Raw genomic sequence first — 59,886 nt, 5'->3', positions numbered from 1 at the left:
CTTTCGAGTCACGCGTGGGACCGCTGGTTGTGTGTACGTGTAATAATCGTGCAGCTACTTTCATATTCCGGCGTTTTCTTGTAACGCGGAAAAACATTTACGCGAGTCGTAACACGCTGAAAATGATTGAATAGGGCGTTTCCAAACGCAATTTATGTTCTATCAAAATTCGCATCCTCCATTCAGTAATTAAAAAGTTCACTTAATGGTTTCGTCTAATTATCGAGTTTCATCATAAAAAAAATCCTTCTGCCACGCTACGTCACTACTGAAAGCATTTCATTGGTTCCGTCCTCACATATTCTAATTATTCTAATTATTTGAATTGTGGTGTTTTACGGGAATTGCGGGGTTTTTTGTGCGTCGACCTCTGTCAAGCCTTTCTTCTGGCGTTTTGTCGACGCACCCAACATCCTCGTGATGGTGATGTTAAATAAAGAATTGAATTGAAAACCACGATTTATCAGGCACGCCGTAGTGAATGACTGCGGATTAATTTTGACCACCAGGAGTTCGTCAACGTGCCTCGAATGCACGAGGCACGGCCGCTTTCGCATTTTGCCTCCATGTGAATGCGCAACCTCATGCTTAGCTGTGCAGCACCATAGCCGCTAAGCCACCACGGCACGTGAGGTTGGCTAACGCTCTCTGGGACAGCCGGCATATTCGCATACTTCCACAAGACGTGCCGTGAATTCAACTCAGTCATTCATACTGTTGCTGAATTATGAAATCTGTGTGTAGCATGACACTCGAATTTAAGAAACGCGAAACATATTGCCGGGGAATGAGTTTTTTCTGTTTCGTTATCAACGCTGACGCGACAGTATCCTTCGCTGAAACAAAGTTGTCTTCGTGTACTCTCCCGCGTTGTCCTGACCATGGCTGCTGCTCTCTTGCCGATTACCTCATACTTAAAAAAAATTACCTACGTGCCTCATGTTGGGATCGAACCTGGTCTCCCCAGCACACCTTATTCTCCTCTGGTGCGCTGCTAGGGCCGTAAACGAGCATGAATATTCCGTGAGAAAGGACAATTTTGTCGCCGAATACAATGAACGACATCAATCTTTGGCAGATTCAATACCGCGATGAACGCGCACGTTTTATTTCCTAAGCCGTTCACATTCATAATAGTGGCGAAGCATGTGTAAGCCTCCCCTCCACTTCTCTCGTTCCGAAGAAAATAGCCCTCCTATATTTCACTGATTGCAATTTATTGCTCCTGCGCATGATGAATTTGTTGCTCTTGTGCTTTGAGGTATCGGTAGAGTATATATATATATATATATAATGCTGACTGAAAGAATAAAGACACTTGGTTGTGAGTCAGCGCTGTTGTCTGTTAGTCCCGTTTTCTTCTCGTAATCCTGTCATGTATACACACGCTCTGAAGCCCCTCCGCCCCCGACACGGTGTTCCGGACAACAGCAGTCCCAATGGGAAAGTTGAAGGAAGCAGCAAAGAAAGCTTCGGTTTAAAAATGAAAGAAAAGGCTAGTGAACATAGTGATGAATTCACCAAAGCACAACAGGCAAAGAACGCTTTTTAGACTAAGCCGCCAATTTGCTGCAAACTAAAGGAGCCGGATCACACAGCAGCAAACTGCATAAAGGAAAGTGTTGCGTTTTCGTATGTCAATTGCTGCGTAGAAAACATCAAGTTGATGGAGTCTTGCATGCATGACCTGGTAATAAACTGTAAACGGTGCGAAGTACTGCGCGACTCGGCAGCAACAATAGGAGTTGTTTATCCATCGTATCTGTCACCATCCGAATACTCAAGGCACTGTGCATTGATCTGCCAGGTTGTGCAAGAACAGAGCGTGCGCTTGCCAGTCGTGACAGTGGTCATCGAGGGTGCTTTCGGTAAGTTAACCGAAGCTGCCGTTTCAGACACGCTCTCTAAATGCTATCTGTACTTGTTTTCAAACGTATCAGACATGTTATTGCGAGGGAGGGCATTTTTCAGTGACCGGGTTCTGCAAGCATTAATCTGTCCAAAGGCACGAGAACTGGCAACTCGACTGACTTCCGAGAATTTCACTATGAATTAAGCACCCGATAAGATTGTGCTGGAAATGGATGAACGCAGTGCAGACCACCGCGGTAGCGAAACGCCCGAGACCAGTCGGCCGGAGGATGTCTCACGAACCACACAACGAGGATGTCCTTGAGAGTGAGTTATTGCCGCCAGTGTCAAATAGTTTAATTACATTCTAAGTGGCAATAGGGAAGAGTTGGCTACTGAACGTGTGAAGGAACTCACCATTCAGGAGATCAGAGAGCGCCAGAGAACAATTACTCCAGTAAAGAAAAATGCTTGTTTCCAGCTGAGAAGCAGTGTGTTAAAAAGCGCGTAGTGGCGTACGATCGATTAGTCGTTCCTTACCCCCGTATGCAGAAATGCAACTTAAGTCGAAGCACATGCTTGACTTGATTTAGATGACGCCTGGCGTTAACGTGCCCAAAGACGCTCACTGCGTTTCCTTCGGAGCGTTCCCGATAGGCGTCACTCGGATCAAGTCAAGCATGGGCTTCAACTTAAGTTGCATTTCTGCATACGGGGGTTAGAAGCATCGCGCAGACTTGTTGCGGCTTTCCCATGGCAGTTCGTGGTCTTGTCACCATGGAACCAGGAAAATGAAGCAGAGGCTGTTACAAGAGTTTTGTTTGCCGGGGTGTTTTAAGGACATGGAGAAATTTGTTCCGTCATGCGACACATGGCAGTGTGTCGGAAAGGCGCTGTATAAGTGGACAGCACCCATAGTGTTAGTACCGATTATTACCGGGTCATTTCAGCGATTAGTGAATGATTTGGTTGGGTCCCTTCCTGGGACAGGGACAGGGTACCGGTACATTCTAACTATACTATGGTACGCCACGAAGTTTCTAGAGGCGCTTGTGCTGCGTGAGGTGACGTCTGAGAGCGTTGTGGATTCGCTGTTGATCTTTTCCTAAGTTGGCCTCCCTTCCGAGATCCAAAGTCAAGGCAGCGTGCTCACAAGTGCCCTCGCCATGTAATTTCTTGAGTGATGCGGCATAAATATAGTCCACAACTAAATTCATCATTCACAGAGTAACAGCGTAGAAAGGTGGCATTGCGTTCTCAAGCATGACCTTAGAGAACTGTGTTAGGAAAATAAGCGCGACTGGGACACATGCCTATCGGCAGTATTCTTCGCTTGGGAGTCGGTACCCCATGAATCGTCTGGTTTCCGTCTCGCCGAGTTGGTTTACATAAGGTCACTGCGCTCACCTTTGCGAATGGTGCGGGAAACGAGGTAAGGACGCGGAGAAGACCCTATTGTGGTGGAGTTTGTTTTAAATCTGCTGGAACGTCTGCATAACGCTAAAGAAATTGTAGAGACCATCATAAAGTCAGCTAAAGCTTGACCCAATGTCTACTATGATAGGACTGCCCGTCAGAGGGCGTTCCGTACCGGTGACAAGGTAATGTTACTAAGAGCCTCAAGGCAAAACAGGCTCGAAGTACCGTGGGAAAAGAGCACTTAAGTCGTTTCAAAGCTTACTGACACCAACTACGTTGTGAAAACCCCAGGGAAACGTAAAGAGGTGCGAGGGAGAAGAAGTGTATCTGTTCGGTCGCTGTTTTTGTGCGGTGCTCCGAGTTTTCTGGTTTTTGGACATTTACGGCTACCATTGACGACGATTGATTAACAAGACGTCGGGCGAAGGTTCAACAAGGCAGGCGCCTTACAGGTACGACATTTCTTTTTTAAGGATCTGGCCATTACCCTGGTCGGAAGCCAAGAACACCGTCACGAGCCTTATGCTCGTCCAAACGTGACAAGCCATATGAATGATGCTACGGGCCGTAATGAAAAGCCTGGGGCCTTGCAAGCGTCACAAAGCTTCATAAAGCCGGCACGTTTGGTTCTCCACAACTCGGAATCAACTTAAGCGAATTCAGGAATAATGGCTGACGGTGAAGCCGAGAGCAAGAAGCCTCGCCTAGAAGACAGCAAGTACGATGACACAACATCGAATTATGAGCTAAGCGATGAAGAAGAGATGGGTGAAGATGCACCATTTACTTTGGTCACGTACAAGAAAAAGCGAGCCGAAGGCATTCCGGTTGTCTTTCGTCCAAGTGAAAGTACTACTTTTTGGCAAATAAATCCAAACCGAGTGTCTGCCGAAATAGTTTCCGCTGCCAAAGAAAAAGTAGTCTTTCAGGACGAACAGAGATGGAAGTTTCAGTGTCAGCGTTGCTTCCTTAGCGTCGGCGAAACGCCTTTTGATGCTCTCAAGTGTAGGCGGCCTGGAAGTCAAGCCCTTCATCCCCGAGTCATACACGCGAAACGTTGTGAAAGTAAAACATGTGCCTCTGCAGTATACGGACGAACAACTCCTAGACTTCTTGAAAGATGCAGGAGTTATATCGGCACGCAGACAGATAAGGCATTCCCGCCAAGAAGATGGAGCAGTACAGTCTCATACGCTTCACACGGTAATTCTGACTTTCAGAGACGATCGCCCTATTCCAGGAAGAATCTACTTGGGTTTCACCAGTCACCCTGTCGAGGAATACCTAGGACCAGCACTTCGCTGCTATAATTGCCAGAGATTTGGGCACATGGCGAAAACCTGCCGCAGCACACGTCGATGCAAAATCTGCTCAGAAGATCATGACCACAAGGAGTGCAAGTCAGTTCTTCAACCTAAATGTGCAAACTGTGCGGGGAACCATGCCGCCTCCTTCTCAGGCTGCCCTCAGAAAAAAGCAGCTGCACAAATGCGTCGACATGAACTAATCCATGGAAGACAACCGCGACGCAATGAACCCGCCCCAAACCTTGAGATTGTCCATCCAGTGCCAGATCACCCACCTCAGCGGGCACCGGAACCACCACAGCCAAGAGCACCAACAAGCTATTCCTCCTCTAGAGAACAACCAACAGTGCAATCAAGAGACCAATCAAGAGGATCACAGTCAAGTGCGCAGTCTTATGCATCAGTGCTACGGAAACCCAGACGACAACAGGCAGAAAGTAATACACAAGAAAGCTCCAGTACTCGCACACATTTCTCTCAGCGACCTTACTCATCTACTGCAGAAGTAACACCAGCTAATAGCGAGCATACCACAGCATAGGTGACACAACTGATTTTGCCAATGCTTTTCGCAGCTCTTAAGGCAATCCTATCTGCTCTGCCTGAAGCAAACAACCTACCAGAAGTGAAAGCCTTGTTGCCTCTAGAAGCCCTATTGTGTCAACAATCCGGGTCGAATCTGCGGCAGGCAGTATATGAATAACCACTACAAAAATGTATCCATATTTCAGTGAAATGCCAACAGTCTTCGAAGGAAGTGTGCTGACTTTCGTAAACTACTTGCGCAATACAACTTCCCAATACTTTGCATTCAAGAGGCGGGAATCAATGACGACTTTCGCCTCTCAAATTATGTGATATACAAGACTTCTCGTCAAGGTGCTGTTAGCAGAGTGCTCCTGTGCGTCAGAAAGGACCTACAATCTTACCAAATTCAGTCGAGTGATTCAGACTTCCCGGAATTCATTGCATGTAAAGTATCCTTTGGCAAGCTCTGTATAACAGTGATTAATTTATACCTACAACCTTCAAACCGGATTTCAGTAGAAGCGCTAGTGGATATCTTCAAAATAGCTCAATCTAATGTATTTATATGCGGCGACTTCAATGCACACAACATCATCTGGGGCAGTGATCATTGTGATGCACGGGGTAACGTTGAGTGCGCCATAGATAAATGCAACTTGACTGTTTTAAACGATGGGTCGCCAACATTCCTTCGTGGATATAATTATTCAAGCTGCATAGATGTTACCCTGTGTTCACATGATCTAGTAAATGGTGTGGGATGGACAACAGACATGGAAACGCGCGGAAGTGATCATTTTCCCATCATTGTTAACCACCCTAGCATGCACTGTGATATCAGGCGTTACAGCAGACTAACCAACTGGCAAGCTTTTCGGTACCGCCTAACGGATCAAATTAATCAACATGCAACAGTGGAAAAATTTACAGCACTCTTGCAGGACGATATGAACATATGTACAAAGAAGGTCCCAATTTCAAAAGATTATGCTGCAGTTGACGGAGAATATGAACACCTAAGAGCCATCCGACGCCGATCCGAAAGAGCTTACCGACGGAGCGGAAGTTTAGACGCATACAGAAACGCTCAGAAAATACACAATGTAATGCGCAGACGAATGGAAAATTTAGGCAAACGGCGCTGGCGCGATTTCTGCGGCACGCTGTCTCCTCACACGGCTGTCCCACGAATTTTTCTAGTAATTCGTTCTTTAAGCGGACCTGTAACACAGAGCTTCCCATTTCGTGCTCTCGCTGTAGCACGGGACACGTGTGAAATAATAGTTGCAGATGAATTTTGTGAGCTTATTTCCAGACCTGCTTTCTCATCGCAATGTGCAGAGTTTGATATTTCAGTAGTGTTGGCTAAGCGAAAAATTACTGCTTGTTACTGGGCCCAACATCCTCAATTAGATCTTACTTTCACATTAAGCGAGCTTCAATGTGCAATTGCATCATGTCGCCAAAAGTCTGCTGCTGGGCCGGACGGCATTACGTACAATATGCTAAGAAACCTCGGACCGACAGGTACAAATGCTCTCTTAGACATCCATAATAACTTTTGGATAGAGGAAACTGTACCTGACTCTTGGAAAGTCGCTCGAATCATACCAATTTTAAAACCTGGTAAGACGCCCTTGTGCCTTGAATCCTTCCGCCCTGTTAGTTTGACAAGTTGTTTATGCAAAGTAATGGAGAAAATGATTGACGCGCGACTTCAATGGTGGTGTAATGAAACGAATGTGCTGTCCAACTACTTAGTAGGTTTTAGAAAACATAGATGCACAATGGATGCAATATTAGATATAGTAACCTGTGTGGAGCACGAGCGTGCACGTGGGAACATGACTATAGCAGTATTCCTAGACATCAAGAGGGCATTTGACACTGTTAGTCACGTTCATGTTTTGTTAAGCATGTTGGAACTTGGTCTGTCTGGCAGGTCCTTGCGATGGATTTCTAAATTTCTATCAAGTCGCAAAATATTTGTTCAGACGGGTGAAGGAAAGAGTGCTGAACATGTTGTCAAACAGGGAGTACCACAGGGAAGCGTACTCAGCCCCTTCCTTTTTAACTGCGTCATGGCTGATTTAACAAGAAGGCTGCCATCACAGTGAAAATTTTCACTGTATGCAGATGATGTGTGTATTTGGACATCTGGGTCTTACACTCAACTACTTCAAATGGCATTGCAAGACGGCATAAATATAATCAACAAATTTTTGAGATGGTACTATCACACGCAAAGATAGCCGTATTACTCTTCACTCGAAGGCAGTTAAAAAATTTCACTCTTAATCTGGAAGGACACCCTCTAATGATAGTCACACAGCATCGATTTCTAGGCATCATACTTGATAGGCAGCTATCCTGGGCACCCCACATAAAGAAACTCGAAAACGAGGTCAATGCCGTAGTGACTGTACTTCGCAGACTTGCAGGCACATCATGGGGCGGATCAGTATCGTCCATGCTAACTGTATACAATGCATTAATACGACAAAAAGTTGCGTATTCCGCGCCCATCTTACACGGATTTTCCCACACGTCAGAAGAGCGACTTCAAAGACTTTTAGCTAGAGGACTACGCCTATGTCTAGGAGTTCCACGAGCGACTTCTAGTTCTCTTGTAATAGCTGAGGCTCGCCAATCACCATTTCCAGTTATGCGAACAACAGAAACATGCCGGCATTATTTCCGTCTTCAAACCCAGCATAAAAACCACCCATTGGCTCTAGACATAATGAAACGAGATAGAAGTTATGTTCATATAGAAATTCAAAAAAATCTTCACATATTGCCAAGAAATGAATTTTGGAACTCAGACATCGAATATCCTCCTTGGCTGCTTACAGCTCCTAAAATCGAATTGTCAGTAGATCGGATATTCAGCAAAAGAGAAATGTTTATTCGAGCTGCTCAACAACTCGCGCTGTACCAGATATATATGCGGTATTCAGGATACACACACGTCTATACAGATGGCTCCAGTACAGCAACCTCTTCAACTTCATCATTCATTATACCGCACCTCAACAAACAAGAATCATTTCAGTTATCTCGTGCGACTTCGTCTACAACGGCTGAACTGTTCGCAATCCTATGTGCGATAAAATTTATATTGTCAGTAAGAGATGCGCAAAAATGGGTAATTTTCAGCGATTCACAGGCGGCTCTAACATCACTCTGCAACACAAAGGGGAAAACATTCAGTGACAGTATAATATATGAAACACTTAAAAACCTCACAAAGGCAAGCGAAGCGAAACATGCAATATCATTCCAGTGGATACCAGGGCATTGCGACATTCCTGGAAACACAGCAGCCGATGCAGCAGCACGACAAGCGCACCTAAAAGATGATACGGTTCCGCTCCCAATATCAAAGGATGAATTACGCTGCATTATAACGACAATGTCTGTCAAATTGTCTAGAAACACTTGGTTTGACCAGAATTCTAAGAGCTCGGACTTATACCATATTGATCCATTTATTGATTTCAAATTTTCATTGTCATCCGATAACGTTATTGTCATCAGGAAACCCTTATTCATCGATTAAGGCTAGGCACTGCTTACACAAAGCATTTCTTACACAGAATTGGCCGTGCGGAAACCCCCGAATGTGATTGTGGATTTATAGACGAAGATATATATCACCTCCTCCTAGATTGCCCACATCACGACACACCAAGAAGCCGACTTAAATCAGCGCTAATTAAATTAGACCGCAGACCTTTCAGTTTAAGGAAACTTTTGGGCCCTTGGCGAACAACGGCCTTGCAGAAGAGTGCTTTAAAAGCACTAAAGACTTTTCTTGAAGAGAGCGGCATTGCTGGACGTTATAAGCGCTTTCATTGTTCCCTTCATTTCATTGTCACTGTATACATACATCTGTTTGTGAATTATGTTATGTTGACTGTTCTGTTGAGACTGTATGTGATAATGCATTTACACGATGTATGTACCACCCGCTGACTAGACAATGTGTTATTAGGCGACAATATCTTTTGTACTTTTGAGACTTTCATCTAAATAAGTGTGGAGACATTTACATTGTATATTGCATGTACCATGTATTCCTTACGTCATAGTCTTCCCGTGGAAACGTTGCGTGATAAGTCCTGGTGCTTGTGTGAAAAGACTATTTGATATGTAACCTTGAACCCTGTACGATGTATGATGAAACCACTCAAGAGATGAGGAGTAGCCGGCGCCTTAAATTGCGCGCCAACATCTCCTTATATCATATCAATAAAAAAAAAAGAGGTGCGAATTTATCATTCCATACTAATGAAACCTTACGTGCAAAGAGCAGTGGTGACTATGACCCCAAAACTTCCTAAGGAGATGGAGGACAACCTGGTTTGTCTAAGTGGAGGGGGAAATAGCACTCAAAAAAGGGGGCACGCCACGGCACCGAGCGTGGTCATGACGCCGACTTCGTATGCGCAGGCGCTGCTGCTATCGTCAATCACCTCAGCTGCCTTTGTCGGTGGAACCTTCCCTTCCCCACCTTTTGCTCGCAACTGGAATGTCATCGCCTGCTAACTTCCCCTGCCTTCGGACGAAGAAGCCAATTGCCTGACGCCCGCCACTTCTAGCCCCAACCGCGCTTTCCACCTGGCTACAGCGAGCAACTTCCTGCGCGGAAGACTCGCTAGTTCTACTTAAGCGGCCTCCGTCTTGGAACCACTTGGGGCACGCCACCGCCCCACGCGTGCTGATGACGCCGACTTGGTATGCGCAGGTTAGTTACCTACCTTGTGCAAGATGTGGACGTTCTAGTGACCGAATGTTTATCGCGGTGTCGTGCCCCTTTGTCACATTTGATGCCACTCGGAAAATATTGTGCCACTGGCTATTTTCCTTATGTGTGAATGCTCACCTCACTTTTTTTACTAGCCCTTTCTGGGGACATTGAACTTAACCCCGGTCCTTTTAATGACATTCCCACTTCGGTATCCCTTGAATCCATCGCTAATGCCCTATCCCGTTTAGGATAGGATAGGAATAAACTTTATTTATCCAGCAGTTGATGATGTTGGTGCCCGGGGCTAGGCTGCCAGTGGACCATCGCCCGAGGAAGATCTTTCGAGATCCTCGGCAACGGCCCTGGCCCGCTGGACGGCCCACTCCTGGTCTTCGGGTGCCTCGCTGAGGAGGGCGGCTTGCCATCTCTCAGCGAGGCGCCCCGCTTCAGAGGGTTCCGCTGTTGTATTCCCCCGGCCTCTTTGTCCTTGTTCCACGTGGCGTTGGCATTCCCAAAGCACATGGGCCATATCAGCCCGTTCGTGCTCGCACCACGGGCAGCCGGGCGACGGGTGCAGCGCGGGCCACAGGCGGTGCAGGTGGTAGGGGTTGGTGAAAGTGCCCGTCTGCAACCGTCTCAGGTCGACCGTCTGGGACCTGTCTAGACGCCCGTGGGGTTGTGGATATTTTCTTCTTTCTTTCCGATAGTGACCAATCACCTCTCTGTACGTTGCCGGAAACTCCCTGACATCGCAGTCGGCGTCCGCGTGATCCCCAGCTCCGTCCGCCGCGATTTGTGTTGTATTGGTAACGACAGCGGCCGCGCCAGACGGGGTGGCAGCCGCCGTCGCCGCCACTCCTCCGCTGGGGTCCCGCGCAACAACGGCAGCGGCTGCCCTCTGGGTGACCACGTCGCGGCGGGTAAGCTGCCTCGCGACGAGGTGGGCGCGCTCGTTGTGGTTGGGTGGAGTGTCGTTGCGTCTTCGGCCGTTAGCAATGTTGGTGTCATAGTTGCGGTTACTGCCAAGCTCCCCGATGTGCGCGGGGAACCACTTGAGGCACTTGTTTGTAATGGTGCCGGATGCGAAGTCCCCGGCCCGGGCGTTGAGCATACGCGCCACATCCGCGGACACCCAACCTTTGATGTAATTCCGAATCGCTGATTTGGAGTCGCTGATAATCAGGCTATCCTCCGCACCTCCGTGGAGTACCGCGAGGGCTATGGCCATCTCTTCCGCTGCTTCGGCCGACGGCAGCCTCGCTGATGCCGTGACTCGGATCGTTCCCTTTGTATCTATGACGGCCATGGAAAAGGCGGGCGCCGCCGCCGTCGGTCGGCCGTGTTGACGTTGCCGTTGTTGCTGCTGCCGTTGTTGTCGTAGTAAGAGTAGGGGTGGTGGTGCTGGTAACTGAGGCTCGCCTCGCACATTCCCTTGTATCGGCGGTGGTGGTCGACGTTCCTCGTCGCCATCAGAGTCATCGACTGGCCGGGGGTACCTCGCTGCATCGACGAAGAGGACGCCTTCTTGTCTTCCATGCTTCTCGAGGATTGCTACCGCCCTGCGTATACGTCTTTGCACGTCATGCACCGGGTGCATATTCTTCGGCATGTTTTCCGTCTGTATGGCGTCCCTGACTTCCGGTAGCAGTGGTTCTTTCAGTCCACGCGCCTCGTGATATCGAATCCCGAGCAAGTCCAGGATTCGTCTTCCCGTTACGGTGCCCGACAGCCTCTCCAGCTGCGCGATTCTCTGCGCCTCGGCGATCTCCTCGAGCGTGTTGTGTACACCCAACTCGAGGAGCCTGTGGGTTGGCGTGTACTGGGGTACTCCCAGGGCGGTCTTGAAGGCCCTGCGGATCGCCACGTTCAGCTTGTCGGTTTCGCTCCTGCTCCAGTCGGCGTATGCGGCGACGTACGCTATGTGGCTCAGCGCGTACGCCTGTATCAGCCTCGTAACGTTGTGTTCCTTCATTCCTTTTTTCTTGTTCGCAACCCGCCGCACGAGGTGTGTGGCGGCGGCCATTTTCTTCTGCAGTCGGGCAACCAGCTCGCGGTTGGCACCGTTTTCTTCCAGCCACAGGCCGAGCACTCGCAACTTGGACACCGTCGGTATTCGGGTCCCCTCCCTCGTCGTGACGCGGACGCCCAAACGACGAGCGTCTAGCACGGCCTGTGGAAGGGGTCCTTTCTTGCGCGGCCTGTGGAGCAGGATCTCCGACTTGTCGGGTGAGCAGACGAGTCCCGTGTTTTCGAGGTGCCGCTCCACCTCCCGGACGGCCCGCTGCAGTCGGTCTTGCATTTCGCCGACGCTCGTGTTCTCCGTGGTCCACACCGTCACGTCATCTGCGTATATGGTATGATTGATGCCCTCTATCGCCTCAAGACGCTCCGGCAGGCCGATCATGACGAGGTTGAAAAGCATGGGGGAGAGTACGGAGCCCTGCGGCGTTCCCGCACCACCCATTCGGACCGTTCGTGGTGGGGCCCCGTCGATCTTGACTGTCGCCTCGCGCCCATTCAGGAAGCTGCTGACATATCGGTGGAACCTCGCCCCGAGATTGAGTCGGCTGATCTTGTCCAGTATGGCCATGTGATTCACAGTGTCGAAGGCGCTCTTGAGGTCTAGCCCGAGTAGGGCGCGCACGTGCGTGCTCGGAGCGTTCACGACCTGTTCCTTGATCTGCAGCATGGCGTCCTGCGTTGAAAGGCCCTTCCGGAAACCGATGATGTGGGTGCCGAAGGCGTCCTGTTTCTCGAGCAGCGTCGTCACCCTGTTAAGGCAGGCATGCTCCATCACTTTCCCGACGCAGGACGTGAGGGAGATCGGCCTCATGTTTCGGACCTCCAGCGGTTTTCCCGGCTTTGGTATCAGTATAACGTCCGCGGTCTTCCACTCTTGCGGAATTCGGCCCTCCGTCCAGCACGCGTTGATGTACTCGCAGAGCTTCTCGATGGCGTCGTCATTCAGGTTCCTCAGGATCTTGTTGGTGATCCTGTCAGGACCGGGCGCCGAGTTGGTCTTCAGAAGCTGGAGGACCGTTCTAATTTCCTGCACGGAAAAGTCCGCGTCCAGCTCTTCGTTGGGAGCCCCGCAGTACTCTGGGTGACTTTGCCCTTTAGGGCGTGCGAGGTGCGTCTTCACGATCTCTTCCGCGAAGGCCTCTGGGTCGTCCTTGTACTTGTGTCGCAGCTTGGCCATCTCTGTACGGGTCGCCGTTCTGGTGCTTGCCGGGTCGAGCAGGTGCCTGAGAATCTTCCAGGTGCGTCCAACGCTCATGTTCCCGTTCATCGTGTCGCACAGTTCTTGCCATTCTTGCTCGCACAGGCGGGTGCAATGCGTCTCGATCTCCCGGTTTATTTCGGCGATCTTCTTGCGTATCTTCCTGTTGAGTTTTTGCCTACTCGCTCTCCGTTGCATGGATTTCTTGGCCGCAACAAGATGTGCCAGCCGGCTGTCCACTCTGGACGGTTGGGGAGCGCCGTCGCTTACTGCTCCGCGGGATCTGTCTGCCTCTTCTTTGGGTGGTTCTTGTCGCCAGTCCGTCCATTCGATCTCATCGGTGGCTTTCTCTATGTCCGCGAGTAGCACTCTGCACCATTCGCTGATGTCTTCGATCGGGCCCTCCTTCTTGTCTTGCTCTCTATTTTTCCGGAATCTGTCCCAGTCTACGATTCTGGCCTTTCGGCAGACGACCTCTGAAACCTCTCTGAACTCCGTTCTGTCTGAGCTCGCTCTAATTCCTGCTATACAGGCCACCATTGAAAACCAGGTCGTTCGTCTATCCACCCGCGTCGACGCCCTCGAGAAAATTGTAGATGCTCATAAATCGTCACTCGATACCTGTATCTAATGACAACCCTGAAATAATTAAACTCACTTCCCAAATAAACAACCTCGTACAGAAATGCGATGACTCCGAAAAGCGCCTTCGCCGGGACGACCTACTTTTTTTTCAGGGTTGAGGATGCGCGTGATGAAACTTTGGAGCAATCGGAGTGTCGTGTAATTTCACTCTGTGCAGATAAACTTCAAATTTCCATCACCAAAAATGACATAGAACGCGCACACAGGCTTGGCCGTTTTCAGGCCGGTAAACATCGACCAATTATAGTGAAACTTGCCCGGTTCAAAGAAAGGTGTAGCATTGTGACCTGAAAGCTTAAACGTTCACCAATTTCTATCCGGGAAGATTTTTCATCGCGCATCCGGCTTGCAAGGAAAAAGTTTTACGCCTATGCGAAAAAAAACAACGCCTCCACTTTCAAGATACGCTTCGATGAGCTTAGATGGATGAAAGGCACTTTTTTTTTATGACTTGCTATCCGACTCAGTTTTAGAAGTTCAATCCCTGCCATCACTGCAGGCTTGCCCAGCACTCTCCTTTCCTTCCCAGCCGCTACGAAACCCCGTTGACGCATCACGCAGTCCCATACTATCTGTTGTACTGGCTAATGTTCGCAGTTACATGTCAAACAAAGATACCGTTGAAGCCCTTCTCGACGACAATACTACAGACGCAGTCATTTTCCCTCCGTTAAGTTGGTTAACCCCTTGGCCTTAATTAACCCCTGACATAGATAGCACTGAGCTACTGCATGAAAATTCCCCCTACACTGTTTTCAGACGCGATAGCAAGGAACGAAGGGGTGGTGGCGTTCTTGTCTTCACGAAAAACAGCATTCCTTGTCACCAGCTCCCGAAAATTTGTACTCACGAAATTCTTTGTGGGCACATATCCATGCGACATGCACATGCATAGTCATATCTTGTGATCACCCACCCGATTGCGACCGTTCCTTTATCGACGAACTTTACACTGTCATTTTAGATGCAACCTCTCGATTCCCACGTGCTAACTACATTATTTGTGGTGATTATAACTTTCCGAATATCAACTGCGACAATCTAACAGCATCATCCCGCCAGTCAAAAGTTTTCCTTGATTTAGCCTTAAACTTTAACCTTACACAAACAGTAAACTTTCCTACACGTAGCTCAAACACCCTTGACCTGGTCCTGACTTCTCAACCCGATACATTCAGTCGTTAGCATGTGTCAATGGGCTGAGTGGTCACAGTAATGTGCTTTTCAATTTGAATATACCTGTTCCGATCAAACAGCGTTCAATAAAATTAATACGGGACTACAATAAAGTTGACTTTTCCAAAATTAACAGTGAACTAAATATTTTTTTGAATACCTAAAAGAAACTGCTTTCAGAAGGTCTGTTGACGGAAACTGGCTGTTGTATAAGCAAAAGCTACTCAGCTTAATCAGTAATTACGCACCCCTTGTTTGCATTCATGGTGTCATGGGAAAGCCTTGGTACACAAACCAACTAAAAAACTAGCACAAAAAAGAAGCGCCTTTTCAGAGTGGCAAAAAATGTGGTTCTGCCCCGAAATGGAAGAAATATTTGCCCTGCCTGCGCGAGTACAACAGCCTTCTAAAGCTTTCTAAGAAAAACTTTTATGAAAGTGAAAGTGAAAGTTTATTTTCTTTTCAACGAAAAGAGGGCGCCAAGACAAAAGGCAAGAGCCTGACAAGGTTCCGGTTACCCGTAAGACAGCTGGCATTGTGCATAAGCACTTCACAACAAAATACACAATGAATTTCTCAAGCATTGTAAAAGCATCAAGCAGTAAGTTAACATGAACAAAATTTCTACAAGAAAAGAATAAATTGAATACACAACTTATCGTATTAGTGGTGTAAAGACACAATATCTTTTTTATACAAACATAAAAATATCAGTCCTAAAACACGGAAACAATATCACAGCTTACATGTGCGTTATAGAAAAAAACATTTGAAAGGTAGTAAAATAAATACAAATAAATCCAAAGTATGGCGACTAAATAAATGTATCATTCCGTTTGTTCCAATCGGTAATTTTTAATTGTACATTTAAAGCGTTTTTGTGGAAGGTAATACTCAGTTTCAAAGGGAAAGTTATTTATTACCGTGGGAATCTGGTAGCTTAGTGTTTGCTTGCCATAATTGGTGCGTGTGATAGGAAAAAGCTTACGTTTCGTCCGAAATGCATAACGGCTGCTGGAATTATCTGGGCAAGAAAAGAACAATCTATGGTGATGGATGTACTTAAGTAGACAGAAGTTGTATACTTCTTTTACTTTAAGGATGCCATATTTCTGAAATAGCGATAACGTAGGTAAATCTGAAGGTCTGTCATGAAACCCCTCAATGGCACGCATAGCGCGTTTCTGAATTGAAATTAGTTTAAGGTAATTGCTGGACGCCGTAGTTCCCCATACAAGGATACAGTAAGATAACCTTGAGTACTGAAGTGCGTAATACATGGATATCTTTAACCAGGGGGCAACAAATGAGATATTATACAAACAGCCGACTGTTTTACTTGAATCAGACATTAATTTGGTGATATGAAAATTTCAAGAAAGATTCTCATTGAACCAAACACCAAGAATTTCTGGTTTGAAACACGCTTTAATTCAGTATGTTCGTAGAAAATTTTCAGAGTGATACTTTCTACTGTATTGATAGGCTGAAAAATTATGTAGTTATGTAAATTGAGGCTTAGCTTATTCGTAAATAACCAGTTATGTAGCTTTCTTAAATATGCATTTGCCGTAGCCTCCATTTGGTACAAGGAGTGGGATGAAAAAAATATATTCGTATCGTCAGCATACATGACCAGATTAGGCGATTCGGATATGCTAGCGATATCATTTATGTATACTAGAAACAATAACGGTCCTACTATAGATCCTTGAGGAACACCATGCTGAATTGCCAATTTCTCTGAGGGTATGTCATTAACTTGAACATACTGTAATCTGTTATTTAAATAGTTCATTAGCAAGTCAGATGCAATACCACGTATGCCATAACTGTTGAGCTTGCGTAGCAGGGTGTTGTGATGAACGCAATCGAATGCCTTTCGGAAATCTAAGAACAGACCAAGAGTGTACGGTTTCATTTCGATATTCTCAATCATTTTTTCTTTTACTGTTAAAAGCGACTGCTCTGTTGATTTGTTTTTCAGAAATCCATACTGCGAGGAAGTAATAACACAGGATCTTCTCGATATCATCCGTGTAAACCCCAAAAAAATGGAAAATACTCGCACCAAGTACAAATCAGTCGCATAACATTACCATAACTAATCCTGATGGGTCCCATGTTCCAGTTGAAAAGCGTTGTGCCGTCTTCAATTCATACTTCTCTTCCGTCTTCACTTGTGAATCTTCCACCAACATTCCTTCCTGTTTTACAAAGATTTTGCGGCACCGAAATGCCTCCCATTGATGTAACTGCTGAAGGTATCGCGAGCCTGATCAATAAACTTAAAATGTCTAGTTCCGCCGGACCTGACGACATACCGGTGAAGATACTACAAGCCACTAGCGTCATTTCTAGCCAGATATTACAAATAATTTTTACCCAGTCTGTAAGCGAGGGTACTATGCCCAAAGACTGCAAACTAAGCAAAGTAACCCCCGTTTTTAAATCTGGTAAGCGCTCCGACCCATCCAATTATTGCCCGATCTCACTTACATGCATTGCCTGCAAAATTTTAGAACATATCATATATTCCCATATAGCGTCCCACCTGTACAGAAAATCTTTTCTTTAGCAAAAACATGGCTTTCGTCCGGGCTTATCATGCGAAACACAACTTTTTGAATTCACCACAGATCTCCACCTAAACTTAGATTCTTCATTTCAGATTGAAGTAATTTATATTTTTCAAAGGCTTTCGATCGCGTCCCTCATCATCGACTAGTCTCCAAACTTTCATGCCTTCACCTGGACCCACTAATCCTATCATGGATCATGCTATCATGCTTCCTGACAGATCGCCTCCAGTTCACCTGTGTTGGCAGTCGCTGTTCAGATATTGCCAAAGTAATCAAAATCAAAATCGTGCCTCCCGTTTCACCTTATAGAATTATGATAACACTATCAGCGTTACTAACTTGAAGTTATCTGTTATCTACCCCTTTTAGCATCAAGATGTATAATTTCGCAACTCTGCCTATTCCATAAATTGTACTATAACTTTCCTGGCCTTTGTTTCTCGCTTTCATTTCCACCCGTGTGCTCATCACGTTGTCTGTACAATTCTTTAAGTATCCAGCGCCTTCATGGTTCTACAAACGCTTTCATCAAATCCTTCCTTCCCGTTGCAATAGGACAATGGAACTCGCTTCCGGAATCCGTTGTTGTAGAGCGAAACCCTTTGAAATTTCGAGGGTTACTAACCACCCATACTTGCACATAATTATGTAATACCTAATTTTTTTTTAAGTGTCTTTTCAGTTGTTCCTTTTTATTGCTTTGTACATGACCATTCCTTCGATGTTTGTATTATTGTTTGCCACCCCCCCCCCTTATGTAATACCCCACATGGGGCTCTTAAGGGAATAATAAATGATGATGATGAAGAGGACTCAGTAGAGAGAGGAACTAAATGTATGCGAGTTGTCTGATACCGGCGAAATTAAAGAACAGTTTGATGAAGGCTTCGTCGACATACCGGGTAGAAATGATTTGACTGGGCACGATATTGAGCTGACGTCGGAAGGAGCCAGTGCAATGAAAGTGTTCTTGGTTGTCTCCTAGGCAGAGGGAAATCCTTGGTAGGGAGGTGAAGCGCATGCTCGAATTAGGAGCAATTAAGCCCTCCTTGAAAGAATACTGTTCACCTACGTCCTTGGTGGAAGGTCCGGGCAAAGACCCAAGGCCCGTAGGAAATTAGATATTCTCCCGAAAAGTCAAATGCCTCCTGTTAAAAATAATGTGGAGAGGGTCGAAGAGGTGAGTCGAGCAGCTTATGTGACTACGCTAGACCTACTCGTGGGTACTGTTAACCCTTTGAAGGTCGATTTTTCTCACCATATGCGACCGCCCAGGGTCGATTTTTTTATTGCAAATTCCAGTTCTTCTTAGGGACTTATATCGAAAAAAATTTGCCGCAATTTTTCTAGTGTGACCGTTAAATGAGAAAAAAATCTTTTGGGTTGGTATATATGCACTCTTCATTCATGAATAACAACAATAAAAAAGGAATAAACGTATCAGAATGAAAAATTTGATGCATTCTATGAACATAGATCAAGGCTTTGAAAATCCGCACACGAGAATATTTCGCAAGTCTCAAATGTTCCTGCTCTTACACTAATACGTACATACGTCCATAGCGTAATCGAACTGCGTAGGTGCGCGCACTCAAGAAAACTGTTTGGTTGTGTGCCCATCAAAAAAAGCAACACGTGTGACAAACTTCCGCTAATGTTCATCTTATCGCCAACCAGCTAGGGTAATTAGTTTTCGCGAGTCCTAAAAAAAAAAAAAAGAAACGGAAACGCATGCACGGCGGCATCCTTCATATGCGCACCCCCTGTGAGCATAAAACGAGCGAGAAACAAGCGGTCGCCCTTTGAACGATTAGGAAGGAGATAGCCATCAGTTTCGCAAGCGCAAAAAAAAAAAAAACCGCCCGCGAAACAAAATCCAAACGGTCGGCCGCCCGCCCTCGCGCCAATGCTCGAGCGGTAGTATATAGACGCGCGGGGGCAAACTAGCGCTAAAACAAACCACGCAACGAAAACCGAGAGAGGGAGGCGCGCGGAAAAAATTGCCTGTATCGCCTCATAGTGGCAGCACATGACAGAAAAGAAAACGTTAGGAAATCGGCGCGCTTTTTAAACGTACAGATGGTGCCGCAAATGTGCGGCTTCGAGCATTTTCGGAATTGTTAACGGCGCCGTATATTTACGTCATTGACCGTCAAAGGGTAAGGTACCCCACATAGAGCAAGCCAGCAGATACGCTGTCAACCTCTTTCATCATCAAATGCTCCTCTTTTTTCTCACGCCTCATGAATAGGCTTCTAAAGAGTTGTCAAGCATTTGCCATGCCCTATGGGCGTCTTGCGCTGGAGTTTGAGGTATAGTGGCGGCGCGGGAAACGACATCTGGGTCGTACCAGCTTGGGTCGTATTAAGCCCTGGCTGTGGCGAAGCACGTTTCTAGGCCGAGTTTTGCGTCGATTCGCACTTTTTTTTGCCCTGTTGCGAGTGCGAAAAGGCTCGTCACTTCTCACAGACCATGCCGACCACGCTGCGAGCTCGCCGCAGCCTATAGTTTAACGAAAACGGGCTCTCCGTGTGATGTGGGACGTAATGCTGGGAGCAGACGGAATCGGTGACGCCGATCCGGAGAGACCTAGCCCAGCCTCGAGAAGGCGTCACCGTCATTACTTCTGCGTCGTGGGCTGCCATGAACAAGAAGGCCTGAATCCCAACATCAGATTCTACCGTTTTCCTTCAAGGCCACACGAAGTGGAGCGTCGGGCGCGCTGCATAGCTGCAGTTTGTCGCGCTGAGTAAGCGAAACTTCGCGCCATGCTGACTGCTTCGCCTGTCTTGAGCTTGCTTGATTATCTGCGTTCTAAATTTCGGTCTTTTGCACCTACAGTCCCGACAGCACACCGACATAGCAGCAGACATGGCTGGTAATTCACGATTCGAGACCCGGCCACAGCGACAATTAACAATTCGACCGATGCGAAGTGGTTAAGTGACCAGGTGTGTGCAAATGACCACAAATGGCCGGGCTGATTCGGTGACAATTCACTACCCCACTACGAGCAGCACAGGTTAGAGAGTTAAATATGCTCATACTTGACCTCAAGTCAGCATGTTGAGGCAGCGCAGCAAGGTAGTATTCATTACAGCAGATCGATGTTCGAGCGCTGTCATTAAAAGCTATGTCAAGCGAGCAGCGCACAAGCTCGCGCTGCAGCGCGATTCGCACGTACGTGTGAGCTCATATGCATTGCATCAGTTATTACCAGTTACTAAAAGGGACAGATGGCCGCTACGACAACTTGTTTGGCGGCATGCAGTCAACAAAGATTGCAGGGGGCCCGCCGTTACGCGGCATGTCGAAAGACCGCTGCCTTCGCGGCGCGTACGATCGTGTGCTCGACCAGTTCCGCACACATGATGTCTGCTTATCGCTGCTGTGGATTCATTTATATCAAGCATTTCCTCGCGTTTGTGCGCCTGAATCTAGCAGCGTGTAAACCTAACCTGAAGTTCCACTTCGTATGCCACTCGCTTCACTTGCGATTGACACCGCGCTAAAACTTCGCCGCTTAATTCTTGAACGGCATACAGGTATTCGGCAATGCACAATTTCTTGCCTTTACGCAGCGTGCCACCCCTGAAAAAATCTTCGGCACCGGATATTCTCTGCAGGCCGTGATACAACACAACCGAAAGTGGTGGGTCCATATTGTAAACGTGCTTTCCGAAGCAGACGACCGAGCTTGGTACGACCCATTTTAGTACAGAGGGCGCTTTTTAGCACCTTTTTCGCAGCGCCCCCTGGGCAATGCAAGAGCCCCATACTTAGATGACATCTAAGTCTGCTCATTCATGGGCGAACCATCTGGCGCATTTTAGAGCAGTGCTTAGCCTTTTACGTCAAGCTCGGCTCAAAGTAAAAGCCGAGAAGTGTTGTCTTGCAAGGGCGACCGTAGATTACCTAGCTCACACACATGGATCTAGGTTTTAGGAAGCCTAGTGAAGGTAACTTTTTTAGCCGTCCTTTATTGCGAGCTACCAATTTTGACCGAGAATTCACGGGCCAGTGTGATGCGAGGGATCGAGGACTAGGTGCCCTTCCCTCCCAGAGGGATTACAACGGTAACGTGGTACGAGTCGAAAACTGAGCTCTTGTGAGATGGCATGTTGCGCGTCGGAAAAAGAAGGTGCTTGTACCGGGTCGGCCATTCAGAAGTTGCAACGCTATCTCGGAGGCGCCAAATTCACAGTAGAGACGGACCATTTTTCATTGCCCTGGCTGTCGCGCCCAGGAGGCGCGACATCGAAGAACAGTCGCCTCCTGAGGTGAAGCCTCATTCTACAGCAATATCATATCGAGAGAAGGTGGAAGGGAAATTGAATGAAAACGCGTGTGCACTTAGTCGTTGTTTCTAAGCGGTCCGTGGTTGCTCTACGCAATTACTCGAAGCCGTTGCTTGAGTTTTTCGTTTTTTGGTGCATCGAAGCTGCCTATGGCTAGGATCTGGCGGATCGCGTCTGCGCGTAGGCCAACAATTTTTCATACGTGGGCCGATCCCGAAGTTGTGCACAATGCCGAGTCGACCCGCGGTGGAGGTGAAGCAGGCGTCAAGCACTCCCCGTACATGGACCGATCCCGAAAATAGCGCAATGCCGGGCCGAAGCGCGGTGGAAGTGAAGCAGGCGTTAAGCCCATCTCATTCGCGGGCCGATCCCGAAGTTGTGCAATACCGAGCCGACCCACGGCGCATGTGAAGCAGGCTTTAAGCACACCCCACCATACGAGGGCCCATCTCGAAGGGCCGACCCGCGGCTAAACTGAAGCAGGCTTTAAGCACACCCAATACGTGGGCCGATCCCGAAGATAGAGCAATACCAGGCCAAGCTGCGGGGGAGGTGCTGTTCGCCATTAAGGGGCTCACCTAGCTTCGCTGGTCATGCTCCTTCACAGAGTGGAAGGACACAGATTTTTGTTTGTGTGGTTGTGTTTATTAGTGCGTAACATAGCACGTTTAAGTTATCAGCATAAGCGAGTCCACAAAGTTTTGAATGTGTGCATTTTGCAAACATCTACTAAAGAATGATTAATTACCATCCCTCTTTTCGCCTGGTTTGTTTAGAGGGGGGCTGAGTGTTTGCTTGCGCACGTGTTTGAGTTTCAGAGACTGCTCGAAGAATCTGGTCGGCAACATACACCACTACGTAGCAATCTACGGCGAGTTTCCGGCATTCATCTGCAGAAAATGAAATCAATTTCCCTGTAGCAGCGGCGACTGCTACTTTCCGTGACTATTTTGGCGGAGGAAGAAGCTGTTATAACTGCATATGGAACATTTTGTTGGTCGCGCACGAGAGTACAATGCGAGAGCCACGCTGGGAGGATAGTCGGACAGTTCACGCGCAATAATAGGCGCTGCTAATTTTTTTGTAACGAGCTCCCCTTCGTCAGAGAAGAAGCGCCACAAAGGGAACAAACAAGTTTCCACTCCGGGGGAGGTGAGACCACGCGAAGGGCTCATGGACGTTTCCCGAAAAAAGCCGCCATGAACTGGCGCCTGTACTCTACTAAGATGCAACGGAGAAGACCAGTTGACAGTATAAGATCGCCTCTCCCATTACGACAGCCAGACCCTCTCTCCGCCTTTCCGCCCGCTGGGACTTGGTGGTGCCGCCACTCCAATTTTCCATCTGCGACAGTGCTGTTTGTGTTTCTTGACTGGCTGTCGTCCGGGTGGGTTGTGAACTTTGTTTGATTGGTTACCTCCAGGAGGGACGGTTGGAACAGAAGTATTATAATGACGGTGCGGAAAGAAAACAGGCTTTACTGGGCCATGGAAACGAGGCTCATCCTGACGCTCTTTGCTAAACGCTTGACCTTTTTCTGTTTTCATATTCAACAATATAAATTTTGTTCAATTGCCAGCAAACCTGTTGGTTATCGTTTTCCCAAATTCCGAGGTTTTGATTTCTTCAATCCGAAGTCTCCGCCACGCTACCATATGCACCTGGGTTCGAGACATAACCAAGCGCCCAATAGACTAAAAATGATTTTAAAAAAGCCCTAGTTAGCTTGCCTTGGCGCATAGCGTTGGCGGCAAGTGTTTCCCGATAAATATTACGGTTGCATAATATACAGCTGCTGGGAAGCGGCAACTGTAGCATACGAAGCAGGGAATGACCTCACTACACTTTCATAATTAAAAGAAAAACCCACCTGTCAACTGATTTCATTTGTGTTCTCATAGCGCTATGGAAAGGCAGCGCATAGTTAGGACTCCCGAAGAGGAACGTGAACAAGATGCGCAGTGATGTTAACAGCAACGTCAATACGCACAACGGCGTCGTACTCAGGCTAGGTAGGACGCAGAGGTTCCTGCCCAAAGCAAGCCACGCACAGTTAGGGCACCTGAAGCGCAACGCGAATAAGAGGACCGAAGAAAGGAACAGCACTATCAATATGCACAATGGCGTCGTGCTCAGGTTCGGCAGGGCTGAATTGAAGGCTGCATCACGTTCGTCTATTGCATCAGGTGATACCACAGCAATTCGCTCGCCAACCACCTTCACAGCGTGGACTGAAGCCCATTTTATTTACGCTGGAGCAACATTTCAGGGGATTCTTCAACAAACCAATTACTAATTATTTACTATTGTAATTACCTTTACTGAAGTAAAATTTTATCGTTTTCCATGGCACGGATGTACAAAGAGCCAGATTTTTAACATAGTGCGAACGTTGACAGCCCGCTGTGTCAGCGGCTTATAATGATGAGATCGCCGATAGCATCCGCTATGGTTGCTTAGTGGCTATGGTGTTCGGATACAAGCTCGAGGTCGCGCAATCGAATCCCTGCGGCGGCGGCCACATTTCGATGGGTGCGAAATGCGAAAACATCCGTATACTTAGATTTAGAGAGAGAGAAAGCAAGGACAGGAAAGGCAGGGAAGTCAACGAGAAGAGTATCCGGTTTGCTACCCCACACTGGGGGTGGGGGAAAGGGGAATAGAAAGAAGAAAGGGAGAGAGTAAGCACAGAGTACGTGTGGGAGGGACTCTATGCACAGGGACACTATAAACGGTCTCTTAAACCGGTGTACCTCAAGTATTGCAGTAATGCACGATTCGCTTTTCGTGCCAGTGATGGTTGTGGCCACGGTCCGAGTATCTTTGACTCGGTGAAAGGTCGTAAGTCTAGTCGGTGTAAAGTTTCCTGCAGAGAGAGGCGTTGTACATCGTAGCGGGGGCAGGTACACAATAGGTGCTCGATGGTCTCCTCGCACCCACAGGAATCGCACATCGGGCTCTCGGCCATTCCCAAACGAAAGGAATATAAGTTTGTGAATGCTACTCCCAGCCACAAGCGGTACAGCAAGGTTGCTTCACCGCGGGAAAGGCCAGATGGCACTTGTAGCCGTAGCGTGGGGTCCAGTTTATATAATCGGCAGTTGAAGGCACCTGAACTCCAGAGATCTTGCGACTTTTTGCGTGCATGTAGGCGAAGTTCCCTGGCAGCATCAGACCTCGCCAAAGGTATGGAACGCGTCTGGGTATCTTCGTGGGCAGACCGGGCAGCCTTGTCTGCTAGGTTGTTGCCGACAATGCTACAGTGAGCAGGAATCCATTGAAATGTAATGGTGTGCCCTCTTTCCAGAGCGTGGTGGTGTACTTCCCTGATGTCAGATATCATCTGCTCGTATACTCTGTGACGTAATGCAGACTTGATGCTGTGAAGGGCTGCCTTAGTCACAAAATACGACCCATTTCTCTGTGGGCTCTTCGGTGACGTACATCATAGCGGCATGGAGAGCTGCAAGTTCTGCCGATGTCGATGTAGTCGTGTGCGACAATTTGAATTTAATTGTAACCTTCTTGGCTGGAACGACGAATGCGGCAGTTGAGCTGGCACGTGAGGTCGAACCATCGGTATATATATGTATGCGGTCATGAAACGTCTGGTGTAGTAATAGGAGCGTAAGTTGCTTCACAGCCGGCTATGCATGATTGGACTTTTTTGCAATTCCAGGAATATCAAAATTCACTTGAGGCTGTCGTAGGCACCACAAGGGAGATGAAGGCTTTGTCGCCGGTGTAAAAGATGACGGTATGCACTCTTGATGAGCGCTAATCACTCGTGAAAAGGTCGCTTGAGGCCTTTCGGCTGGTAGGGAGGTCAAATGATGGTCGGGGATCCTTGACAGATGGCGAATGTGCGCTCTGAGAGAGTCGACAACTACGTGTGTCTGGATCATATGGTCCCCAGCGATGGCAATTGTTGCTGCTGTTGACGTGCACCGAGGCAGCCCTAAACACGTGCGTAGGGCTTGACCTTGTATGCTCTCCAAGGCGCGAAAGTTCGTCTTGCATGCATTTGACAACACTGGTAGACTGTAACGTAGGAGTCCGAGAAACAGTACCCTGTAGAGCTTCATCATAGAACGGACTGGTGTACCCCAGTTTTTGCCGCAGAGAAATTTAAAGACGTGAGCAATGGCAACCAATTTCCTCTTTCGATAGACGCAGTGAGGGCTCCACGAGAGGTTGCGGTCAATGATTACACCCAGAAAGCGATGTGTCTTAGAATAGGATACCGCTTGACCATTAATTGAAACAGGATACGATGACATTTGTTTGCGCGTAAAGCCAACCAATGCGCACTTTTCAGTAGACAGGCAGAGGCCTTGTTCTCGTAGATAAGATGTCGTCATGGTTGCCGCCTGCTGAAGCCTGGCTCGTACCTGAGGTCGAGTCACCGCAGAAGCCCGGATGCAAATGTCGTCGGCGTATATTGAGACGTGAACTGACCGCGGTAGGTACTCCGCTAGTCCTACCAAGACAAGGTTGAACAGAATGGGGCTCAACACTCCACCCTGCGGCACACCATGCCTCATGTAATGTTCCGAAGTTGGGCCGTCTTCAGTCTCTAAGAAAAAGCACCTCTCAGTTAAATAGTCCCGAATCCATTGATACATCCGGCCACCAACTCCAACAGCCTCAAGCGAGTTCAGTATGGCCTCATGGGCGACGTTGTCGTATGCTCCTTTAATATCTAGGAAAAGTTCCACTGATAGGCGGTTGAGGCTTTTTTGATTTTGGACCCAGGTTACGAGGTCAATAACGTTGTCGATGGACGAGCGACCTCGACGAAAGCCTGTCATGGCGTCCGGATAGATGTTGAATCGCTCTAGGTACCATTCCAAGCGAGCAAGAATCATTCTTTCCATCAGTTTACCGACGCAGCTCGAAAGCGCAATCGGACGGTATGCATGAGAGCTCAAGAGGAGACTTTCCAGGTTTCAGAATGGGGATTAAGCGGCTCGATTCCCATTGTCTAGGAACGGCGCCATCCTGCCAAGACTCGTTGTAGTAGCTGAGCAGCTCATCACGTGCGTTATGTCCAAGGTGGCATAGGGCAGCATAAGTGATGCCATCAGGTCCTGGTGACGACGAACGCCTGCAGGTCGCCAACGCAGCATCGAGCTCTTCAAGTGAAAAGAGCACGTTCATTTCTGGTACACGTGCCTCAGGGATGTCATTCAATGCTGCGTCAGTAATGGTGGCCACGGACCCAGCAACCCGTGCACAGAACTCTTCAGCCACTTGAAGTTCCGAGCGGAGTTGGTATAGGGCCAGAGCAGGAAAGGGCTTCCTTTGATGCGGAGATGAGCGAAATCCCCTAACAGTTCTCCATATGTACGAGAGCGATTTTCTGGGATCAAGCGACTGACAGAAAGTTTTCCATCGCTTGTCATCCAGTTTATCTATACGACGCTGTACTTTCTTCTGTATGCGTCGTGAAGCCCTCAGATCCAAGACGGACTTCGTGCGCCGATACCTCCTCTCCGCCCATCGGTTAACGTGCACCCGATTTAGGTGCACGTTAAAGAACCCCAGATGGTTGAAATTCCCGGAGTGCCCCACTACAGCGTGCCTAATAATCGGTTTTCGTTTTCACGCGTAAAATCCGATAATTAATTAGTCGCCGATAGTACGCGTGCTGAATACTCTTCAGTGCAGGCGTTGTCTGCTACGCTCTTACTTTTAGAATGTTCACGTCTTGCCTTTGTTAACCATGCCCTTATAATAATGAACGTTGGCATTCTTTAAAACTCCTACCAACTTTCTATTTACTTTTTTGACAGTCTATTTACATTTACATTCTAGTAACATTTGTTCATACACAGTCAAGACTTCCTTCTTGCTTTTGTATAAAGAATTTTTTCAGTACACCGTTAACAGACTTTCTTCTTACTTTTGCATAAAGAATATTTTCAATACACTGTTAACAGACTTTCTTCTTACTTTTGTATAGAGAATGTTTTAAATACACCGTTAAAAGACTTCCTTTTTACTATTGTATAAAATATATTTTCAATACACTGTTAACAGACTTTCTTCTTATTTTTGTATAAAGAATGTTTTAAATAGACCATTAAAAGACTTCCTTCTTACTTTTGTATAAAGAATATTTTCAATACACCGTTAACAGACTTTCTTCTTACTTTTGTGGAAAGAATGTTTTAAATACACCGTTAAAAGACTTCCTTCTTACTTTTGTATATAGAATATTTTAAACACACTGTTAACAGACTTTGTTTTTACTTTTGTGTAAAGAATGTTTTAAATACACCGTTAACAGACGCCCTTCTTACTTTTGTATAGAGAACATTTGTCCCTACACCGTTAAAAGACTTCCTTCTTACTTATTGATAAAGAATATTTTAAGTACACCATCAACATACATTCTTCTAACTTTTGTCTAAATAACATTTGTAATACTCCATCGAATGACTCGTTACTTTTGTGTGAAGAATGTTTTGCTATACACCGTCAAAAGAGTTTTTTTTTTCTGAAGGACATATTCAGTATTGTTAACAGCTCATACTGTTTCCCCCAAAAAGTTTAGAATGGAAATTACAGTTCATTTGATAAATTATAGGATATCTTATAAATTTTGCTAGCACACTTAATGGCGACATACAACCTAAGGAATCAAGTCCTTTATCTTAAATCACACTTCACAGTAACGAAAGGTTTACAATTAAGTTTCACATAAAATATTCTCATGTAAATCCCAAAATCGTGCACATCCTGTTTATAAACAATGTTTAGGTGATCATCTGACCGTATGGACATGCATGTACGATCGAAGATTGAGCCAACTAATAAAATTAAAGCTGCGTCACATATGTACTCAGCATAAACTCAACTATACTCGCCTGCTGTCACACAGTGGCTATAAAAATGGCGCGTAACGCTCTGTGCAATCGAGCTCGAGTTCGCAGGTTCGATTTCGACCGCATTTTGTCATGGGGGCAATCGAAATGCAGTAAAGGAGCTGCTTTGGTGCACCTTAAAGAACCCCAGGTATAGTCGCAATTAATCTCTGCAACAAACTTTCCAAGGGCTGAATTTATCAATAAAATTTGGTGACATCAGCTTTATTGAGACTTTATGTTGATCATTATTTTAAATGAATATATTTTTGCATTTCTTTAAAGCATTACACTAAATGTAAGCGTATCCAACGCTTTGATGTGCATAACAATTATTCTGTAAAATTGTCCTGGTTATATGCATATAGAGTTCACATGCCACAAAATTCATTTGTGACATATGGCATGGTTCACATCCTCCAGATTGGTAAGCGCATCAATGATAGAATGCGTGAACATTACTCTTTGCTGCCCATGGGCACACAGGTGACCACTTACCTGCATTCTTTATTTGTTGTGAATGTGGCTCTACCTCCAGTTTTAATTGTGTGTATCAGATAAGAAAAGCATGTACAACTCTTGAAATTGAGCTTTTGGAAACATACTTATGAAACACCGCTCTAGATGTGCAAGCATTCCATCAGTTATGCTCACCGAGAAAGAATGCATGTAGAATAATGTTTGAATCTTGTGTAGGTGAGTGCAAACACACCCTATTTACAACTTAGTAATTGTTATTGGCTATCTGAGCTACCCACAATGAAACCTTAGGTTCGGTGCGTCAAAGACACTACAGTGAATTTCACATAAACCTTCCCACACTTAAATTGGCATTTTGAGGTACCAAACACTGCATATCAAAAACTATATGCTGGGCATTGTGAAGATAAACTAACATTTGTAAGTCCAGCTTCTGTTCTGTCACTTACTTTGCTTGCAACTTCCTGAATTTTATGGTGGTTTGTTTTCTAAAAGAAGGCGGCTGTACTCAAAACATGCTGGTTGCAAAAGTTAATCCCAGAGTTTTGAGAGTATAAGATTGCAAGAATAGGGTGCCTAGCACTAGAAAGCTTAACCTGACTGCAACAGCATTTAAAAGACACTCAACACTTGCGCAGATGAAGTCTCAAATGGCATTACAAAGTCATTTTGCTCTGTTACTGTCATGATAACACAAATCTGGAAAGCTTTGGTTTCGTGTTCACTTCACGTTGCCTAGTTTTTTTTTTTTAATTTCCTTTCATTCCATAGCAGTATTTTCTGTGATTACTAAAGAGATGGTTTGTTGGTTCTCTTGCTCTTTCCTTCTGTTTATTCTAGAAAAGAAAGTCTGTTCTGTATATATATTTTTTCAAGAAGCACTTCCCAAGATTCCAAATGATATTCTATTCGCACACACACATACATAACTACATACTAATTTTCTAGAGGGTCATGGATAGCAGAGTAGGGGCTGCCACGTCCCCACCAGTCATATAGTTTGGGTGGCCCTGAAAAGGGCCGTTTAGTGTTCCATGCTGCAGCTTGTCACAGGTGAAGTGCACTTCAACACGTAGGAACTGGAGGTACCTAAGCAGAAGTACAGTTTCAGCAAGTTAGGTGCAGGCTCAGCTGGATTCTGTGTTGCAGAACTGGATGGCTCAGATGCTCTGCTGGGTGAATCAAAACCCAAATCGTGGAGGTTGTGATGTGCCCAAGTGAGAGCGGTGACTTCTCAAGAAACATGGCAGTATGAGCCGGATGTGGTGAAAACACATCAGAAGCAAAAATGAAAGCTGGGGCTGAACCTTGGAGGCTTGAAATGCAATTTGTCCGGGTTACAGTTATCAGCATGCTTAAATGCTTGAACGGCATGCTTAAGCCTGCTTGGACGACATTTACCGATAACACCTGGCTCTAGATACCTTACATGTGAGAACACGCTGCTGCACTGATATGATGGACTTTCTGATCGTGTGCTGCTTCCCGGCTTCTGAGGCAAAAATGGTGCTATGCAAGTGCAGTCCTCAAAGGGGGAGCTTGCAGCTCTGTAATTGGACTGGGTCTTGCACTGCTGCACTGATCACTGCTGCCTTTATCCTTTTCACTTTACTGGCCACTGTGGCTTTGGTAACTGTAGCGTGTGAAGATGCCATGGAACAAACGTCAAGACAACACATCCTGGCGTGTGCCGATGAAAGTTGCCATGTGTTATCTTTACTTTTGCTCAGTGGCAACGCAGTGCCTTCAGGAAATTGCAGCTGCGGAAGACACGAAGGCCTGCGAGGAGAAAGATTAGGGAAGTACCATCAGTGCAGCAGTCCATACACAGTTGTAAGCTACCCCGAATCCAGTGTTACCACCAAATGCCACCTGTGCAGGTCAAAGGATGCCATTCAAGCACTCTGGACAATAGTGCTAATGACTGTATTAGTGACAAGATTCTTGAAGCAGACAGCTTGAACATGGCTTGAATAGGTGATTCGCGACAATGACAATAGAACAAACAAGGACACGTTCCAGCACATAAGAAAAATGAGAAGAGGTGCAGAGACAAAAGGATAACTTTTCTTTGAACATGTCTGTTTTTGAATTCCAACTAGCCCAACTGTCGGTCTCATACAGAACAGGCATTGTGGCCTTTGGACGCATTGCTCTATGGCAGTCAGATGACTGACTATGGCAGTTGGGGTTAATATAAGTCCATCAACCACTGACAGCTTCAGTGAAAGTGCAAAAGAGGAACAACAACATATCCTTGCTTGTAGTTAAGCCTCAGGCACTGAGCAGTATTCCGGAGGTCATCAAGATGCCAGACCTTACTTCTGTTACTTAAGGTGTTGCAGCGCCAAATATTCAACTGAGACGACTTGAGTGGAAGTTTTAAAAAGTCCCTGGCATGTGGTAAAATCCCACCCTCGAAGTGGTCTCCCATTATTTCCAGAACAACCACAGGAGCACTGTCAATCAGGAAGCAGTCTCCAGGCTTCACATGTTGCAGTTTCTGCTCGACTTGGTTCTTGGACGAGTGCCTCAGTTCGGAGATTCTCCTACTTAGCTGCGAAAGTGGATTGTTGGAGGATCACAGCGACTTCTTCATTCGTCCAAGATAGCTTTCAAAAGGGAATGCACTAAACTGATCCAATGGGCCATGGTCCCGGCACTGGTCAGAAAGATGAATTAGTGAGTGCACATTGTACACAAGCTGTTTTTTTCCGTATAGCTCACTAAACTCTTGAACAAAGTACCTCAACACATCTTTGGCGAAATCATTGTATTCACAGTAGTACTGAGGTGATGCTAAAATTCTGATAGCTACATGAAACATTAGAAAATGTTTGTAGTGTGTTGGAGGCAGAAGAGGCTTTAGGACAACAGGCCCCACATAAAGGAGGAATGTGCGAAACTCCGTTGCCTTCCAACGATCCAGTTCTTCTGTACCCCTTGGCTTTCGCTGGAAATATGTTGGAAATGCTTTGGATGGCTCTCGCAGGCTTTCATTTAGTTGGCAACGATACAGTCTGCTCAATCTATTACTGTGGCCTTGGCATACCCAATTCTTTAAGAGTCGTCGCATGACTCCCAGGCAAACGAGGTGCATGTATTCAGATGGGAAAAATGCAATCATGTCGACATCAAGCGATAGGAATGGTGAAAAACCAGAATGGTGGCGCTTGTTCTCTTGAGATCGAAATGATGCATTCGTTCGTGTTCGTGCGTGCAGTTTGGGAAATGTGACCCTGTTTTCAATGTGCCGCCCTTTTTGGTTGCATCGCTCACAGGCATAATAGCCAGTGTGGCCAACAATACATTTCACGTAGCTCCTTGCTGGAGCATCGCACACCATGGCTTTAATGCCCACCTGTACTCGAACATCTCCTATGCTTAACCCTTCAGACGCAAGCTCCAAGACCTCTCGCACAAATGGCTCTAGATAATCCTGCAGAGATGGTGGCTTCCCTGCATCACACTACACACTTACAACAAATGGTGGTCATGCCACCACATTTATAATGCGGCACAAAATGGGCCAAAAGGCAAGCTGGCTACTTCTGTAAAGAGGGACTCCATCGATGTTGCCCTGTAGCTCCAGTTCACTTGGAACTACTTGCCCCGGCGGCAACACTTGACGAATTCCTGCTGCAAGGCCAAAGTGCACAAAAGACCCATTTTGCTCCACCTGAGCTTTGCGCTCAGTTCTCAAAACTGTCCTAGCATCCTTTGGAAGGTCAGAGAAGCCTCTTCGACGGCAGAAATCGAGGACATCGTTAATGCATGCATGATTCATGTTATGTTTGGAAGCAATGACAGCAAACTCTTCACTTGCTGTCATTTGTTCAGGAGATACACGTGACAGCACTGCGCTACAAGTGAGCGCTATTCTCTCATCTGGCCCCGTGCAGCTGTCTGAAGCAACAAAGTCATCAGACTCATCCCAAGATTTGCTACGTTGGAGACTACCTTTGTCACTTGAGCTACTATCAGAGTCGCTGTGCTCCCGTGAAGACATATCCACAATTTCTGATTGGAATTCTTCAACAAAAGGTGCACCTTGTCCGCAGACGCTGTTGACTATGGCTTCGCTTCCCGACTGCTCGTTCCACAGTTTGAGTGGAGGCTCACCCCGTCGTCCGTCGAAATTGAACTTCCTGATTGCCTGCTGCTTCCCAGCTCCGTAGGCGAAAGTGGCGCTACGCGAGCACTGTCCGTAAAGGTGGTGCTTGCAGCTCTGTCGTTGGACAGGGAACCCGATGAAGGCCCAGCAACAAGCCGCGCGAGTCCTAGTTCATTCAATATATTGTCGTATTCCTTTCTTACGACTCTACATTTTCTCCACTTGGAAGTCATGGTGTGCGAAAGAGACGAGTCAGAAGCCCAAGCCGCAACGCTGCAACCCGTGCCAAAAAACGCGAAACGACAGCGAGGCGAAGGCGTGCACAGCAGCAGCGCAGTGGGGCAGTCAGTCAGTCACAGCAAGGAGCAGCCGAGCAGCTAGCACATGAGCCGAACAGAATCGAACCGAGCTTCGTCCGTTCGTGTTAAAGGTCCGTTTGATTCGCCCGCACCACTGTGAACCAGTTTCCATCGATTCGCGAGAAGTTCGGAGCTCCATTTCTGCGGTGCAGGCACAGCGCGACACTCGAAACGAATGACAAGGTGCAGACGTGGTGCAGACGTGGTGCCGGCGTTCTGTCCGACTAATGTGTACAGAGTGCGTAAGTTTGAAAGATCCTGAACTTCTGGTATGATCAGCTTCTGAGGCGTTCATACACCCGCGCTTGTGTAGACACGGCAGATGCACGGATGCGGGCTTTTAAAGGGAAGCTGAAAGGTTTTCCAGAAAAAATGAGTGAACATGTGTACATTATGGTTTTCAACCCTCCGAATTCGAATGTCATATCGAAATTGAGCGAAAGAAAGCGCAAATATATTTTATTTCGACGAAAAGTGCAGCAGCGGACACGCCCAGCTCGCGCGTCTCGTTTCCGCCTGTGATTGGTCGGGCGACCCGTGACGTCAACTTTAGCGACCGGCCGCTGCCGCTCCACATGAAGCGCGGTGCCAGGTAGTTTGGTGCCGTAATAGAAATTTCAGAGGTAATAGAAAATTTAGAGAGACTGCGTTTTTCTGAAGAGTTAGGCGTTGCTCCCTACATGTACGAGCCGATTGCAAAGAGCCGGCCTCTCGAAGAAGCAAACGATGCTGGTGCGAGCAGTGCTTTCGACGAGAACGAAAGCGAAGTCTTGGGATCTCCTCGTGTTGGAAATGCTCTTTGGTGAATATGTTTTTTGCAAAGCGATCTAGTGAACTCGCCGATCTTTCGCCGATCAAGTGAGCTCGTTTCCGGTCAAACAACTGCAGTGTTGTGTTCCTGCATGCCTCCTCGTGGAACGTAAGCGGGGATGCGATCGTCGGCATTTGTGCGCTGTCCAAAGCTGTCGGCGACCTATAAAGACGGTTCAAACGCGTGAAAAGCTTCCCGGTTCATGCAGTACGTGTAGTGACCTTCATCTGTGCGCCATCGGCACACTACTCGTAACCGAAGTCGTAAAGGCGGCGAATTCCGTCGGCTACGTAAGACGGTCGGTTTCTCGCTGTGCGCGAGAGACGGGGGGAGCGTAGCGTCCTGGCGTGCGCCGGCTTTCCAGCACATACAAACTCTACATTTGCACTGTGTTATGGTAGCTGCGTGCAGGCTGTTTTACAACACACGTGCACATAGAAAATTCGCGGCGCTTTGCGACGAAACCTGCGTCGAGGGCGGGAAATAAACATGCACCTTCCGTTCAGCGTGCTAACATGAAGGAGCTCGCAGTAAATCAAAATCCAGGTTTGGGCGAGTTCGTGTATTCATAAGGCCTTCCAACACCAGTTATCATCAGTCAGTCCGCACTCGTGCCGTCTTTGTTTTCGTTGCTCCGATCTTTTCGCGCTGCGTTTAGAAAGCCTGCTAGTGGAAATTCTGGTGATAATCGTCGTCACGGAAGTGATTGGAGCACAGCAGTGTTGTTCTTGAGGGCTTGAAATTCTTTCGCTTTACAGCAGCCTCCCACTTCCTTAAAAGCTTCTTTGCGGGAAGCAATGGAAGACAACATCGTCGCGGCCGCTGGTGTTCGTGCAACCGTAGGCTGCACAGAAAGACGGCATGATCGGCCCACCACATCAGTTGATGCTGCGCACGTTGACCACCACGCTACATACACACAGACGCACCAACAAAGAAATGCGGGGTCGATCGAAGCAGATTGCGACGGCACGCACGCAGAAACAAGCACGGTCAGGCACGGTCACGCAGGCTGCGAAGGAGCAAAACACTAAAGTTGACGTCACAACACCGCGGTTTCCGGTCTCCGCTCGCATCGTCAGCGTCAGCAGCAGCGCGCGGCATTCGACGGGGGGCGGAGCTACAGCGCACTTTCCACCGACGATTACGTCGCTCCTATTCGAAAAAAAAACCCAAATTTGACCTACATGGTTTATAAGGTTCCCGCATCCGTATATGAGCTTCTTATTGAATTCGACAGACTCTTCAGCTTCCCTTTAACGGCGCTTGCGCATATGGGCCATGTCGTCTGCTACGCCGCTGCTTCGCACCTGTACGTCTGCTAAATTAAGTTCGTATACCACCACCTGTACGTCTGCACCACGGTGTAAGAATAGGCTGTGGTCTGCACCAAGCCGGAGCCGACAATAGAGAGCGTAGAGAGGGCGCAAAATAATCGCGAATCAGCTCTGCGCTTTTTCTGCACCTTTTGTTACGAATGGCGAGGTGCAGCACTTCGCGAACTGGTGCAGGTGAATCGAACGTACCTTAGGTGCGTTCGATTCACCTACATCACATACGAACCGTAGCGAAGCCGCCACGAAAAGCTGGATTGTGGATCGGATTAAAACATTGATCATTACACTTTTTTTGTTTTTGTCATTCTCTGATTCTGCTGCGACCCGCGCGACTCGAACACACTTCCCGGTGCGCTTGTTTGCATTGCATATGACGAGCCGTAATTCATGAAGTAATAATGTACTTTTGCACTGGCAATTCGAGAGGTGGCGCATAGTGAAGCCAAAAAATTTCGGGGCTATAAAAGAACGTCGGTTCCTCGGTTTTCTCTCCTATCGTCTATCGTCCCGGATACGTTCCATTGGACATCGTCGCGCCATCGCCATCGACAGTCTTGCCGTAGCCTTCCTTGTTCCCAACGTGCACGTGAGTACGCATTTCTTTTTCTTTTTTTCGTACGAGGTTTTTCTTGTCGGGATTGTACCTTATATGCATTCTCATCTACGGGTCAACGTCGTGTGCGAGTATGTGCGTAGTTAACGGCACGTGCCCAATATGCAGCGAGCGCACGTGTGGCCAGGTGATCGGTCGCGTACTATGTGATATCAAGATGAGCTCTGATTATGCGCACATGTGTTATACTCCGGAATGGCATTGAGTAGAGTGCTCTTTTGAAGCGCAGAAAGACACTAAGCGTATAATTCATGCACAACTTGCGCAAAATAGTTACACCAGACCTTGAATGAGGTCTGTCAGGGATCTGCGAGTGTCACCCGGCCACATGTCGTCTCTGACATCTTTTAGGGCAGCAGAATCCACACACAACCGTGCCGGCCAGGAAATAAATGAGTCGTATCACGAAAAATTCCGACGCTGCTCCTGCGGTGGTGGTTAAAAAAAAGAAATAAGCCGCGTGAATTCTATGCGAACATTATTGCAGCTGAAAAATAATCTAAAAGTCTTCTTTAGGGATCTTTGTCCGTCCCGTACGAGTGGTATGGTTTAGTGCCACAAAATGAGATGAGAATGTACCATTTCGCTTCAGACACATGTTTCAGCCACGTGTTGTTCACAACTTAGAGCAAACGTGTTCACCAGCTTCCGCTAGCTTTATTCTTCATGGGAGACGAGAATGTACGTCGTGCAAAAGGATACGTGCCTAATAAAACGGCCGATTTCGCATGCTTGCACAGAAACCTCCGGCCTTGTGCCGTGGTTCGATTATGTTAATCAAACGGCGCTTGAAAATAGCGGACGGTTTGTGGAATCCAATGGACCCTTTAGCAAAACCTCTAAAACAGATTCACTGCATAGAAAAAAAAATTATCAAAATTCCAGCGTGCCCCGTACTCTACATGGAGACTAGGCGTAGAATGGCTCCTTATACTCGTGGCAATTGTATGCGAACACTGGCACGCTAGACAAGGTGGTGATGTCTTGCCAGCATCCTTAGGCAGAAATTGCGACATAATTTGCAGTAGTGTCAGCCCGCTTCGCAGCAAGTTTATAAGGTGGCTTACATCAGTAGAAGTGGTTCTGTACCCAATTTGCACACCAATTTCTTTTTCGGGACAATCGCGCTTCCCCACAGGCGATTTCCGTCCTTTACAAACCCGACATGTCTTTTCATTGCATTCACTGTTACATTTCATTACAAGTATGGGACATACAGTAGAAATCCATTTGAAAGACAAGTTCGCGGAATGTGGATAATACACCATGAACACTTTGCAAAACTGGCAACTTCGCTTTCCTGCAAAACAAAAGCTTTCACCACCAAAAGCTCATTAGCACAATAGATTTCTGCATCAAGTGTCTGGGGTGTTGAAATGAGGTGCTGGCCATTGTTCTGCAATTAGAGCCTGACTTCTGAATTTAATTTACTTTTTCCCAAAGTCTAATTCAGAAATTGGATTCTGTTGCAGATCTAGCTTGGCTGTACTTGTCTGTCAGAGTGACAAGGATTATCTGTCATACTATGGCTTGTTAACATGCATAACAAAGCATTTCAGATCTTGAATAAGTCACAGTTCAATAGAGGGATCTGCTTATGCAGACAATGGTGCATTCTGTCATTCTTTCATAAAAGAAATGCAGAGATGGGTCAGTTAACAGGCTTATTTTGTTCTGAGAACAGCATTTTAGTGCAGCTGCCTTCCGATTCAACTTGCCTATTGTGTTCAGGATAAGGTGTTGCACCATCTTCTAGCCCGAGGCAAGCCTGGTTTGCATTCTATCGTTGCCCAGTAATTTTCTGCTGCTGTGAAGGTACTTATCAACTTCAATGTATATGAAGTTGGGAGTGTGTTATGTCTACTTTGAGGACTCGCTCGGGGTAAGGGGTCCGCAGTACAGGGGATTTCTCTAGGGACTCATGGGTTGATATATAGAGATGTCAATTCACTATTTCTCCAGCGAGGGATTAAGAAGCACCTCTTTTACAAATATTGCTCCCATGACTGATACCTACATGGTCTGTTTCCTCGCAGAACATAATGAAGCCAACAGACAAATGGCTCTTGTTTTACTTTAGATGAATAAGTATAATGAGAAATTATTGTTTATGAAAAGGCAACTTGCTGCTGATGGCAGCCGAAACCACATCTGCATTACCAGGTGCCTGCTCCTAAGTTTTTTTTACTAAATGGTTCCTGTGGTTAAAACAGCATATGCTTTGTCTGCTACCATGACCTGAAATGGTGCTGGCTAAAACTCCATTGCCAGATTTTGTACACAAGAGCAAACAGCAAAACAAGTGGATGGGAGGATAATTGCCACAGCGCAAATGTTACAGCAGTGTATGTGGGAGTTGGTGGGTTTGTTTGCAACACTGTCCAGTTGCCTTCTTGTCCATGCTCATTTCCCTTTTCCTTATAATTTCTACATTTAAATTAAAATTCACCATTACTTTTATGCTTTCTTCCTTTCTTTCCATTTCTTTCCTTTATTGTCTGTTGGCTTCGTATAGTTGTAACAAAAGATTGGTCCCCTCGGTTCTTCATCTCATTGAATTCTTACTGAAAAGTTCTAGCCCGAGTGTTATTGCAGCAGCATTCTTGGCCTGTATTTTGACTCGCACAGTGCTTTATGAGTGAATGAAATCGGTACAACCTTCTGGCCACTTATTCAACTGCTTTGTCTATACAGGATGCCGAAACCATATAGGGTGGTGAAATTTCCGGAAGAAAATGACAGCTTGGCACTCGTGCCAACATCGTGGCTTGCTCAATATGAAGACCTTTGCTTCTGGCCCCAATGTGTCAAGGGGTCAGAAGTAAAGAGCATGATAGAAAACCAAGATGGGGTACATATCCCGTTGTTGTCATGGCGAGGTGCAGTAAGTGACTACATTGATAACATATTCTGCCTTTTGCTTGATTTAGTATTTTTTGGTATTACTTTGGACATGTGAGATTAAATATAAGAGTTAAATGATCTTGTAATAGGTGACACAGTTCTAAATTTTTGACATACTGGAATTAGACCTTACTAAGTGTAAATTTGTGTGTGTCTAGATCTACTAACACAATGCTTGTTTATCTTCTAAATAACTTATTGCAGGAACATCCATCTTCGTATAAACATCTTGGCGCGCATATCACCGCTAACTTAACTTGGGATGTGCACATAGCATACATTGTAAATGACAAACCGTTTGCTTGGATATGTTCGTCGCAGTTTTTCCATATCGTTCTTCATTGAAGCATCTCTTATATAACTAATTAATTAGATCAATGCTTGAATGTGCTGCATCAATATGGGATTCATTTCAGGAAAGTTCATCGCATGCAATTAAAATGATATAGAACGATACTGTTTGTACTCTACCGTCTCTTGCTGGTCGCTGCAAAATGTATCGCACAGTGCTTTTTTATCATTTACATTACCATCCGCGCCTGTGTCACAAGTTTACTCTTCCTCCCCAGTTCATACCATGTGTCTGCGCACCCATGTTCAAAAAGTTGCAGTGCCATCCAACAGTCTCAGCAGAACAGTAAACTCTTCGTCGCAGGCCCACCACTCAGAGTTGTGGATTTCTTTTGTATTGGTATTTAATAATATCTGGGAGCTGTTCGTGCATTGTGGAAAGAATATTTGTGTTATAAATAAATATCCGAGCTTGGAAGCAACAGAAGGGAGAACATTGACAGCTTGCTTACTCAAGACAGTTTCATGGCCCTGCAAATGCATGCACATTACCTTTTTCATATATTCTGGGGGAGTGGGGGGGGGGGGCGTTCATTGCTGGAAAGAATAAGCGCATAATGCGTTCCTTGCTGGAAACAGCCTGTTCTGATGGCATTTACCAAATTGACATCTTGACAATTAGGACAAATAAAACATTGTCTCGTTGCTTAGCTTTGCTACTTGGATGTTGGGCGTTATGAATACTAGTTCAACTGGACTCTGAAGAACATGTACTTTTCTTTGTGTATGCTGATGAGCAATTTACTGATGCTGAAGAAATAATTTTTCTTTTTAGTCTCCCTTTAAGACCACGGTGGCTGGGACGAACACAGTTCTGTCGTGCCCCCCTTAAAATTTGTTTGTAAGGTTTATGCATGATGAAGTCATATAAATAATAAATATATAATAAATAAAATAGTCGTAATTATTGTTAGCAAGCGCCGTTGTTGCATGTCCAGAAAATTAAACAAGCCTTTGTGGTATCGTCTTATGAACAATTTTCTCCTGCCTAGCTTGCAGTGCCTGTAGCCTTATAATTAGCAATGGCTTGAATATTAACAGCGCACTTTTTGTACAGTCCACTCACTCTTGTCATTTTTCGACCAATAGGTTTCAGGTGTAAAACTACCTTAGAAATTTCAATAGCTTGTTGAACATCTAAATTTATAAACAGTGCACCTAGAGGCTTGCACGCCTTTGCCATTTGAATGTTTCCATTCTAAGTTATAGCAAATGCAATCTGCATTTTTGCATTGTGAAAGGGACTTGTAATAACTGGCTCTTTCTTTATTAAGATATTCTCAGGGGCATGGCAGTCTGATGTGTCGTAACATTGGATGTGGGCACTGTGTAACTGAAAACTTGCAACGAATAAAAAAGAAAGGCAAACTAATCCTTTAGTGTCTCTCTTCAGTTCTTCACCACTGATACTTTGATGTCATCATAGCTGTGCAAACTTGTGCACAATGTCTGTGCAGTTTGCTGTGGGCATTTTTAGCGGTCACAAATTTCTTGTTCATGACATTTGTCTGTTGCAGAATGTTGCCTGCACAGCTTAGCAGCTTGCTTGTTCTAGTGCCTGTTATAATCTGTATTGAAATATTTCAAAGGCACTTATGACAAGGCCTCAAGGGGGTTGAAGAAGGCAGAGTCTCTGTCTGGTGTCGATACCACAGAGCAGTCGGGCAAGTGCTTGTTTTCTTCTTGTTTTTTTAATGCTTGTGCTTATGGGAGAGGGGAAGGCAAATTTAGATCAAGGTTACAGTTACAGAGCAGTCGCTTTGCTGACTGGGCTGACCAGGAAGCTAGCAGATGTGGGGGGCATCAGGCAGAGCTGGCAAGTCAAAGTGGATGCAATAAATGTTAGCAGGATACAGTACAGCAACTTCCAGATTAATTTAACCTTGTGTTGCCATGTGCTTGCCTCTTGGGTAGCTGTATAATTGTCCCCCAAATTGGTGGTGTATTGTTGGGTACATGAACCAAAATGATCTTTCTTTTACTGCAGTACTTTCTTTTTCTTCAAGGAAGCTGTATGGATTTTCTGTCCCCCCCCCCTTTTTTTTTAGCTTCATCCTATTTAAGCAGCCCACTTTTTCTTTCACTACTACCTTTGCCTTGAAAAGTTCTGAATTGTTAATTTAGTATACAGTGTTCCACGTAACTTGAGCCAAACTTTAACCCTTTCAATGCTACTGACGTGCAGGTACGTCTCCGTGTTTCGGTTCTGTTGAGTTTCTTTTTGACATTCCTTTTGTCAGATAGGAGTGTGAAGACCACACCAAGAGAACATTTGCCATCATCTTTGTCCATATTCAATTTCTGCACAACCAACATTAAACCGCTGTGTTCATTTTATAACAGCCAAGAAAGCAAAAAGGGCACTGGGAGTGCGTTACATACGAAAAAACACGACACTGAAAGGGTTAAAAATATGCAAATGCAATGTAGCTGGACCAAACCAAGCTAATGTTTTTTGCCGTCACTTGGTGATACTAAGATTTTTTTACATTCTCTCTAAATACATAATTAGTCGTAATTAATCATCCTCTCAAAGTAGATGAAAAGTGCCAATGACAACATTGTAGAACATGAAAAATTCCCGATACTGCTTCCTGTTGCTCCATACGTGCTACATAAAATTGTTTTTCGAACTATGAATGAAGCCTGTGAATATACGCAAAGTGCCTTGAGCAGCCAGTCGTGTGGCAATTTTGCATGTATTTGCGGGCTTCTTTCACTCTCGGAAAAACACTTTTATGTAGCATGTATTGAGCAACACAAAGCTGTATCGGGAGTTTCTCATGTTGCTCTACAATTTCCTCCTTGACACTTTTCATTTAGCTATAATATTGGAAAGTTAATTAAGACTGTGTTTTAGCAGAATGCAAAAATAATCTGAGCAGCTCCTAGCGATGGCATATTTCAAAGTTCCGCATATTTTCAAAGTTTGGCTGAGGTTATGTGAAACACCCTGTATAGTGCCTCAAAAATGAATGTACATGCATAAATCTTCAGGCAATGATGCTTGCCATGGTGATGACGACGACGATGCAGCTTCACCTCGACTGGACCTGCCTGCACCGCCCTGTAAGCTTTTTACAAAATAACTATGCAATGTGTTTAATTGAAGAACTCTGGTCTTTTATTAGGGTTCTTGAAACTGCAGTCACCATTAGGGTCTAACACGTCTGTGATGACCAGCCAAGTATGAATTCTCCGACTAAGTTGAACTTTAGGATCTGAATAACAAAAAAACTTTGTCCCATGGAAGTGTATGGGCTTCAGCCACAACCTTTGGTTGGGATCTAATACACTGGAGTTGACTTAATGGAAGTCTGCTGCAGTACAACCTTCATTTTGCCTGTGGCTGCAAAGCTTGTCACTCTGTTGCTGTGCAGACCAATATGCACATGTCGGCATTTGTTTTGGCTTATCTGAGCTACAAATATAAAAGCAGATGACACTGAAACTCTCTTGCTATTTTAATGCTCTAAAGCAGTACTGAACCACCTGTTGATCTTACCAAGCAAACATTCTGCATGTAGCAGATGGAGCTAACAAACAGTCTGTACCGTCAACTTTCCAGTAGGCTTCTGCTCTCCATTTTTTTTTAAGTGGTGGCCAGCTTCCAGTTGACATTATATGGTACCAGCCCATAGCGAATGGTCATTGGGAAATTTTTTGATGAATTACTTTTGTTCACACCCTGCCAGATTCATTACAGATTATTAGGAAATCAAAACCGACAATTGTTAATGCATCACCTCTCCTTTATCACTCAAATTTTTTGTCTGAGGCCCATTTTAAGAAGTTACCATAAATTACTTTGGAAAAGTAAAGGTGTGTGATAGACCTGTCATTGTTACTGGCACTGCCCCTGCTGGAGAGAACCATTGAATTGAGGGGTAATAAAGAACATATATATTATGCTCCTAATTCCTTTGCGTATACGAGGCCTTTTTTTAAAAAAAAGTTTTTAGTTGTATTCCTTGAAAAATGCTGAACTCATCGGCAGAATTTGTTTCTCAGATCTCGAAAAAGGTTCTCCAGGGCCCCTTTAAATGTAGCTATCAAACGGGCTATGTGCTTACAAATGCCTAGAGCTCTTCCAGGAAGGCAACCTTTAAAAGTTCGCAAGAAGTTTGTAGGAACCTCTTAAAATCTCTCTAATCTATAAAATGGCCCATTGCATGCTAAGCCCTCATCCTTTGTCACAGACAAGTTTGAAAAGTGATTTTAATAGTGCATTTAAAAACAGTGTCCCCAAAAACAAACTTTTTTGCATGCCTTTTCGGCTTTATTGTACATTGTGCTGATGATGGCCCACCTTGAGTCCCGTTTTTGTAACTCCACCAGATCGCTATACGAAACTCGGAAGTTATCGAGCAACTTTATTTTGATATTGCACCATATTGTGTGCAATGCTATATCTAGGGCAGTTGGCGTTCTCAATGTTCCATTTCGTGGAAAATTTGGACACACCAAATCAAGAACTTCATGAAAGCACCACTGTGTATGCCCACTTTCCTATGTGTGCATGGCGTTTCCTGTCTGCACTCGGTCACTGCGATGCTTACGCAAGACCTTCAAGGATGGAAATAGCACTTCTAGTATATTTCAAGCTGGTTACGATGATTACTACACTAGGGATGCAAGGGCTGCTACGCTATGCACACATTATGCCAGAACTAAGCAGAATGTCTGTAATTGTACAATATTTAGGCAATATAGAAATGAAGGAAATGTGTGCCCACAAGGTTTCTTGCAGCAAATCATGGGCTGGGGTCTTCTTGTTTATATAATGGTCTATGAAAAATAGCAGTTTGTTGCTCTATTATTCTGGCACTAATTGTGGATTGTTGTTGCTCTTCACTAGCTGCACCAGCTCATGAGAGCATCACTGGCACATCCCTGGAGCCACTTGCATACGGAGGCCCTGAGGAGATGATGCGTGAGTCTCCTTATATCTTTACATGGCCTATGAAAGTTGATTAATTTCGAGGTTGCTGTTATCCGACGATGCATTCTTCGCACCTTAAGGTATGACACAAATGTTGTTGTTAAAACATTTACCATAAAAGGTTGCTGCCCCCAGGAAGTGGATCCATCAGGGGAGGGGGAGGAGCGAAGGAGGGGGTCAATTCAGATATTATTGACCAAATGTTATCTATATCTTTCTGCAGCAGAAAGCTTTAGGCTTTGAAATCACGATGTTATTAGAAATGTCTCTCCTGCATCGTATTTTAAGAAGAGCACAATGTGTTCTATGGCTATCTTAAATAAGCGCCATAGGTATGGTGCAAAGTTTCTACAGGCAGATGTTTTCCAACCATTCGATGCTTAAGCAAAAATGATGACGTATGTTTTAAAGAAATAATTTCGCTAACCTTCAAAGTACTCCCCATTAGACACAATAGCTTGGTTCCACCTCTCTTCCTATTGCTGAAAGCCCTCTAGGAAGTCCTTCAGTTAAGCCCTCCAGCAGCAATGTCCTTTCCTATTGAATTGTAGTCCTGTCCCCGAAACTCCTGAGCACCAGTTTGCATATGGGGAACAGAAAAAGTTGCATGGTGGTACATGTAGCTAGCAGGGAGAGTTTTCTCACAGTTTGTAGACTAGGCAACAGACAACCACATGCAAGTGTAGATCACTTGCTATATGCATGGCAGGATTGGATTGCACATTCACTCTTGCGCTCCAGTCTGACCATGCTATGTGACGCGGACTTGCTGTGCTGCAGTGATAGTACACAAATCCAAACTGTGCATTTAAAAGCTTTAGCAAAAGTTCATTACGAAGCGATATCTGTCAAGGTGTCTAGCCAGGACTGGCTGGAAGCAATGTTAGCCCAGCCTAGGTGTGCAGTGGTGTGTGTCCACTGTGGATGCTAACTGCCATTCCATGCGAAGTGGGGCTTGTGTATGCGTGGTTCAAGGCTGTGTTCGAATTATGTGTGGTTCGAGGCTAGTTTAGTGTTCAAAAGTGATCGAAACTAGCTAGGCCCTACTGCTACAACACTGATAAGCAGTGGCCAAAATTTCATTTCTATGTGGGTGGGTGCAGCTGAGCATCAGCAGACAATAGTTGGCTTCTCCTGGAAGTGCAGATTTTCACTTATTTGAGCCTGTTTAGTAAACTGTGTCTATAAATATACCCAGTAACAGCAAGGAAGAAGTGCACAATATTTTTCATTGGTGTTGGCTATGGGCCAATGGCAGCGCTGTCTGGGAATGTGCGCATTGACGTCAAGGGGCAGTTGCCAGCCGCCCCAAGAGGTTGAGGAGAAGGCCTCTGTTGAAAAGGTTTGAGAAAAAGATGACTCCGCACTCCACTTCTGAGCTGTACGTGCTGCACACAAGTGCAAAATTTGGCTGAGGTACAGTAGCATGTGCTATCTGCAGAAGGCGTTTTTCACTAAGCCTGTGGTGTGGTTAGGAAAAATCTGCATTTAGAATTTTTATAAAATGTGATTACCTCTAGGAGAAGCCCAAGTATTGTCTAGCCACACTGTTTATTGGTATTGTATCCGTCAGCTCTCGCTAATTTCGATTCATTTCGAGAACATTTGACTAGCCTTGAACCACACTCGACATAAGGTGAGACATGTTCACATGCTAGCTCACTCTCACCCCTGGCTGCTCATGTATAGATGAATCGATAGACTTATGAAACTGTTGACAGTTACTCTAAATGCAGCATTTGGATGTGGCTACTATATCCGTAGGACAAGCTGGTGCAATTCAAAGCCGATCCAGACCACTTAGCATGGCCAGAATTGAGCATAAGCGCACACTCCAGTCCTGTCGTGCGCCAGAGCAAAAGCAATACAGTTGCATGTAGCTGTATCTGCTATGGAACATTGATACCGCACTCACTGCGATAAGCCTGCTCGCTGAGCTCATTGTGGCTTGCTGAGGTGCCCTGAGTGGTTTCCGGGCAGTGTCTTTAGAATCTTTACAATCGCTAGTAACCACAGCAGGGTGTGCCATTTCCTGAGGCACCTGACGTTTCTGTGTAGTTGCGAGTAAGAGCAGGAGCAAGAGAGAAAATCTTGGGACTTTTGCTCCTTGAATATGTCACTTTGCTTAGGTACTACAGAGACGTTTCTATGCTCGCCTTGTACGCATTTGTCCCTAGGTGTGGCGGCATTGTGGAGTGGGGTTGAGGTTAAGCTCCGACACTGGCTGCCAGCATTGTAAAGCAGGTATGCAGTGGGAACGGATGCCCTATTTGGTGATCACTGTGTCTAAAGGTACATCAGACGCTTTTCTCGCGGATGCAGCGTTGGTGCCAAGTCAGTCATGCTGGATTATACCTTTTTGGTGCCTTGCGGTGCTCTATGCTAAAAAACAAAAACAAAACACTGATTTTTCTTGGGGAGCAGTAGGCGCTGTAGTAGAGGCTACAGCCCCTACTAGAGGCTTGCAGGCTTTTCATATGCTGCTCTCCGTGACATTTCAGCCGCATTTTTTAATGATCCTCCTCTTTGAGTGAAATAAGCACACGGCACCTTAGCAACTGCGGATGGACGCTACTGCCTGAAACACCACAGGCTTCGCTTTGATGTCATGCCGTGAGGTTTAGGCACTGTGCCTTCTAAATTTTATGAGGCCGGGCCGCATTATATGCGGCCCGGCCTCTACTACATGGTCCCTACTTCTCCCCTGGGAAAATCGGTGATATTATATTGAAGGCTGGCGCGAGGAAGATATCATCCAGCACGACCGACTCAGCATGAGCACTGCAAGCACAAGAGAGTTGTCCGGCACAGTGATCTTCAAATTGGGCATTGGTACCCACTGCGTCACCTGTTTCACCGCGCCAGCATCCGGGCGTAAACTTGACCCCACTCGACAATGCAGCCACGCCCAGGGACATATGCATACAACACAAGCAAAGAAACTTCTCCTTAGTGCCTAGGCAGCGAGATATTCAAGGCGCAAATGCCCGCACATTTCACAAATGCCTGCCTAAATGCAAATATCCTACTGGAACAGGTCGTCTGCTTCCGAAGTTGCATATCTTTGAGGTGTGCCACGATCATGGCCGGAGCTCTTTATGAGTGAACATAAATACAATGTTTCGTTCACTTGTCAGAAATTGTACCATTGCCATAATAAGTGTGAAAAAAATGTGGCTTGTTGCTTTGTGTGTCAAAGCTGCATGTAGCTATCTGGTAGACTAGGAGAGCAAAGGTATGCGACACTGTACTCCACTGTAAGTTTAGGAACAGCCTCAGAGTTTTGGTGCATTGTAGGTGCCAAAATCGGAAGTAGTGGTATCTTCGTGAGCACACAAATTCAAAGTTAAACTGTCCACCACGGTGACATTTAATACATGGAGGGTTGTAGGTATGCCCCGCTATGCCGTAGCTTTCGCAGTGCAAAGGCATTGAAGGACCAGGAGCCCCGCGGAGGGGATCAGGGCGATCTTTGATTGCTTCTGCTGAATGTATTGTACTTCTTACGGCAAAGTATTTCTGAAATAGTTTATTTTAACTTCAAACGCATTTTTATAATGCAATAAAATGTAGTTCACGGCCTTTGAGATGTCGTTACTTTATGCAACAGGCCAGAAATTTTAGCATAAAAAAAAACAACCTGGCACATCTAAACACGTAGCAGTTTACCTCGGCATACTATGATGCATACAGCTGCACGCTTAGTCTTGTGTATGCATCTTGTTAGTATGTTTACTTGTGCTTTAGTTCACCAGCTGTCTCAGTACTTTGCTCTGTTGCTTTACTACTTTATATCTAAATTTTCTCCCTTCATACCTTCAGTTTATAACAATAGAATTTTTGACTGTAGGTCAAGCACATAGAACTCGTTTTTTCAAAGCACTTTGATAATGTAACTTGTGGAAAAGAGCAACTACTTCACTATTCTCATGAAAAGCAAGAACAAAGCCTTATTCTTATTGGTCCTACTTATTTTTATGACATCTTCAAACAGATTCACACCTACAGTTTAGCATTTGCACAGGTCCTTGAAGCCTTTGAAATTCAGATGTGTTTTCAAGGCCCTTGAAAAGCCTTTGAATTTCATGAGTGATACAATCAAAAATGGATTATGCGACTCACTTTCTATGGTGAATCAATGTGGACCTGGCAAACTTCCCACGTTAAAAACAATAGCATAAAAAGCTGAAACCGCCGCGAGTGCTCGGGCATTTCGTTTCGTATGACCTGCATAGAACGGGAAAACCCCACACTGGGCAAGAGCAAGACACCGGCACTTGGTGTTGGCTCCCATCCCATGTTTATGGTGCTTTTATCACGCCCGGTTAGAAGCTAGAAGTACCTAAGGAAGTTGCGAGTGATCAAGGCTGGACATTTTGAATATAACTTATTGTATTTATGGTGCAGTAAAGCTACCTAAAGTGTTTTGGAAGTGTTATAGTAAAAAGTGGCACATGTGATGCTGTTCTGCAACCTGAAAAGGCTTTGGCTTGGCCTTGAAAGTCTTTGAATACCTGTGAACTTTTGTCGCCGAGACCTGTACGAATCCTGGTACTTTTACATTTACCAGAGTGCTCTGGAACAACCAATCAAATGCGCCACAAATGCATTCCTTCTGCTATGAAATAAATCTTCTTGTGTTTCAGCGGTGATGCTGCGGGTGCTGCGGGTGCAGCTAGAGGTGAGGCAGCAAAATAGAGAGCTGCATCATGAGCTGCAGCAGCTGAGGCACGAGGCTACATGTCATGTCTGAGAGGCTACATGAAATTGAGTCTCTTGACAGGACTCGTACCATGCCTCAACCTGCCCAGCGTACGGTGCCTGTGAGTCTTCCTCGGCTGCCTGCCAACAGCTTGGAGGAACTAGAGACGGCCGAGGCAGCGGTAGGCGACGAGACTGTGGCTGCCACCTTGGTTTGTGCTGCCCATTTATTTTTAATTGTAAGGCTATGTAACATGTAGATGCTCTGTGCTGTTTCATGAACCATGCTGTGGGTTCTATGTTAACTACCTATTAAGGGTCGCACACACTGAAGATTTTATAGAAATAATTCTTTTTCCCTGCTGTATAGCTTCTAATGGCATATCTGGACTGCTCCTACATTCTTTAGCATCCATCTAAATGTAGGTGTACACTAGTATAGGCAGGTTGCGAACGTAGTTCCCGCGCCTACTAGGGCGCCCCTCGTGGCGGCGAGCGCGGTAACGGCAGGATACGACCGGCCCGCTGCGTTCGGAAAGCCTGCCTGTGCACTGTTTCGCGCGTAGCTGTTGCCTTTTCTGAGAAATGCCGGAGTGCAACCCGAGCTGCTGTGTAGTGGGCTGCAACAGCACGTACACCAACTCAGGAAGTTGCAGGTTTACAGTTTTACAGGTTTCCAAGCCGACCGACTCCAAGCCGACTGGATAGCGCTCGTCCGACGGCATAAGCTGTGTTATGTTCCGGCGTTATGCCAAGTACGTTAACGCTTAATTGTTTGCTTTTACAGCAATGATGGCAGCAACGGGACACCTGCAGTCAGTGGCGTAGCTAGGTCGTCTGGCACCCGGGGCCCATAAGTCTTCTGTCACCCCCCCCCCCCTGCGTTTAGTCGAGGAAGGCGAGGATATGAACAATTTCCGTGTGTCTTCTGACGTATATGACAACCCCCCCTCCTCCCTCCCCCCCATTGCTACGCCACCGCCTGCAGTGCGTACCAGGATATGCAGCAAACAAAGTAGTTTGTTCCCACACTGTACCGCAGTAAAGCTGTGGAGCTCTTTCCCAATCCTCTCCCATTCAAACAGCGCTATAGGGCTTGCTAAGAGATTTGAGGAGGGGATGCAGCTGGCTGAGCTGGCATACACCCTTGTGCGCCCAGCATATCAACTAAGGGGCAGTTGAGATCACCAAAATTTTTGACAACGTGGTTTATTGGAACCTCCTTTGCACGCACTGAAAAAATCGCAACATAAAAGTATTACACTTCCAGTAACTTGGACGAAAATATTTTCCCAGCGTTCATCCCCTTTTTTTGTGCTTGGGGAGAGCAACCTTGGAATACCACTGGTAGGTCATACGAGTCGTTCGTACGCCCCACGTTCTTGGATGAGATGTTTTGTATTCGTATTTGCCGTCCTGTATGTACAGAGAAACTACCGCGGCGTCCTTGCACTTCCGTGTGGTGCCAGCACGGCAATCACAGCTCCCCGCTAGGATTTGTCTGCTCTCGCCGATCTTCAAGAATCAATGTCGCCTATAATTTCATGCGTCCTAACCGTAGATAACGAAGTAACTTACGCTGAGCTTCATTCATCTCGCTGGTGCATTATTTTTCGTTTGCGGAATAAACCTAGCTGTCACTTCCGATCAGTGCGAGTTCAGCACTTCCCTCACTTCGTAGACGTGCCCCACTTGAAATAGACGACTTCCTTTCTCTAAATTCTTTTCACAAAAAAAGCTATGAAGATCTTGTAATTCCCCAGACCCGGTTAAAATTAATATCGGCACGCTGCTTCGCGCCATCGCTACCGTTTGACAGGGCGCCAAACACACAGCGCGAGCTGCTGACGCCGTGAGTAATCCTACCGCATTCGCGCAACTATTCGTCAGATGGCGCTAGGGGTCGGAAAGACAGGGCGCCGCCTAGCACTTGCAACGTGCCCATAGCAGTATGCCAGTGGCTGCCAGGATCAAATGTGTGAGCTCACCAACGCCATAACCACTAAGCTACCTTAGTGGCTTGCTCTCTTTGTAGAGATACATTTATGACTAAAGAATAGGTTGTTGAGATGATAAAAAGCATTGCTGACACAAAGGGCAAACTGTGCCAGCTTTCTGTAAAAGGACGCAATGCAGAACACTTGTGAATAAATTATTTTTGTTGTACTAGTTGATCCATTGTGAATGATAAATATCAGTACAAACAAGTGGGACACGGCACAGAAAGAGAGGGGCGGTAACTGTATTGAAATCATTTTGATGTGCAGTTTCCTGAAAAAAAAAATGTTTTGAAAATTGCATTACAATTGGATATGGGATCAAAACATGATTTGCAGTCTACTGTACAGGCTGTTGAAATGCCCCATTGCTTGCATACTAACCAGCACTATCACATTTTTTTCTTCTGCTACAAGTCCATGAAACAAACTCCTCAACTATGTAGTTTCATGCAGTGATTCAAAGCATTTTCCAAAACACTAGCAATTACTTTAGGGATGTAAACACACATGCACTGCAGCCACTGTCACTTTTTATTCCGCTACTTGCATTTTTCAGCACCTTGTTTTATCTGCTTCTATGCTACATTATGTATGAGTATTCATTATGGGCTTATTTTCCATGCCTGAATGCCAAAGGTTAGGTGGGAAAGTCGGTCAACTTGCAAACAGCTCGAACCATTGCATATGAACATTCATGGTGAAAACAAATGCCAACAATAGTGAACAGCCCACAAAGGGGTCAAAACATTGTTCCAAGTATTTTTTCACCTTGGTTGCCATCGGTTGTTTTTCACCATGCTCCTTCCTCATCATGTTAGACCTGCAATAAATGTAACGTTGACCAAAATAATGTTGTCGAAGGCGTTAGATGTTCTGGCTTCTGTGTAGAAGCCGAAACGTCTAATCCTTTTGACAAGCAAGTCAAAGCAAGTGTCAAACCTTCCAAGCTCGTAAGTGGCTACCTTCTGTGCCATGATGTGATGGGGGAGAAACCTGAGCCAAACCTGGCTGTAGAACATCTGTTGTAATAAATTATTTAGCGCGCTCTGGGGTTTGCCAGTATAATTGTGGGGTTTTAGAGTCCCGCACTTTCACTTAAAGGGATAGACAACTGCTCAGAACATGAATTGAGAAAACCACACTTGTGAAAATATTTCCTCTCCTACTGGGTAAAACGAGCCATCTTTGCGAAAAGTCGTGGAAAATGACCTTTGACTCCTCATGCAGCAAGAACATATTCATAACAGCCCTGAAGAGGATGGAAAACTCGGGTCTTGTTAGTATTAATTTATGATAAATGAGGAACAGCGCACTGAAAACAGAAGATGAAAGGAAACGTAGACACACCACAACTTCACTTGCAACTGGAATATTTATTGAATGAACGAGTTAATATACACTTGAACTGCATATTCACCTGCAAGGCACTGAACAATTCATGACATGCATTTGTGGTTAGATTAGGTGACACTAAACAATAATGAATTAACAAAAAGCCAGTTTGTTGCTTGGCTATCAACAATTTGCGTGGTCTACAGCGGAAATTGCTTTTTGTTGGAGTGCTATTGAAGGCTAGCTAATGCATTCTGGTCCTGCTTTCTGTATTCTATAAGCCCCACAAATTTGACATGTCAATTGGTCAGGGTGGTGAAAAAGAATCTAGGTCATGGTGAATTCTGCTGTGCACCCATAGTCATGGCAATGCATTGCCAAGTGCGAGGAGCAAACATTGCCCTTCAATCCATTTTGGTGCTCCCTCATGGGCACGTTTACACACTGGACTAAATGTCCCACGTACACTTGGCCACACTTGAGGGGGATGCTGTACATGATTACAATGGTGCAGGGCGTAAACATATCAGTTTGCCTAACAGGGCAGACATCTTTTGCATTTGCACCTATTTCCACATGTTTTCTTACACTGCGCAGACACTAACCACTTTTATTTTGCTATAGAAGACCACATCTAGGCCATGCCAAGATTCCACCTTTTGCAACCTTTGCAAAAGCTGGTGGAAGTGTGGCATAATGGCTACCTTCTTCCTTTTCCTCTGGTGAAAAGAAAAAAAAAAGTTTCTTTTTAGACCAAGCAAATCGTTGATAGCAGAGCAGCACGCTGGTTTTGATTTTTGTTAATTCATTGGTGTTTGGTATCATGTGAGCTAACCCCTAATGCACGTAACGAACTGTTCACTGCCTTGCAGGCACATGTCCAATTCAAGTGTGTATTAACCTATTTGTTCAATTAATTTTCCACTTGAATTTTCCAGTTTGTGATGTGTTTATGCCTCGCTTCGTTTTCAGTGCGCTGTTCCTTATTTACCATGAATCGGAGAACTATCGCGTGACTTTCCATTAGTGTACATGGTTCATAATATGTTTATTAGTACTGAAGTGCAGTCCACTTTTTCTGTTATTGCTTTCATTTAGAATGTGCAGACAAACCTTTGTTAGTCGTGAGTATAAAAGTGGCGCTGCCTTTATTTTCGATGAGTTACCGTATCTACTCGCATAATGATCGCGCTCGCGTAATGATTGCACATCTGAATTTTGTCGTCAAAATTAGATTGTTTTGTCTAGCTAATGATGATGATGCTTACCATCTGTCGAATGCTGTCAAATGCTATGCAAACGACTCTTGAAGAGATACCAAGCGGTCTGCACACACCAAACATCCTTAAGCAGATGCCCTATACCATTCCTTTCATCACTTTCCGCACTTCCATGAAAAGAAAAGCTACAACCAAACTTGCCTTGGCTTTGTTATTTGTAGGCTTCATTATGGTTTACCAACAACAAAAAAGGCGCCTTTCGATTCTTCTCGTTTACTCGTGGGCAGGCAACCGCAACTAGTCTCGAGCGGCAACTATAGCGGCCATGTTTACACTAATACATTAGAAATGTACCCTATTCACACGCCGACGCTTGTAATATAGCTAAGATATTCGCCTACCCTTAACGGAAACATGCCGTATTAGGATAGCGAAGACAAATGCAGAAGTTTCCGCAGCATGCCTGCCATGTGTTTCTATATCACTGACGGCTAGGCGCGCACCCATCTGTTTCTGTGCCCTCAAAGTAAACATGGCTATGTTATTGTCGCAAACTTGCAGATATTAACGATGCTATTCATTACTGATAGAGCAGAAACTGTTTCAATGCACGTAATAGACTCGCAAAAAGAACAAAAATCTCATTCGGTGCGTTCGGCTTGCTCCGCCGGCCGCCATATTTATTTTGGTGTCCCACACTGTTACAGCGGCAGCCGCCTGCTTGTTGACCTGTTGTAATCCCGCAGCAAAATTATTTTCGTGAGAAATTTAACCCGCGTAATGATTGCACCCCTGAATTCGCTACACCTTTTTTGACAAGAAAGTGCAGTCATTATGCGAGTAAATGCGGTAGTTGGCTTGGCAAGTCTATCAACAAAATAACGACAACGGGAGCCAGCCAGCCATGACGCAGGTGTAAAGTTTGGCAACGCTAACTTACTGTACCAGCTTTTTATTTTCCAAAGTGGTTGACAAGGTCAAAATGTAGATGGTTGATCACAGTTGCGCTGACTCCCGTGAAAGTAGAATAAATGGGCTGCTTTCATAATTTTCAAAGTGGGCTATTTTCATTGCTCTCACTTCTCGGTGTTGTGTTGCTAGAGGAGGGACTCTTCTTTTTTAGAGGCTGCTCAAATAGAAATATACTTTGCAAAATACCCACAGTAACATTGCTGAAAGTGAGCGTTTCGTTACAGTTTAAAGAAATTAGGTCCCTAAAAGATTGTCAGTCCATTTAACAAAAATATGAAAAATCTGGAAATTTCATGTTGGTATGTCAGTAGCTGTTTTGTGCCATAAATGTGTGTGTATTTGTCTTTCCTGCACACTGATATTGCATCTCCTAATTATGCACTGCAAATTTGCATGCAAATAGAATTGGTGCGCTTACAGTAATTTTAATGATGGTGAAAGCTTGGCAAGGTAGTTACTATGAAACATGGTTACAGTACTAAGGATGATCAAATGCAAGCATGAAATGTACTGAACAGACAGATCTGATACACTTCGTGTTTGTCTTCCAGTAACACAGGTGTTGTGGAGCACATTTACAATTAAAGAGCACTGCCTCGCAACCCTCTTGTAGCAAAAATGTCTTGCTTTGCACTCGGCTAAACATTATATTCTAGCAGTATTGGGCTTTTTTCAACATGAAGACACTGCCGCATAAGTGCTCATTTCCACATTTCTGACATTTTTTTTTCCAGCGCAAGCACCTCCTACAGATAGGAGGGACGTCTCTGCGCGAGGTGGCATCGAATGCCATGAAGGCTGTAATGGCACATCCGGTGCAAGTGCTTTACAGCCTTCATGGCAGAAAAGGCAAACGAGCGTTCATCAACTTGAAGCTTTGCCGTATAGTCACAGGTAAGGTTTCCTTGGCCATCTTCTTGCATTGTTGGTCTTGTGTATACAGCCGAACTTTCCATTGAATGACTTGCATAGCAAAAGATTATATCCTGGCGAAAATCCTATGTTTCATATGAATTGTGAACCTCTACAGTGAACAAATTTAGGCGTCCCTGTGAGCTGGTTTCATTATTTACTATGAAATCCACATAGCGCATCCACCATGGCCATCGCAGATGTAACCAAGATGTGCTCTGGTGCTAGTGCCAGTGGCAGCGTAGGTGAATTTCTTGACAAGCATGCCGATCGATTGCTAACCTAGTACGCTCTGTTGTAATACATCAGTGAGCGAGACGGTTGATGAATATGTCTCGGTTGGTAAAAACATGGTGCAATGATCACTGATGACATCAATGCTATGTTAGGGTGGAAAAGCAGGAATGCCAACAAAGGCAGCAGGGATGAATATCCTGTAAATGGATCAAGAATTTTGATGGCGAGGAAGGTGCTAGCAGCATTTGATGGTCTGCAGCTTTACTTTGCATAGCTCCTGCATTTTGCCACAGAAGATGCTGTGAACCTCAATTCAATAAGGTTCGCTGCAGTTGCTCATTCTCTCGCATGAAGTGTGCGCTAAAGACTTAACAACTTATCACTAAGTCTTTTGAGTTCATAATGAAGGTTTTCGTCTAATACGTCTGGCCTGCTCTATTCAGGGTGATCTTTATGGTGCATGATATTTGCAGTGAAGTTACTTAGGATGACGGATTTTGAACGTCTCAAGCACACTGTATGTTGCATGTAATATTTGTGGTCTTTATGTTTGTGTGCAGATGTTGTCTGCGAGAAGGGCCACGTAGACATCGTGGAGGCGCAGGGCTTCCTAAAGAAGTGGTTGCCGGGGTCTGTGGACAGGGGTGGCGGCAGGAAGAGGCGTTTCGCCGAAACGTTTGCAGCAGAGGAGCACAATGATCCCTGCCCTCGGGACAGGGATCATTGCTTGACCACTGCTGCCCTCTCCCTACCCCACCCTTGCCCTCGGAGCCCTGGCCCGTCCGACCCCAGCCAACACCTCCTAGACTAGAAGGCCCTCGGCGAGTGACGTCATGGAGAAGAGGCCAGCGGCGCAATTGGGGATGCGGGTTGTTCACCTAGCGTGACCACTCCACATTTTTTCTTAAGTCTGAACTGCGGAATGGGCAGCAGACACTAGAGGCACAGGTACACAGCAGCTATGTAAAGCTTGTGCAGGTATTGATGCCAGGAGCTTTTATAGTGTCGCGCTTTGTCGTCCTTGTAATGTACATTTCTTGTGAATTATTATTATTATTTATTATACACCATACTTCATACCTATTACTTCAAATAAATTGAATTCATAAAAACCTCTCCTTCTGTATTTTGTACTTATGGTTTTTATGGCACGGCAATGATGAATGTAAAGCACTCGATTAGCTTCACAATTGCGTTTGAACAATTTTGTTGGAGACACATGTATTTATTCCAATCTAGATTATGGTCAAACGAATAATTTCGCTTTCGACGCACTAATTACCGCAGTCTACAAATTTACAACAACTCAAATGAGTTTACAAATGGGATATAAAACATTTGTGCAGCTATTTATGCAGAAACAGCTGCCTTATTGCGCAGAGTTTCAGCTTTTCTCTGCCTTGCCTTAGCATTGGCATCCAGTATTTTGTCATTCATCTCGCAGCAGTAGTTCTTCAATAAAATATTCGTGCTACACCACAAAAGGTGCCTTAACACAAATTCATATTTATGTCTATCCTCGCAGGCGTCGAACTCTGAGGAATCGTCACTTTATGTAAAGGCACTTGCTGTAATTGAGCAATTAACCTTTCCGTATTTTTCAAAAGTAATTATGTACAGAAGTTCTGAACATCTTACCCTTGAGTGCGCTAATACAATGAAGTCTGCACGTGGTAGTGCCCTAATCCAGGCACGCTGGGCTTCATATTGCAGAAACTTGAAGATATTAGTTTTCTGCCCTGATTTGTACATGTAATTGCTCCGGTAATTGGGCACGCAGCACTTATTAGGTATATCTTGGCACGGCACTCCATATTCCGGGGCAATGAAGACTCGCGGTACACACAATCGCAAGCACAGCACAAGTGTTGAGACTACATGCACTGGTCACGTCTAGAAAAAATTTGCGTTTGGAAGCATGCTATACCATGGCCGTTTAGCTAATAGTATAGGAAGTAAGCCCGCACACAAGTAACAAAATGGCTGAGCACCGGCTAAGCTGGAAAAACATTGGATACAAAATGGCTGTGCCCCGGCTATGCTGGAAAAACATTGGGTACAAAATGGATGAGCACCGCCTATGCTGGAAGAACATTGGGTAAAAATGGCTGAGCACTGGCTATGCTGGAAAAACATTGGGTACAAAATGGCTGAGCACTGGCTATGCTGGTAAAACATTGGATACAACATGGCTGAGCACCGGCTATGCTGGAAAAACATTGGATACAAAATCGCTGAGCAGCGGCTATGCTGGAAAAACATTGGGTACAAAATGGCTGAGCACTGGCTATGCTGGAAATACATTGGATACAAAATGGCTGAGCACTGGCTATGCTGGAAAAACATTGGGTACAAAGTGGCTGAGCACTGGCTCTATGCTGGAAATACATCGGATACTACAATGGCAAAATGTAGGGCCAATGTTGGCTTGAACATTCGCTGGACCTTGGATCAGGTTGCACTTTGCCAAAATGCCAAGATTGGGCCAACATTGGCACCAATTTTCGCCAGCATTGGGCCATGGTTGGTCCAGTGCTGGTGTGCTGCCTGGGTACGTACCTTCCAATCGACCATTCTAGAGCAATCGGCTCATGATCACCACCAGCAGCAGCCGAATTCTGCAGAATTTTTGACATTTGTACAGCAACATAAACACAGCCCCATGTTATGCGGAAACTTATTTGGCTTTCTATTTCTCCCCCTTCATTTAAACATCTACCATCTACTCACGCGCCGCACGGCCACAGTTGGAATATACAACCTGTGCAGCAACAGCTTCCGACTACCGAGCAAAGGCACCCCGCAGGGTTAGGTCATATCGCCGTTGCTCTTCAACGTCGCAATGATCAAACTACCCAGCCCCCTCGACGTGATACCAGACGTAAGACACGCTTTCTATGCAGATGATATCACGTTATGGACAAGGGCCTCAAACACTGGAACACAAGAAACACCCCTACAGGAAGCAGTAGATACCATCGAGAGCTACTTGCACAAATGCGGCCTCCGCTGTGCTCCCGAGAAGTCGGAACACCTCGTCCTCAAGTGAAGAACGAGAGGCAGACCACCCAGCTACGATGAATCAGATCCCAACGTCACCCTCAATGGAACGCCCATTCCAAAAGTGGAAACCATACGAGTTTTCTGGCTACACATACACAAAGACGGGTCTGGGGCGGCCACCCTCCCGCGACTACAGCGAACGCTATCACAGCTCACGCATATCATCAGGAAAGTTGCAAGCCATAAAAGCAGACTGAAAGAACAAGACACGCTACGCGTGATGCAAGCACCCCTAACCAGTCGAATAACATACAGCACGCCCTATAACGCGCTGAAAAATGCAGAGGTAGAAAAAATTCACATTCAAATACGCAAATTAAGCCATCAAAATAGCCCTGGGCCTACCATCTACAGCTTCGGCTACGAGACTTCTCAAGATCGGAATACACAACAACTGCAAAGAACTAGCAGAAGCTCATAAAGCCAGTCAATTAGAACGACTGAAGCTCATGCCCACCGAAAGATCAGTGGTGCAACGGCTGAGCTACAGTGAAACCTTTATAGCCGCCATGGACCGAAAAGAGAATTCCTTCAAACCTCTGCGAATCCCTATGGATAGCCCCGATTCCACACAACATGCACCCCATGTACCACAAGGAAAGAAGACAAGCCAGAGTGGATGCTTTACGGCGAAGACACGGGCAAGATCCGGACACCAGATGCACCGGCGCAGCCAAATACCCACAAAGAAACGCTTACGCCCCGAGTGTCATAGATTCTCAGGGCAGAGAGCTAGCGTCTGCCACAGTCCGTGCACAAAACCCTGAGACTGCAGAAGAGACGGTGATCGCCCTACCACGAACTACCACGTGCATGGACGCAGCTGTCGTCTTCTCCGATTCTGAAGCAGCTGTCAGAAACTATGCTAAGGGCCGCGTGTTGACAGAAGC

The 59,886-nt window shown here is 45.8% G+C and overlaps 1 long non-coding RNA gene and 1 pseudogene across 1 annotated transcript; one reads left to right on the top strand and one right to left on the bottom strand.

The window, feature by feature from the left end:
- Nucleotides 1-31,349: 31,349 nt before the first annotated feature.
- On the bottom strand, nucleotides 31,350-33,137 carry LOC135915725 (uncharacterized; annotated as a pseudogene).
- Nucleotides 33,138-42,613: 9,476 nt separating this feature from the next.
- LOC135915761 (uncharacterized) lies at nucleotides 42,614-49,291 on the top strand. Its single transcript, XR_010568734.2, has 3 exons — nucleotides 42,614-42,686; nucleotides 44,476-44,550; nucleotides 49,206-49,291. It is a non-coding gene; the product is annotated as an uncharacterized lncRNA (long non-coding RNA).
- Nucleotides 49,292-59,886: the final 10,595 nt, after the last annotated feature.

Source organism: Dermacentor albipictus, unplaced genomic scaffold (genome assembly GCF_038994185.2).
Source record: "Dermacentor albipictus isolate Rhodes 1998 colony unplaced genomic scaffold, USDA_Dalb.pri_finalv2 scaffold_22, whole genome shotgun sequence".
In the NCBI taxonomy this organism is placed as follows: Eukaryota; Metazoa; Arthropoda; class Arachnida; order Ixodida; family Ixodidae; genus Dermacentor; species Dermacentor albipictus.
This window is presented reverse-complemented; position numbering and strand designations above follow the sequence as displayed.